This window comes from Quercus suber, unplaced genomic scaffold (genome assembly GCF_002906115.3).
Source record: "Quercus suber isolate HL8 unplaced genomic scaffold, Cork oak 2.0 scaffold_20, whole genome shotgun sequence".
Classification (NCBI taxonomy): domain Eukaryota; kingdom Viridiplantae; phylum Streptophyta; class Magnoliopsida; order Fagales; family Fagaceae; genus Quercus; species Quercus suber.
This window is the reverse complement of record NW_027069485.1, coordinates 2,018,301-2,090,389: the sequence shown is the minus strand read 5'-3', so window position 1 is coordinate 2,090,389 and position 72,089 is coordinate 2,018,301. Positions and strand designations below refer to the sequence as shown.

Sequence of the window (72,089 nt, the reverse complement as noted above, 5' to 3'; positions counted from 1 at the left end):
TAGGGGGCTATTATAGGTTCTTGAGGACCGAGGAGGGAGATAAAGGGTCGCGATATTGGCCCAAGGATTGAGGAAGAAGTCGAAGGGTCACAATAATGATGTCGAGGTGATGTGAGCCACAGGTCAAAGGGAAGAAGCCGCCCGAGGAGGGGGAGAAACGAATCATGGTACTCTAAGGGGAAGTTAGGATCAGGAGAAAGTGGAAGACAGTAGGCATTAAGGAAGCTTTAAGCCTAGTGTAGCCAGTTGCATTTGCATTAATTTAAGGACAACAGCTTTATCAGCCGCATTAATGAGGAAGTGACCTGAACAGTGTATGCCACAGCTAAGTAGATTCCTGCCACCACCTACTTTATATGTGAAAGGTAACAAGTGTCAGGAAAAGAGGGGGGTAAGGTAGAAATGGATGATGAAGATGCGGTGGAAGGGGGCATAAAATGAAAGGAAAAAGCATTGAAAAAGGGGATTGAGGGGAAAAGGGAGAAAAGAGAAATAGAGTGGTGCGCATTGGAGAAGAAAAGTGAACCGTATCATTTTCTATGTGAATTTTGCCTCCTCGGGTGCCTTTGTGTAAACCTTGATGTTCATCTATACTTGAATTCAAATATGATTCTTCCATATAATTGTCCTTGGGAAGAGCTCATTGTTGTTGTTCTTTTCCATCTCTCACAAATTTTTATTGATTTGGGCCAAGTTTGAAGGATACAGCCCATTATTCTAAGTGGGCTTAGGCTACAAACTTTTTTGGTCCTTACAGATTAAATTATATAAAGTTATGTTATATTTATACTATATATGCACTCATTCACACACATCACAATTCACACAAATAACATTATAACAAAAATAATTATAATAGCGCACATATTGGACACACACACACACTCAATATAAATTGATAATAAAAGGAGAGACACTCACAACTTATAAACACTTACTTTTTACTCTTAAATTCAGGGATATAGATATAGCCAAATATATATATATATATATATAGAGAGAGAGAGAGAGAGAGAGAGAGAGAGAGAGAGAGAGAGAGAGAGATCTGTGGTGCATGTTGTTTGATTTTGGAATGGACTGATTTGTGTTGTTATTTGGCTTTGGGTTAGGTTGATATGCGATTAGGGTTTGCAATAATATTGTTAATGGTAAATTAAACTAATAAAAAATATTAGGGCTTGTTTGGTAAGAGTATTTAAATACACTTTTTTGTTTTGCAATCCATAAAACAGTGGGTCCTACACTTGAATTTATTGTTTGACTAATATTTTCTAAGTATAGTTTTCAAAAAACTGTATCATATTTTCCTGATTTAAAATAGGATTTTGAAAACTGCTAAGGGTTGTTTTCAGGATATAGAAAATGTTTTTAATGATATAGTTGTAAATAAATTGAAAACATTGAACCCCACATATCTGTCCAAACTCTTTTATATCTTAAATTAAGGAACTTATCTTTATCACAAAAAGAATTCTCACACTTCAAATTTGAAACTTATCATTAAAAAAAAAAAAGAAAAAAGAAGAAGAAGCTCTATTCCCTTATCATTATCCACAAAAAAAAAAAGTAATATACAAATTCTTCACAGTACTACACTTTTTTGTTTTGCAATCCATAAAACAATGGGTCCTACACTTGAATTTATTGTTTGACTAATATTTTCTAAGTATAGTTTTCAAAAAACTGTATCATATTTTCCTGATTTAAAATAGGATTTTGAAAACTGCTAAGGGTTGTTTTCAGGATATAGAAAATGTTTTTAATGATATAGTTGTAAATAAATTGAAAACATTGAACCCCATATATTTGTCCAAACTCTTTTATATCTTAAATTAAGGAACTTATCTTTATCACAAAAAGAATTCTCACACTTCAAATTTGAAACTTATCATTAAAAAAAAAAAAAAAAAAAAAAAAGCCCTATTCCCTTATCATTATCCAGACAAAAAAAAAGTAATATACAAATTCTTCACAGTACTTTTTGTAAATATATATTTTTTTAAAATCTCAAAAATAAAAATTGTCTCCCAAACAATTATTTTTTGTTTTTAGTATTTTGAAAATTATTCTTAAAAGTGGGAGCCAAAACACATAAAATATACTTAGAAATTATTATCTGAAAACTAGTTTCAAGTTCAATTTTTTGAATTTTTTTTTTATATTGTTTTGAAAAAAAAAAAAAAACAAAAATCCTCTTACCAATCAGGCCCTTATATATATAATTTTTTTTTTCAAGTCAGGGTCATAGTAGCTCTCTAGTGCCTTCTCTAATCTCCTTTCCTTTTTCCACCCTTCCTTTCTCTCCCTTTCAAGCAATTAAGGTGAAAAAGAGAGGGACAAAAAGGTAGAGAAAAAATGGAAAATAATGGAAGATGATTGATATGCTTTCCATTTTTTTTTTTTTTTATCATATATATATATATATATATCATACAAGTCGATATTTACGGGACTTCATTAATGAAACCTGACATCCAAATTGATTAAATAGGTCTTTCTTTATGCCAACTCATTATCGTGTTTTGTTAACATTTGCTCATATTGGATCAGATCGACTAGCCTCATGCAGGTTTATTTGAGTCCGGGTCTACTTAGACAATCCTAAATATAACATTTTTTTTTTTTTTTTGTAGAAACAAAAACACACACACAAAGAAGATGGAAAAGAGTTCTAACACAAAGGCACGCCACAATTCCACTTAAAAGCCATAGTAACTTTTAAGGAATGGTGTGGTAAGTTATACTACATACAACAAACTCTCTTAAACAATGTAAAACAATTACTTGTAAATATAACTAGAATATTAATAATATTAAAAAAGTGGAATAAATAGCATACTCAACCATAGAGGAAAGCCATTTTATTTTAAAAAAATAATAACAATAAAGTTTAGCTACATAATTAGTTGTAACTTAAGGTTACAATCTTAAATATTATTAACATTATTATATATTTTTAAAATCTAATCATTGAATTGTATGTTCTTTATGCTCTTAATACGGATGTCAAATTTGTGGCAATTAGATATTATTTACTATATGATCTATAAAACTATATTTTATGTATAATTTTAAAATACAAAAACTTGCAATTTAAATAATTTCTTGATGACACAGCTATTAATCTTTAATTTTCAAGAAATTTTGCAAGTATGGAGGGTATAAGCTGAAAATTTAATCCGATGGTGGATTTATCAAAATTCGCCTCTAATGAAAAGACATTAAGTAAAGTTGTAGCCTTAGGCTACAATCAATTTTGTAGCTAAATATTGTCTATGACTGAGTGTGTTATTGTATAAATAGTGGAAAATCATTTTATTTTGTAGCTAAACTTTGTCTATGGTTGAGTATACTATTTAACAATCAGTAGCGACTCTAAGAATTTTTCTTAGGGTGGTAATTAAAAAAATAATAATAAAAATAAGACTTGAATATATTAACATCAAAAAAAAAAAAAAAGCACAAATACATAAAATTTTAAAATTTCCTTCACAAGTTTTCTTATATACACAATTAAGCAATCATTAAACTACTGATCTCTCATTTAATTACCAACATATTGCCTAAATAAGTAACAATATAAACAAATTGCATTGTTTTTTTGAAAAAATGTATCACATAAATCCAACAAATTTAGCTAATGACTAAAGCAAGCATTAATAGACTAGCTATTTGAAAAGTGTGCATTTTTTTAATTAAAAAAATAGTTATTTTAAAATATTCCATTTCAAAACACAATTTAAAAATTTTACAATTAAGCGTTTGATTTGGGCTTTTAAGCTAATTTGTTTGTTTGGGCAAATTTTGAAAAGTGCTACATCCACAACATTTGAAGAACACGTATACAATAAAGCCTAGGTGGTAAGTTTTTATTAGTTCTAATTTGAACATACTACTGAAATTATTTTTTTGTCCATTAGTAACAACCTACTACTTAAGATTTGTTACAAAAGTATTACAAAAATATTGCAAACATAACATTTCTTGCAATTTTTTGGAGAGGTAGAATTTAATTTTTAATGGGCTCAAATTGTTATTTATGGTATTCAAGTTTTTTTAGGGTAGTCAAGTTTTTTTTTAGGGTGTTCAACGACCCATATTAATTTAAAATTTAAGTATTTAAGGTATATTAAAAAAATTCAGGTTAAGATAGTCATGTGATCACTCTAAACTACACTTGGTGCCGCCCTTATTAACAAATACAATACATGTATCAGAGTTGAAGCAATGATTCCTAGGATATCGTGAGATCTATAATCTATAAGATTAAGAGTGCTTTCCAGATGTACTGAAATGATAACTTAATCAACTTTATTTTAGGTACTATTTATGAATTTTAATATATTGATTACCGTCCATGCAGTTGGAAAAAAATTCAGCTTACCTTTGAAAGATTGCATTGCCTGTTGTGTTGATGGTCACACATTTGGTTATAAAAAAAAATAATATGAAAAGCTCCTTGTGCAATTATGCGACAGCGTTTTTTTTTTTTTTTTTAAGCTGGCCCACTATTCACTTAATACGGGTGTTTTGGCAATAGTGAGAGCTGGGTTTAACACGTTTCAGCCCTTTTATTTATTTATTTTTTCTATACTACTTTCAAAAAAAAAAAAAGAAAAAACAAAAAGAAGTTAATTTTAACAATATTTTTAGCAAAAAAACTAAATAAATTATTCTCAAACAGACAATAAATAACTAAATTTATTATTTCATACTAATTTAAATTTGTGAGACAATTACTAATTTATCATGCTATCAGAGTAAAAAAGTCCAAAGAAAGCCCAATTTCCACTTGATCTCCCATTTAAATTTTTTTTTTTGGGTTAAGCATCATTTAATAAATGCAATTTAAGCCGAATAATATTAGATTAAATAATTAAATTTAACATTTTTTAATTGCTTAAGTTTTTAGACCAATTAATAATTAATCACCTATAGATTCTAATATCAAAAATTTTATTATCAATAAATTCTTTCCTATAATTAGTGGGGAACTTGAGATTACTCATCCTATACACCACATTAAGTAAACAAAATAATAACAACAATAATAATTGAAATTTTGTTTTTGTTTTTAATATTATTATTATTTACGATGATACTGAAATTCGAATTTTCGAAAGTCAAAAAAGTGAGGCGACAGTGATTTCCCATAGGCCATAGGATTCTCCAATAGGACCAATACCTAGTACTTGGCTATGTGACAGGAATTACAAACAGCAAATGAAAAGACAAATTTGCTTCACGTGACATCAACTGTTCCGCCACGTCGAGGAGTAACAGTCTGTCTGTCTTTTTTATTTATTTATTTTTATGAATAAGTATATTTTGTCTTGCATTGATGTATGGTGTTACCTGCAATCCACACAACTTCATGACGGGTGGCGCCTGTGGGCGACAATATCACATGTAGCGCTCCTTAAATTATTCTTTCCCAATTTCTAAGTTCCAAACCCATTGATGTGATGAAAGGAGGAAGAGAGAATTTGTTTAGCTCTATGTAAGGTGATTTTTGAGTGTAAAATATTTTTAAGTGAAAATATATTTTAGAAAAGAAAATATTTTTAGATGTTTGGCTATATTTTTAAAAATATTATAGAAAAACATTTTTTAGTAGTTTTTTTACATTTTTTCAACTTCCAAACAAATATATAATATAAACACAAAAGAAACCAAACAAAATAAAAATACTCATTAAATCCAGTTAAATTGAGAGAGAGAGAGAGAGAGAGAGAGAGAGAGAGAGAGAGAGAGAGAGAGAGAGAGAGAGAGAGAGAGAGAGAGTAAACAAAATAAAAATACTCATTAAATCCAGTTAAATTGAGAGAGAGAGAGAGAGAGAGAGAGAGAGAGAGAGAGAGAGAGAGAGAGATGAAGAGAGAGGAAGAATGAGGAAGAGCTTAGCTTGATCAGTAGTGGGTGGTCACAAACGGTAGTCGAATTGATTTTAGATAGCTATTTTAAGGTCAATGAAAATGATTTTTCGTTTGACTAAGTTTTTCGACCAACCCAAACACTCCTCTTGGTGTAAAATATTTTTCGTATTCCTTTTACACCCAAAACAAACATAGCCTGAATAACAACCAAAGAGAAATACAATTCAAGTAATAAAAATTCATAGTAATTTCACAAAATTCTAAAATTATCATGTCACATTATTAAAAAAAATTAAATTGAAGATTGTAGTGGACCTCTATGCTAATTGGTATGCGAATTTATGAATGTTGTGAAATTGTTATGACTTTTTGTTGTGTTCCTATTATTATTCAACAAACAAATCATGATCACAAATAATGTTCAAATATTGAGTAATGCATCCAACTCATTAATTTGAAGAAATCAACTCAGTTCAACCCAACTCAATGTCTTAGATTGGATTTTCATGGTTTGGTGAGTTGGATAAAGTTGGACTTTTATTTTGAGTTTAGGATTGTGTTGGGTTTAGGTTAATAGTTTTTCCAATTTATTTCACCTAGCCTAATCCACCACCACACACACACACACACACATAACTCTTATTTTTATTTTAAGTTAAAATTGATTGTAATGTATTTTAAGAATTATTTTTTATGAATTTGAAAATTGGGGATTAATTTAAGTATATTATGTGAATTGTAACAATTTATTTAAAAAATACTGTACACACTACATACCGACACAACCCAACTCTACACGTCATAGGTTGGGTTGGGTTGAAAAAAGCCTCTAACATAACTCAATCCAACCCATGCACAACTCTAGTCACACTTATAATATATATATATATATATATATTAATTGGCATGACACACAGTAGTTATTGCATGATGCTTCCATTTCAGACTCAAATAAAGTGATAAAGGTTGTGTGTTTGAGGTGCTTTCATAGGAAGTCCTAGGAACATAGGGTTCAAATATCAGATTTTTGAAGCATAATTATATATATATATATATATATGAGATGGGTTCAAGTTATACCTGATGTAACTCTAAAAAGTTGCACATTTTTTTAAACTATTAGATTTAAGTAGATCTAATGGTAAAAAAAAAGACACTTATTAATGCTGATATTCCGATTAAGATCTCATTTATTATCTTATATTTATGACATTCTATACCTATATCTAAAACCAAAAACTGGCATACATTCTCTTTACTCTCTCTTTCTCCTCCATTGCCCTTATGGTTGTCGACGATGGATTTTTGGCTTACACCTCATTTTGCAAGGAAATTTTGTCCCTACATATGGCGTTATGAATGAACAAAACCCCACTTTCCTTTGTGACTTGCCAATTCACAACTAGTATGACACAATCGTGGCATGTTCAGCAAATGTAGTTAGGTAGAAAAGTTTTCAGTCTTATGACTTCTTGAAATTCAATGATGATCTCAAATTTCCATCAATTTTTCTTGACTATTGTTTCACCAGTTTTGCAGCATACAAAGTTATGTGCCTCATTTGAAGAGTAATCAAATGTTATGTTTAGCCATATACTTTTTATGTAACTCAAACAATCTCGTCACAAAAGAAACTCAAACTCAACTACACCTTAATCTCATCTAGTTAGATCTACTACATGAACTTCTTTGTTTCCATTTAGCTCTTTTAAAGGTTATATATATACTCATGGAGGTCATAATAGAAGCTAAAGTCTAATTACAATTTTTCTTGAATTATTTCCCTATGATAGTGGAGGTGGAAGAGTGATGGAGGAGGAAGAGAGAGAGCAGTGAGAAACGTATGCCTATTTTTGGGTTTATAAATAGGTATGGAATGTCATAAATAAGAGATAATAGATGATATCCTAATAAGAATATTAGCATTAATGAGTGCTTTTTTTTTTTAACCAATTAATTTACTTAAAACCCAATATTTTAGAAATGGTGTACTTGGAACTTTTCTCTCCCTTCTTACCCTTTATTTACTTTTCTCCTTCCTTCGCTTTTGTGTTACCCTGCCTCTCCCGCGCGCTCTCCCTCTATATATAAATAATTTAACTCAAATTCTATTCTCTATTCAAACCTCGCTTAGACTATCTTTTTTTCGGTTCATTTTTTCTGACCCATGCCCAGGACGCTCTGGTTTTGCACCCGTTTAGAACAAATTAATAAATTTTGTAGTGATTGGGCGAAACCATTGAATTTACTTAAATCCAATAGTTTAGAAAATGTGTAACTTGAACCTCTCTCTCTCTCTCTCTCTCTCTCTCTCTCTCTCTCCTCTCTCTCTCTCTCTCTCTCTCTCTCCGCGCGCGCGCGCGCGCGCTCTCCCTCTATATATAAATAATTAAACTTAAATTCTATTCTCTATTCAAACCCTCGATTAGAATATTTTTAATATATAAAATATTTTTTGTAAATAGTAGAATATATAATACATATACAAACACAATCATAATAAATGCCTAATAATGGAATATATATCTAGTATAATTACCATAATTATTAAATTTCAATAGCCAACCATTTAGACATAGTAAGATTTGTCATGGATCCTCCAATTTAGTGAATAGAATCTCATGTGACAAAGGTCGATTATAAACAATGCATTTTTTTTTTTTAAGAGTTTCAACGTATGAAATCTGCTCCTGATAATAGCTCTTTATCATCAAACCAAGACACCAATTAGTTTTTTATATAGGCGAAGATTGAACCTTAGATCTTTTATACAACTATCAGGAACTTACTAATTGAGCTAATTAGAACCAATACATCTTTCTTATCTATATATATATATATATTTAAAAGTTTAAGCATAGTATTTATTGTTGCTACGCTCTGTTAAGCCACCTTATTCTCCACGTCATTGCCATATCATTATTTTTTTCATATTTATTTTTTAGTTTTAATTTTTTGACATTATTAAATATATAAATACATTGACTTTACAAATTCATCTTAGGCAGTTTTAATTTTACATATTTATCTACTTTAATTTTAATGTTGTAACTAAGTATTGTCTATACATATTCCTCTTAAACGGTTTTAACTTTACATATAATTTTGCCCCTTTATCTTCCTTTATTTTGTCTCTTCTTATTCTCATCATTTTACTATAAATTTGTCACTCTCTCCCATTTTATGCATATTTATTTGCCCACACAAAAAGGTTATCTCTCTCTCATTTTTTTTTTTTCATTTTTTGTTGGATTTTTTTATGAAGTTTGTGCACTCATTGTCTTATTATTGACTAACTCAGATTTGGGGGAAAATTATATTATAATATATCCAAATTTTGTATTATTATTAGGTTTTAGTTTATTTGGAAAACAACGGGATAGTTTGGACAATATGACGAAGAACAGTTAGTGCAGTTGAAGAAGATAGTCTTTGTCTACTTTCCTTTCACTGTTTGTAAATATATTGTTTAACAAATTACCACCAAATTGTTATATCATTATTATATGATGTCTTTAGATGTGTGAGTATTTGTTTTTAAGCATTTGTGAATATTTTGTGTTGCCCATCTTCCTTATCTTATTAGTGTATTTTTTTAGATTTTTAAGAAAAAAAAATTCAATTTCGAGTTTAAAATTATTTATTTATTTATTTATTCATTTTTTGCATGTTGGATTAGATGTTAGATTACATTATGATAGTATTAACACAATATTTGACTTGATTACAATCATTATGTATAATAGGATAATTTTTTTGAATTTGATTATGCATAGAATATTTGGCTTGATCACATCACATTTGAAATATTTTACATATTTGGGAGAATGAGTTTGACTTTGATATGAATTTTATTTTTCCCTTTCTTTTTTATTTTAATTGTAGTTTTGTTGAATTTTATAAATTTTTTTGATATGTTTCTTGGTGTTTTTGATTGTATGGCAAAAAAATTGGGTTTGAATTTTTTTTTTAACTAAAAATAATTTCCAAATTTTAGTTACTTTTTAATGATACACAAAATTTCATAAATAATTTTTATTAAAAAATTAATATTTTTTCAACCTTTTGAAATCCTGAGAAAAATTGTATTGTTTTCATTTTTGTATGACAAAAATTATTTATTATATTTGTGATTGTCACTATAACAAATAAAAATATGATTATGAAATAAATTACTATTTATTAAATTAGTCCAAACTGCAAAAATAAATTTAATGAGATTACCTTAAAAATATTGTTAAGCACAACGCGCGGGATTCGCGACTAGTGACTATAATTCTTAAGGGCATTCGAAACATCAGGAACTCTATTCCTCACCATGGAAAAGAGGTAAATATTTCTCTCATTATCGATGGCATTTGTAAGAGAATATGTACTGGCTTTAGAACTTGCACAAATTCAAGACCAAGTTCCTAGACAAGAATGCAATGGTAATTCCTTCCAACGGAATTAGTGATGCCAAATGTACGTTGATGTTGTTATCACTGATAAATTTACAGCACTGGCTATATTGGAACAAGATGTAGAGGGTGAGGTCCTAGATACATGAACTAAGTAGCATGTACTTTGTGAACTACTGTAGGGAGGAGCAATTGCATTCCTCTGTGCCTTACAATTAGCACAAGCTGCAAATTTGCACAAGATCATTGTAGAGGGCGATGTTAATACAGTTGTTTTGATTCTCTAAATTTAGGCTTGCCTAATGTTGAGTAGTCCATTTCTGCCATGCTAAGCAATGTTGTTGAGTTTAGCCATTGCTTTGACTCGAGTGCATTTATTTGGGTTAGAAGAGAGGCAAATAGCGTTGCTCATTCCTCGCTAAGTTGCTTATGCAAATAGGTGTTTTGTTTTTTGCAATAAATTTTCTCTCCCTCTTTTGGTTTGGAAGGAGTTTATTGTCCTTTCACCATAAGAACTAATGCACTGTTGCCTTATCGTTGACTGAGCAGAAAGAAGTGTAGTGATAAGTGTGATATGTATATTGGTGTTAGTGTTTCTATCTATCACCTTTGGCAATAGGTAAAAGGGTTAGAATTATATGGTTAAATGATTAAATTTATCAATCAATAATTTAACATAGTATCAGAGTAGAAGGTCAAATTTACTCTACTTCCTATTTAAAATCCTACGTGTTGGGCTTCACCTATTAAAAGAGCTTTTGAGCTCACACGTGAGGGGATTGTTAAAATTATATGATTAAATGATTAAATGATTAAATGTATTATATTCCAATAGCTTACACTTTTGGGATAATCAGTAATTTAATAAGAAATGCCATTATTCATTGTGGTTTTATTAAAAGAATGTAAGAGATTCTCCAACACAAGGGAAGTTAAAAGCTAGAATTGAAGCAAGTGGAAGCCATCAAAATTCCACCTCAATTAGGAGCTATGCCGGAAATGGGGTTTATCTCATTCTATCCTTGAAAACCTAATTTGATGTGTTATTGAAAAGGTAGGTTTAGTTTCTTAATTTGTTTTAAATTCTCTTCCATGTCATGTGTGGTTCATGTCATTTGTATTTTGCCTAAATGTTAGTGACCTCTTTTACTATGTTTCTAATTGTACTTGTTACATTTAGGGGGTGTTTGGTACACCCACTTAAATACACATTTTCAGTTTTTAAATAACATTATATGCATTTTTATACACTTTTTCACCCATGAGTTTTTTCACACATGTTTTCAAATAATAAAACACATGTTTTTAAACACGTGTACCAAATACCCCTTATTTTTTGGCGAATTGAATATGTTGCTTATCAGGGAAATAATTGAAGCAAACTACACGTGTTTAACACAAGCCCAAACCTTTATGTTGTGCTGTATTCATGTTGTTGTGCAGAAGGGCCTCTTGAAGAGTTTCCACACAAGATTGATTGTGACCACTAAATGTGCATGTAAAAGATCTCACAGAAGCATAATAAGAACCCAAAGTTCCTCTATATCTAACCATGTCAAACCATATAGGGTTCTAAACTAATACAATAGCACTTCACATTTTTTTTCCTCTCTCCCTCTCCAAGTCTTACACATTGTTAACAATATAAAGTGAGAGAAAGACTGAATAGTCTGTATATTGATATGTGTGTAACAATGTACAAAAGAGAGTTTTATATAGGCTAGATATGTGTGCAGTACAAGTAATATGAGTGCAATACAAGTGTATACTGGGCTAAGCCCAATGGGCTAATCTAGCTTAATTTATACACTAACATCCCTCAAACTCGAAGTGGCAAGGAGGAAGCCAACTGGAGTTTGGATATAAGATCTCAAAGACGACTAGGCGGGTGAGACTTGGTGAAGATATCAACAGGCTGGTCAACAGAGGAGATGGAGAACATCTTGAGATTGCCTTTCTTGAGATGCTAGCGAGTGATGTGGCAGTCGATCTCAATGTGCTTGGTGCGTTCGTGGAAGACATCATTGCGAGCAATGTAGATAACACTACGATTGTCACAATAAAGAGGAGTAGCAGTGGGTTGTGGAGCATCCATGTCAGCCAAAAGCCAGCGAAGCCAGAAAAGCTCGCAGGTGGTGTCGGCAAGGGTAAGATACTCAGCCTCAGTACTGGAACGGGAAAGAACATCCTGCTTCTTGCTATGCCACGAGACAAGAGAAGTACCTAACAGGAAACAAAATCCTGTGATAGAGCATCGATCAGTCAGATCACTTGCCTAGTTCACATCTGAATAAGCATGAAGCTCAAGAGAAGACCGAGAGGAGTAGTATAGACCATGATAAAGTGTGCCTTTGACATATCGGAGAATCCGAAGAATAGCAGCATAGTGGACAGAACGAGGGGCATCCATGAACTTACTAACCATACCCACGGCATGTGAAATATCTGGACGAGTAATAGTGAGATAGATTGGACTACCAACCAACTGACAATAGTGAGTAGCATCGAATATAGGTTNGTCTGTTTTTTTTTCTTCTCTAAACTTTATTATTTTTTTTTTTTTTTTTTTTTTTTTTTTTTCTCTCAATAAAAAAAAAAAAAAAAAAGGTCTTCGGTCAATTCATTGTGAATTCTTTCATCTCATACTCTGCGATAACAATTGGTAATACTATATGCATAACTTAAATTACAATAGGGTGTATCACTACCAGTGGTAACTTCAGAAATTTTTCTCGGGGTGTTTCTTAAGAAGCATAAATTTTTCCAGTGGCGGCTCTAGAAAATTTTCCCAAATGTATTGTTGTTTAGTTGTTTCATTAATTTGTTTGCCTTTTATAAACTATAATTTGTTATATTGTTGTTTTGTTAATTATAAAATTATTAATTGTTGTTTAATATAATATAATTTAATTTGTTTGTCTTATATAATGTATTGATTAATTAAATTATTAATTATTGTTTATTAGTTGCTTTCCCCAATTAATTATTGGATAATTTAATATCCCAAACAAACAAAATTAATTAGTTCAACTAATTACTATGGTTGTTTGATACTTCCCTACTTGGAATATCACACTATTACTTACCCCAAAAAAAAAAAAAATGTCAATAAATTTTGCAGCACAAAAATATATTGGCCGTATAGCTTAAGTCCAAGTCTAAAAAAGAGTAATTTATTACATATTTTATGACCATTAGTTGAACTAATCAACTAGCACACAGCACACAGCACACAGGCCACAACCATATTTATTAATTATTAGTTGCACACTTGCACTAGCACTAGCACACAGCACAATTGCACTACCCTGGCCCCATGCCTCCATCTACCCTCCAATTCAATAGACAAAGCCCAATGCCCCATGGTCCCCAGTCACAAGACTAGAACCAATCAGATAAAGCTAATTTATTGTATCTCACTAAAAGACACCAACACCAACACTAAAAGACAATTAATAATCTCACCAACACCAACACCTTACACAGTTACTGTGTTACACCAACACCAACACCGGATATTCTCAAAAAAAAAAAAAAAAAAAAAACACCAACAATGGATAAAGGCATAAAGCCAAAAACAAGGTAAATATTACTCATAAAGAGGGACTGAGATGAAGAGAGAGAGACTGAGACAGAGAGAAAGAGAGACTGAGAGACTGAGATGAAGAGAGAGAGACTGAGACAGAGATGAAATACCTTGAGGTTGAGGGAGTAGGGAGGCCTGAGACTGATGGGCGGCGTCGTCAGGCATAGTGGAAAAAAAAAAAAAAAACTAATACTGTTTAGAGAAGAAAAATCACCAGACTCCCACCAGTCATGATGTGCCGACGTTTTTTATATTCAGCAATTTGTATTAATTGGAATTGACCATTCTACTCAAATGGGTCTCCAAATTCAAATCAAAAGTCATACCCCAAATAAGTAAGTTACCAAACTCATTGGATCAAATTCTTAGTATGCACGGTCATAGTTAATCAAATTATATAAATAACTAAACTCTGTACGAAGCATAGACTATTCAGAGTTCTAGATCTTTTTTCTTTTTCTTTTTTGGTTAAATTCAGAGTTCTAGATCAGTTAAATTAAAGAGCTGCAAATGTGACATGCTTAGAGAAAAATAATAAAAAGGTAACAAAGTCATATTCATGAAGGTCTAATTTTATGTTTATCAAATTAGGTATGGAAGTACTTTTGTTACTGGAGCCATGGCCCCCAAATATTTTTATAATTTGTTCAAAAGTAAGGAACAATTGAAGCCATGGCCCCCACTCTCATTTTTTTGAGCTTTCATCCAGTGCTCTGTGCTCACCTTCTCACTTAGCATTAAGCTCTTCCATCCTTCTTAACAAAGACTCTTAAGCTTATTTGAATCTTAGATGTTAGGGTCATATTTTTTTATGTAATTGGCTAATACTTTGACAAAACGTACTTTGCTTGTAATTGGATAGATCTAAATTGGGTTTAATGTATCAAGAAGTATGTTGTTTAAACATATTAAGTGGTATCATTAAAGACATAAAATTTGATCCAAGAAACAAGTGAAGAAAAACTATTTCATTAAAGCTCGACATAAGCTCGGCACTAGCTGCCATTGAGAATTAATGGAAAAGCTCGACACAAGCTCGATTTGTCGAGAACTACAAATTTAGAATTCTCAAATCTGAATTTCGACCTATGATGACTTGAATAATTAGGGTTTCTCTCTCTACAATATTAGTCTTATATAAGACTCATTTTAAAAGTCATCAAATATGAAACATAGAGACCTATAACTCATATACTCTATGTAAAGCTACTACGTTTGTACACCTTAGGATTTTGTAACCAAATGCTTCTTGATCTTCATTGTTTATGAAGTGAAGAACTTTGCAGCCAACAACAATCAATCAAGTTGCTAGAGTTAGTCACGTACTAGGATCCGTGCAAAGGAGTCAGTCACAAATTGGAGATTTATGCAAAGCAAAGAAGTCTACTACAAAGATCAAGTCCAATTGAGTATTGGAGCAAATGTTCAACTGTAGGTTGGTATTTTGGGCTAGTCCAAGGTAATAGTAAGATTCTTTATACTTGTAACTGTTTGATTATTGATTAATGGATTATTGGAAGTAGTGACTTCTATTAGGGTACATTTTTTTACACATAATATTATCTATTTATTTTCAAACATCACTAACAAATTATTGGGCTTCTCTAAATATTTTTTCCTATTATCATACTAGCCCACAAGTTTTCTTCTTTCCACCACAAAATTGGGCAACAAATATAAAACGTTATAAGACCCAATATTTTTTGCAAAGCCAATAATATAGACTCACCCTCAAATTATTTAGTTTATTGGGCAAGTTAAAATCTCATTCTTCTTTAAAATCCCAAGAATGTTCATACTTAGCGGTATTTGAAAAGCCCATGATTCAAATACATAGAAAAACAATTTTATCAATGGAATTCAAATCCATGACCAAAGCCCGTGGTTTAAACTCATGGCAATTTATCAATGGAATTCAAATCCATGACCAAATGCCATGATTTAAACCCATGACAATTTATTTATCAAGAAGCCTAATTCTCATTGGTAATATTTAAAGTTTAGTTCTCGCTGGCAATATCAAAAAACCCAATTTTTATTGGCAACATCAAAAACCCAATTCTCACAGGAAATATCAAAAAACCCAATTTTCATTGGCGACATCAAAAGCCCAGGCTGGCGATATTTAAAGCTCAATTCTCATTAGCAATATCAAAAGCTCAATTTACGTTGGCACTATTTTAAAAGCTCAATGTTATTAATACTTGGCAAAATATTATACCATGAGTATTTCATTTAAAGTCCAATGATAAGCAATGTTTTAAGCCCTTAAACCTATTACTATAATGTTACAAGCCCATGAAATTATGGCAATTATCTATTTCCAAAACCCATGGCAATCATCTTATAAAAGTCCATGGGAAGTTATGATTATTTATCTTAGAACCATGACATCTACTTATTTCATACCATATTATAAGCTCATGGTATTTATATAAGAACACATGTTCACTATCTATCTTATATCATGACATTTATAATACTTATTTTTGAAACTCGCAGTAATTATTCAAGTTCATCATTTAAATTATGACCTGATTATTAACCATAGACATTACTTATGCTATGGAATCCATCATTTCAAAATATCAAATAACAAAGTATTTTGAAATAATTAAGGCTCATGCTATTATTTTGAATAATACAAAATCATTGCTCAAAAACTCATTACAAATATTTATCAAAACTCAAACTATGTTGAATATCAACTAACAATGAGAATCCATGAGGAATGAAAACTCATGGCAATATGTGTCATTGATGTCTATTTTGTAGGCCCAAATTTATGACAAAGGAAGAACAAGCCTAAGTAAAAAGGGACATGACTACAACCCAGCCAAAGGGCCCAGCATGTGTGAATAGGCCCAGACCAAAGAAGGCAGAGAGTTGAACCAGCCATCCAACTCCATTCTTGTTTTTCTTTGACCAAGATTCCGCTGGAGACAACCAAATCCCTAAGAATGAACTAAAGGGTGTTCCATTAGCTTTCTGCCACTGCCCCCATCACGTGCATGATGTTCAAAGGTTGTATTAGCAGCTAAAGTTCAATGGGTAATGGGATTTCATCATCTTCCTCGAGGCTCCATCTCCAGTGAAAGGGTGCCATAACCAAGTCACTTAGATTTCAACAAATCAAGCCTATAAATGCCAAAAACATTCAAGAACTAGTTCATGTGCCAAGCCCATGAATCTTAAAGGGGAAAATTTGGGAACATGCGGTTTGGAGGGCAAAAAGAGATCTCCAACAAAACCCTCTGAGATGAGCTTAAACTTTGACACTTGGTTTGGGGTGTTGAATCCTACTTCCTAGGGTCCAAATCTCAGTTACAGCACTAGCATCCTTCCTTAATGCCTGTCTTAACCTCATTGGCTAAATATAACCTTAGAGATCTAAGCATTTAATGCAAAATTATGTTGATTTTACCCATGTGTGACATTACCCAAAGAGGAAAGACAACCCAAAAGAGAATCCACCATTTATAGCCAAATCCTAGGATAATCAAGTCTGCTATTCTACCTCCTGATCAATCCTGCGTCTTTGGACTTTTGCTAATTAATACCTCCCTAAACTCCACTATAAAAGGATAAGCACATCAGTCCACAAAACACACAATAACCCCTCTAAAAACCTATGTTATTCTTGTTATTCTGTCAAATTTCAGCTTGTAGTTAGCCCCACTAACCCACAAATAAGCCACTTTTGTCCATACCCACTTAGTTTCAGACATTCTCATTCCTTTTTCTGCATATTTTAAGTTCATAAATGCTTCCTAATCAGCAATAAACAACCTTCTTCCCCATTAAAGACTTAGTTTTAGCATTCCCATTATAAGCCTACACACTCACTCACTCAAAGCAGCCCTTACTACCCCATTCATGCCTTATATTTATTTATATATATATATATATATATTTCCCAAGAATCTTAGTTCAATATCTATTACTGATAGGCCAAACAATGTATTGACCCTTTGTGATGGATTAATTGATTAATTACCCAAATTTATTAATTAATCAAATTATCATGCAAAACGCATGGTAGCACAAACAAATTACCAATAAACTAATTATGCAGCAGAAAAATAAATAACATGATGATTTGTTTACGAATGAGGAAAACCTAACGGCAAAAACCCTACCGGGTGATTTTCAGGTCACCACTCCCAAAATTCTACTATTATCACAACAAGCGGTTACAAGTAAAGGAATTCAAATATCTTATACCAACCTACAGTTGAACCCTTACCCCAATACCCAATTGGACTTGTTCTGTAGTGACAATTTCTCCTTTCGATGCACGGCTCCAAAGTACATGACTAACCAATGCACGGATCCTAGTACGTGACTTCAATCACCAACTAGAGAAGTTTGTTGGCTGCAAAGTTCTTCAGTTCATCCCAACGATGACGATCAAGAAAATGCTTGGTCATAAAACCCTTTAATGCAAATACACAGCAACTTCTTCAAGAGTGATGAACTAAGGCAAAACTTTATCTCCGGTCACAATTTGCTTGAATAGACTTTATTCAATGCTTGTACAACTTGTGTACACTTTGATGGCCCTTAAAATAATTCGTTTATATGTCTAGGGTTAGGAGAAAAGAAAGCCCAAAGACACATTCACGGATTCCAAGAAAATCATATCAAAATTTTGAAATTCATAAACCTCGACAAATAGGAGGTGTCGAGTAGCTATCGAGCACACGGGCTTGAGCAGCTTTCTAAACCTCGACACATGCTAGCTGTCGAGCTTTAATGAACTTGCACTTCTTCAATTTGTTTCTTGGACAGACTTTATGACTTCAATACTTGATTTTGAAACACAGTTTCTTGAAGTATTAAAAACACCTAGAACTATCCAATTACAAGTAAAGTGCGTTTTGTCAAAGGATTAGCCAATTATATAAAAGAATGATATATGTTCTTAATAAGTGAACCATACATGTCCTAATAGTTACACTGAGCTAAAATCTCTCTCTCCCTTTGCACCATGCCAAATAACCATTTCCTTTTCACCATGGAACCATTTGTTTTTACTTTTTGTTTTACTATTGAAGGATATAATGTATTTGTAACAATGTAATTCTTCTCTCATATTGATTTAATGATGGCTGGAATTATAATAGACCCCCCTAACCAAGACACATAAGGACTTTCAAAAGTGAAAACTTTCTTAAATTTGTTTAATAATTGACTACCAGACTTCAAGTTTAATATCACCCTACCGCTGGAGAATTTATTTTTCTTGTATTGTTGTAACAAGATCACTAATCTATAATTAACTATTATGAAGTGTTTTATTGGGCTTTGTTGTTGTTTTGTTAAGGTGCAGTCTTTATTTCTTGGTTGAATAGGCTTATCACTACATCAAAAGCCTTTGGGCACCATCTCAAGAGCCCATCGTTGAGTTTCAACTTGGCTTCCCCACATTGTACTTGGGAACATCAGTTTTTTTCCCCCCAACAACCTTAAATTCACCTAGTGGGGGTTTTTGCCTTGAGAGAGGTTTTCCCTATTTGTCAACAAATCACCGTATTATTTATTTTCCATTGCATATTAATTATTTGGTGATTTGTTAGTGCCTCCACAATTTGTATGTAATTTGACCTAATTAATCAACTTGTGTAATTGAATTAATTAATCAGGGTCAATCTATTTGTACCCAACATTAGAGAAAATGGCTTTAAATTCTTGAGCAGTACTAGATTCTTTTTTTTTTCTTTTTTCTTTTTTGCATTTCTATTTATTTGTCTTGTGGTCTATGATTTTCTTTTTTCCTTTAAATTATTAAACCAATTGATAGGCCTTATTCGCTATTTTATCTAAAATTTCATATTGGCTTATTGATTTTGTTATATTTAATTTCTATTAATATTATTATTATGTCTTTTTGTAGATGTAGTCTAGCATTTATTTATTTTCTTGAATGGTAGGGACTTATAACTGTTCAAAAGTATAAGAGAAAGTTAGGAGGGACAATAACCTTATGATACTCGATTGGTAGTTTAGTTTTGCTAGTATTTTGAGTGCTAATAAGAATTACATTGATTAAACTAATATATGAAGACATACATACATAAATTGTGAATCAATAGGATGGTTTAACTTAACCCCACGCGCGCCCTCCCCCAACAAAAATTCCTAATTCTAACACTGTATTTAATAAATGGGATTTAAACTGGTACTCATAAATAGAACGTAACCATCACTATAAAATAAAATATTATCAGTAAGTAAAACCATTCAATCCATTTGTCTTTCTTTTATTTTACAGTCAAGATTTACCATATACAACCTCGTCATTAAAAATTAACCTTAACTATATCGTGAACGGATAATAATCCTCTCTATTTCAAGTTAAATACAGATACTTTATTTTATACCTTTTTTTTTTTTTCTTCTTCAAATTCATTTGATACTTAAGATTTTATTTCTTTGCAATGGTATTTAAAATAAGATACTTTTAAAATCTATTTCATGGCTAATATTTTATTTGGTGGATAGTACACTAAAAATTTTTAATTATATGTCACTAGCACATATTGTCAAATTTATAATTATAACATTTAATATCGAGATCAAAATTATCTTTTTTGAATGAGACCAAATTCTATCTAGTCCTAGTGTAAAACCAAGGGTTTACACCTTTTAATAATGAAACGCCACATCATCATTTTAGTAAAAATTGAATACGTCTTACCGCACACAATATAACTCTCTTAAATCTTAAAGCCACAAACATGATGCATATGTATCAGACCTAATCAGAAATCTCACCCTCCTCCTCTTAGCATCGGACCCCCACCTTGCCACACATGTCGTCTGATACTTCACAAAATTCTCTTCCATCTCCTCAACCGTATACAATATTGTTTTCTCTTCGGCTTCAGTTTCTACTACCTCCTGAATTTGAAAACTAGTAGTACTATTCGACAACAACAAACCCTTCTCCAAGCTATTGATATCTGCAACCTCATTTCCAAATATCTTTTCTTCACTTTCACTAATCAAATACTACATTTAAATTCCAAAACCCTGACCTAGTAACCTACCAAAAGAAAAAGCTTAGCTAGCTATGACTAATTAATAAATAGAATCAAGGAAAAAGAAAGGGCGGATGAAGAACTATGATTATGAAAATTTTAGCTAATTGATGAATTTATTTGATGCTTGCCTTTTGGTCTTGGATGCAATTTTTTACAACTTCATAAGAGCAAATTATGAATGAACAAACTAACTCCGAGAGCTTTTGCATATTTTCCAAGCTCTAGCAACTACTCCAATGACTTGTGTGGCAAGGTGGAGGTTAGGCGTCAAGAGGAGGAAGATGTAATTTTCTTATGAGAGATGCTACGTCCATAACATTTTTACAACAAATCATAGGTGGTTAGTTGTTATTAGTTTAAATTTGAACCTAACACTAAGATTACTTTTTTACCCTAATAATAACAACCAGTAACAACCTACCACTTAGGATTTGTTGTAAAAATGTTTGAACATATTTTTTTTTTTTTTTAGGTTTGATACGGACCCGTTGTGTTTATGGATTTAGGATTTTTTTTTTTTTTTTTTTTTTTTGAGAAACAAAAGAGAATATGGATTTAAGATTTAAGAGGGCTATTATTGCATGTGTGATAATGTGTATACAATTTTTACTAAAATGATGAGATGACATTTTCTTAGAGAGAGTGTAAACGGTTTTACACTAACATGAAATAGAATGTAAATTTTTTTATTTAATAAAAAAATAATTATAATCACACGCTCTTTATTGTAGACTTATTATATACACCCTACTTAAATTACGTTTCTAAAATAAGATTATAGTTGAACCTTTTACAATTTAAAAAAAAAAAAAAAAAAAAAAAAAAAAAAAAACGATTGTAGAAGGCGGTGCGTAATAACTTTTTGATTTTTGAACACTGATTTTTTATTTTTTTTATTATTTTTTTTTTTTTGATTGATTGAACACTGATTTTTAGAAGACGGTGAAAACTACTTTCCAATGTAGGCCCAACATTCTTAAATCCAACACTTAAGTGTCTCAGTCCCATAAATAAAATAAATCAAACATTTATCTTGGAGGGTCAATTGTGTCATTAGCGGCTGCTGACTTGACTCCTTCTCTTTCTCTTCCGCGGACTCTGTCTTTGTTTTTATGTGTGTGTGTGTGTGTGTTTCCCTCTCACTTTTCTTTCTCTTCAGACAGTAACTGCCATTGTAGAGTCTCTCCGCGAACTTTCTTCTGATTGCTCTACCATTTTCTTTCACGGAACTTCCCTTTCATATCCTTTTTTATAGTGTTCATTTTCTTCCTCATCTTCCCACCAAACCAACACAAGTTCAATGAACCCCAAACATTAATTCTTTTTCTCTGATCAAGTTCCTCTTTTGGTTTTTGAGAGAAACGTTTGCAAAAGGAAAAGAAAACTAGTCCCAGAGGGCAACACAACACCCTTAAACTTTCATCAAGTTTTGTTCAACAATTTGGCCTAATATATAGAAGTGAGTTTTTTGTTTTGTTTTGTTTTGTGTTCTTTTATTTTCTGGATATCAAGGCAACATAAGAACACAACAGTAGAACTTTATTTTGTTTATATTTCCTTATACTTTTCTCAGCAAACAAACAGAAAGTAGAAATCTGGGTGATTTTCTATTTTGGTCCTTTGATACTTTCCATTTCCGGACATGAATATTGATGAAACCTTAGTAGTTCTCGCCAACCGAAAATAAACTTTAATCCGTCTTCTTTTTCAGTACTTTCTTTTTTTATTTCCTCAGTTCAGTATGATTATATTATCAATTCTTTTATTTTAGCGATGTTCATTCTTGTTAGTATCGTTTATTATCCGTTAGGATTTATTCATTTATTTTTATGTGACTTTCCTCTTATGCTTTGTACAATTCCTTTATAATAATAATTAATAGACTAATAGTTCACTTTATAATCTCGACTTATTTTTTTAATAATTTCTGCCGCTGACTGTAGAAATTTGGTCGGTGTAGTAGAAAGTGATTAAGACATGTTACACGTTAAAAGTTTTGAATTTTAGACTTCATGGATTGACTAGTTCATGCTCAATAAATTATATACATGCTGGTCACAAGATTGTTAGCAATTTCATTGTTCTTACACTTTAATCTTGTAGTGTTTTTGTTGTAGAGAATTTCAAATTTGAACTTGTAATTCTGCAGGGCCTCAGTACTAAGTGTGTTCAAATCACAAGTTTGGCTTTTTATGTTGGACATCTAATTGGCTGAAGTTATGGATTCCATGAAACTAAAGCTTGTAAGGTTAGTTTGTTCAAGCCCAAGTTCCAACAATCTCTCCATTAGTCCATTCGTTGCTATGAATTCCTTTGATTTCATTCTAACTTGCTCGTCGACAATTTATCAGCATCTATATGTTGTGTCTCTGAATATATATGCATGTGTGTTATGAATACTATGGTTAATTGGATTATATCTATATGTGCTCAAACAATATAGCACAATCAGTTTTAAACAGGAGGATAGAATGAAATTCATATAAATGGAGCAGTCTAAATGATCAATTGCATATGACCCACTGTAATGCATTCTAGTTTTGTACTAAATGTACAGTCAGCTTGGTGATTCTAGTATTGCAAACCGATGAATTACAGGATTGTTACATGTTTTTCCAATCTTCATTTTTAGTGCAAGGAATGCATACTTAGGGCCTTGTTCTTGTGTTTGTATTTGGAAGAGACAGTAATCTGGACTTATGTTTCTCATCTTCTTTTGTCTCGCCAAGTCATTAGTCATTACCATCCAAATTATTTATTTGAATTTGATGGTATCCAATTAAGTAATCCAACGGCTAATGACACCTTTTTAATGCTGCTTACTATATTTATTCTTACATCCAGGTTTAAAGATTGGAGTTCAGAGAGATCTTCGAGTTCCAATCAGGAATATCCCATTGATGATGGACTTTATCCAAAAAAACCTAGACCAATTGGCAGAATTTTAGGGAGTTTCCAGAGAGGATATGAAAGGGTTTCCGAGAGGATTACAAGTTTGAAAAACCCCTTAAGCACCCATTGCTTAGGTGATTGGCCAAGAAAAGAGTCAGGTCTCAGGAAGACAGTTCTTGATCCACAGAGTAAATTTCTTCAAACGTGGAATAAAATATTTGTGCTCTCTTGCGTGATATCACTGGCCCTGGATCCATTGTTCTTTTACATACCAGTGATGAATGAGGAGGAGAAATGCTTGAAAACAGACCATAAATTGGAAATTATTGCCTGTCTTCTTCGTTCTCTTGGAGATGCTTTTTATGTACTTCATATAATCTTTCAATTCCGCACAGGGTTTATTAGATCTTCTTCTCGAGTATTTGGAAGGGGTGAATTGATTGATGATCCTGTGGCTATAGCTAAAAGATACATATCCACATACTTCATCATTGACATTCTAGCAATTCTTCCATTGCCGCAGGTAAGCATGTGACATTCATTCAATTTGAGGTATCAAAAATTTGGTTTATTTCTAGAAATCTAATGGTTTTTGTGTGTTAATCAAAACATTTAGTTCAGAACCCACTGTGGTCTTAAGTTCACAATTTTATAGGAAAACATTTCTTCCCCAACTTATTACTTTGTGGTCAATGAGGGGAGGTGATTATTTTCAAATGTTTCGCTTCATTTCCATTTACGCTGATGTTACACAACTTAAGGAAATGACAAAAATAAATCTCTCAAGGGAGAATAACCACATGAGGATTGCTATACTTATGCCCTTTGATGTGTCTGGATAGGCTAATGTTTGGTAATTATCAATGGTAGAACTGATTTTTTACTTCAATCTCTGTGAACTCTAGTAATTGGTAACTAGGACACACAATGGAGAAACTTGTAGTAACCATACCTTAAGTTGAGATTTGTGTGAGTTGCATGATGTAAAAGAATGACCTATGTAAGGTCATGTTAGTTTTTACAATTTTGATCTGTTCTTTCTTACTTTGTTCAGATGGCGATTTTTGTTATCATTCCCACAATGAAAACCAAATTTCCATTAGTCATGAAGGAAATGTTGAAGTCTGTAATATTGTCCCAATATGTGCCAAGAATTATGCGGATCTATCCACTATACAAAGAAGTAACAAGAACCTCCGGAATACTGACTGAGTCAGCCTGGGCTGGAGCTGTCTATAATCTTTTTCTCTATATGCTAGCTAGTCATGTAAGTTGATTTGGTAGGTTTTGAATTCTTAACACTATTCGTAGATTTTCTGACCACTAATAAATGTTATATACCAGGTAGTTGGAGCTTTTTGGTACTTATTTGCCCTTGATAGAGAGGAATCGTGCTGGCAAAAACAATGTAATAAGAGTCCTGGTTGTAGAGATGCAGACTATTACTGTGGAAAACACCGAAACAGAACCACAGCAATTCTATATAATGCTTGCCCTTTTAATGACACTGATGATAACAACAATCCAATGGCCTTCGATTTTGGAATATTTCGTGATGTTCTGAAGTCTGGAGTGGTGGTGGACTCAAGAAATTTTTCTGAGAAATTCTTTTACTGCTTTTGGTGGGGTCTGCGTAATCTTAGGTTAGTGAATTCATAATCCTCAAACTATATTATTACTGAATTTCCTTGCAGCCAAATTATTTTGAATGCCATTTGCATAGTTTTCAACTTTAAAATCTAATTCCATAAGTCCACTCAAAGCTTGTCAACTTATAGCAAGACTAACCACATTCTGAGTAAAATCTTTGGAGCTAATGGCATTCTTAATTTGTATGTTTTCTTTTTTCTCAGTTCTCTTGGCCAAAACCTGCAAACAAGCACTTTTGTTGGGGAGATACTCTTTGCTGTCTCCATTTCCGTCTTTGGGTTGATTTTATTCTCGTTACTTATTGGCAATATGCAGGTAATACTTTGATCCTCATTAATTCTCTTTGCAATCTATGTTGTAGCATTATGAGATGATGATGTTAGAACATGTAAGAGTTTGTGCATATCCATCTTATCCTGACCATCCAACTGGTGTTTATAAAAAATTATACTTTTGCTAATTCATCCATAATAAACATGCTTTTTTTAATAAATAAACAACATTCATGATTATTGTATACTTCTGCCCCAATCAATCTCTATATGGTGTATTTCTGCTGTTCTATTTCAACCTGCCAATTGTCATATTGTCAATAGAAGAATGATATTGGTCCATTCTTACCAAGTATAATCACTACTATCTCCAATTAGATTTTTTTTTTTTTTTTGTAGAACCATCCTGGTTCTAGATTTGATGAACTAAGGTTTGATATTATGTTTCTTATGCTGTTATAGAAATATTTGCAATCCACAACAGTGAGAATAGAAGAAATGAGAGTGAAAAGGACTGATGCAGAACGGTGGATGTCACACCGTATGCTACCTGAGAATTTAAGGGAGCGAATTAGACGATATGAGCAATACAAATGGCAAGAAACCAGAGGTGTTGAGGAAGAGAATCTACTTCATAACCTTCCTAAAGACCTCAGGAGGGACATAAAGCACCATCTTTGCTTGGATCTTCTCAAGAGAGTGAGTGTTTTCCTTTATTTTCTTTTTTGGTGCATCTTTTTGTCCAAATTCTAGCTAATTTGTTTACGAAGTCAATTTTATTTTTATCTTTTAGGTGCCAATGTTTGAAAAAATGGACGAACAACTGTTGGACGCGCTGTGTGATCGTCTCAAGCCAGCACTTTACACAGAGAAGAGCTGCATCGTCCGTGAGATGGATCCAGTGGATGAGATGCTCTTTATCATGCGAGGAAACCTAGCCACTATGACTACCAATGGTGGGAGAACTGGGTTCTTTAACACTTTTGATCTTAAAGCTGGTGACTTCTGTGGAGAAGAGCTTCTTACATGGGCCTTGGATCCCCACTCCTCTTCCAATCTCCCCATCTCAACTAGAACAGTGATAGCTCAAACTGAGGTTCAAGCCTTTGCTCTAAAGGCCACTGACTTGAAGTTTGTGGCCTCCCAATTTCGGCGCCTTCATAGCAAGCAGCTCCGGCACGCTTTCAGGCAAGGCCTTAAGCCATTCTATTTAACTTTTTTGTAATTATTGTCATGGCATATAAATGAAGCAAGGTTATACAAACAAGAAACTTGTACAGCAATTGTACAAAAGGACATGGGTGGCCGCACATATAATTTCTTCCCTAATTTAGGGTAAATTACCATAATTATCTCATCAAAATCTACAATGCCACTGTCACATTGGTTTCTATACAATCATGATAGTTTTTCCTTGTTTAGTATTCTCTTCATTCTTAGAATAGAATATTCATGTTAACTTGGAAGAAAAATATAAACACTTAATAAAAAGAAAGCAGTAACAGTTATTACAATTCTGATTTCTTTATTCTTCTTTTTTTAATGTACTGATCCTTCATAATGTAATTGTGCAATTATGACTTTCAGGTTCTACTCCCTACAATGGAGGACATGGGCAGCCTGTTTTATCCAAGTAGCTTGGCGCCGACACTATAAGAGAAAGCTTGACAAGTCTTTGCGAGAAGCAGAAGACAGACTGCAAGATGCTTTAGCAAATGAACCTGGGATGTCACCAAGTCTCGGTGCCACTATTTATGCATCAAGGTTTGCTTCCAATACACTTCGATCCTTGAGACAAAATCGTGCACGTAACCCCAGAGTAGCACAAAGATTGTTACCGCTGTTGCCACAAAAGCCTGCTGAGCCCAATTTTGCTGATGAAGATCATTAAGAGATTGTGTTTCAAGTGATTATTATGTAAGTTTTATTTTTACATACAAGGTTCATATGCAATAGGTTTTTGTATATAGCATGTGTAAAATGTACTCACCAAATTTCTTACTTTACTACTACTATTGTCTTCTTTTTGGTTAACTACTTAGATGATAGAAGTCAGAAGACAATACTTCATTTCATATCTTTTATATAGAAAATGAAAGTCAGACTTTAACAACATTGATTATCCATGCTTTAAATTTCTATTGTTCCCTACAGAATAAAAGAGATGTTAGAGATAAGTATGTGTGTTGAGTCTAAATCTCAGACTGTCAACTCCAAGAGAAGAGACCAATGATTCAATACATTATCAGAATGCTGTTGGTTGAAACTAATAAATGAAGGCATGTTTGCCTCTTTTTCTGTACTTGTAATTTCGCGTTCTTTTGAGTATAGCAAATTATTTCCTTACTGATTTTATTTCTTGGTCATTATTGTGAAGCGTACAGCATATAAAGAAAAAGTTTGTTTATGGCTTATGGAGCCTTTTCTCCCATTCGTCTAATAGCTGATCAGAACCAACAGGTTTATGAAATTTGCATAAACAGATTTTTTTTTTTTTTTTTTTTTTTTTTTTTTTTTTTTTTATGAATATGTTTCAATTTGTTAAAAGCAGCAGAGCCTGTGTGATGTATCTCTATTTTATTTAATTTTTCATGATTGTATTTTTGTTATTAAGAGTTGAATAATTAGATAAAGATAAGATAGATTGTTAGGCTAATCTTTGAATTTAAATGTTACTTTATCTTGAAAAGCCATTTATATATATGGCTTGATGTTGAATAAGACGGCAAGCTGTAAAAATTATTATTGAGTGAGTTTTCATTTTGGAGGTCTAGACTCTCCTGAAGTAGTCCATTTATCAAACTCAGAGGTCTAGGTTCCCTCGAAGCAACCAACAAAACGAACGGTTTCGTATCAGTTTGCAAAGCAGGAACAAGTTACACAAGCGGCTGAACCGGAAACACATCAAAAGAAACTAAGCGAACTCATAGCCACTTAAACATAGGAATATACCAGATATCACAAAAATTTACAAGCACATAATCCAAACCCCTACCAACCAACTACCAAACACAAAAGTTGAATATTTCAAAGACTAGCACACCAAGAAATAGAATGTCTTGTAGAATGTTTAGAGGAAGGGGTTGGTATCAAGGAAGTCAATTTTGTACTAAAGGTCATTTCTATTTGGACAAGGAAACATAATATTTCAAGTACTAGTTGATACTCATTTACTGTTTCGGGGTTACTAGTATTTATATATTTATGTGTGTGTGTGTATTTTATATATATATATATATATTTATATATAATTGTATGTATATATGTACTTGTGGAGGGACGAGGATCCAAAGCAGATAATAAAATAGGCAAAGGCATTTCCGAGAAGGGGAAGTTCACAAGGTACCCTTGGAAATGACCCATTTAACTAATAAGGAGTTCAGAATGTTGCAGTTGATGAGGGTGCCAAGAGCTCATACTTAACCTTAGGAGGCCGAGAATCAGGAATGAAGGGAACACGGTGCAATCTCGGGGGTGACAAAGGTAACTTGGTATTAAACAAGGAAGAGAAGAAAAATGAAGGATAAGGCAACCATCCTCTCCACATTAAATGCACTACAACCACTTAGCTAGCCACATTAATGGGAAAATTACTATGAACAGTTAGTGACCCAAAAAGGGGGGTCTTGCATTCCATGGAATCCTATATAGCCTAGGAAAGCACATGGGAATGTGTTTATAAGGAATGACCTCCTTTCAATGTGTAGAGGCCTTTTCCTAGCGCAACTTGGGGAAGAACAAAATCGTGAGGGGTATAGGTCTCAAAGCGGACAATATCTACACAGTTGGGGCGAGGTCGTTACAGATGGTATCAGAGCCATGCCCTAGCCAAAAGTGTGGATCCCACACGCAAGGACACGTGTGCTCGTAAGGGAGGTGGATTATAGTGACCCAAAAATGGGGGGTCTTGCATTCCATGGAATCCCATATCGGCTAGAGAAGCACATGAGAATGTGTTTATAAGGAATAACCTCCTTTCAATGTGTAGAGGCCTTTTCCCCAGCGCAACTTGGGAAAGAACAAAACCGTGAGGGGTATGGGTCCCAAAGCGGACAATATCTACACAGTTGGGGCAGGGTCGTTAGAAACAGTATTCCCCCCAGCTCATATTATGGTATAAAAACCTTCTAGTAAGGTCTTGATGGGACAAGTACCAAGAAAGTCTGATCATGACCCTCCAAATGTAAGATCCAGATGCATCCTTGCTAAGTTATATAAAGCCAAGAAACACTTGGATCAAGGGCGGATTTAGTTTGGAGAGAAGAAAAAGATAGAAAAATCATCCAATTGTAATACCATCCTCGGATTAAACCCGAGGATGAACACTTAGCCATTTCTAAACTCTATTCAATTGAATATTAATCACTACACACATAGTTTTGATTGGATTTTCATCTTTTGTCTTGTAATGGGTACTTAAAAGGCGACCTTGCATCCCATTTCTATAAATTCATTGTGTGAGCAAATAGTTACTGGATTAAGATATTACCATCAAATCTCTGTTTTGCTCTTTGCCTCGTCACAGTACTTATTTTTTATATCTTTATTTACATATTATTTAAAATCCACATATTTTATAAACTTAATATTAGTCTAAATATATTATCCAAATATATTAATTTAAATAACATGTTGTATAAATATATAGTATTGTATCATTTATCTTTTATTTTGGTTTTTAAAATATGAATAAAGTTGATATTTCACCTTCATTTGGAATGAGGGAAATGAATAGGAAAGAAAAGAAAGGATATTTAAGAGGTATTCCTTATATATATATATATATATATTTTTTTTTTTTTTTTTACTTTAAACGATAGATTTAAGAGATATTCTAAGTATTCAATTGTTTGGAAGTTTAGTAGGAATGAATGAAATAGTTACGAGGGAATGTTCATCATATTTCATTCACTTCTAAGCATTCCTCCCACAAATGAAAGGTGCACTTATTTCTTTAATGAAATAGTGATGGAATATCAAATTTATCTCTATCTATATCATATCATATATCATATTTCAAACTCTTTCAACTTTTCAAAAGAATTTCAGCAAGTTTTTTACATTTCTCAACCAATTTGTTGGATTCATTGAGCTTAGCAATCAAATCATCTTTTTCACAAATGACCTTGCTCAAATTATTTTGAAACTTTTTAACTTCTTTCTTCAAGAGTTTGTCAACAACACCCATAGATTCAAGTAACATGTCATCACAATTATGAGTATTAACACTCATAGAGACATTATCACAAACACATGGCATGTTATATTCATCACCAACCAAATCATACAAAAAGGCATACAAAGCACAATCCATGGCAAATAGACACAAGGGGTCAAGGATCACACTTAGGTATTTAAACCAAAACAAGTGTACCGCTCTGATACCAATTGAAAGCTCGAAAATGTGTTGAAAATACAAGAGCAATTTAGACCCCCAATTAAAATTACGGCTCGATAGATTTTACACTAACTTAATACTAAATGCGGAATAGTGTAAATGCGAGCGGATGAACAAAAAAACTACTCTAATCCATAAACTAAGCAACATAACAGTATAATGGAATATAAAAGAGTAGGGAAGAAGGATGCAAACACAGAAAACACCGAGACGTGTTTTCGAAGAGGAAACCGAAGAACTCGGCGAAAAACCTCTCCGCCGCCCTCCAAGCAGAAATCGATCCACTAGACAATCAATTGGGATACATGGATTAGCAAGAGACCCTCCAAGCCTAATCTACCCGATGTACCTAAGCCCTCCAAACTCCTACTCCAACAAGGCTTTTCGAAACCTTGTCTTGCCTTAGTTCTCCGGATCCCGCAACAAGCTCCATGTTATATCTGCCATCGTCGGCTTTTTCCAATGCTTCCCATCAGCTCCAAAACACTCTCTACACTCTGAATAGGTGTGGGTTGTGTTTGGGTACAAATCTCCTCTCAAGCTATGATAATGGGAGAGGGATAGAGAAGAGACTACAATGATTTCTCACTAAGGATGAGTAGCTCTCTCTCAAAATATGGGTGTGTGTGTTTTCGAAAACCGCTCTAGAGTTTTTCTCTCTGAATAGTCTCACCAACATTTGTGGGTAATGTGGGTATAAATAGTGTAGACACAGAAGGTGTGAATCAAATTGGACAGGCTGGCAGAACAAAATGCCTCGCGGGTGTCTCGCGGGAAGGCCTTACCCGCGAGATACTCCCGAGTTACAGCTATCTCCACCTGGCCTGACTCTTTACATTCCAGCATGTGCAGGGCACATGTTTCACTTCGCTGGAAGCTAGGTCGTGACATACCTGCGAGAAATCTTCAGCCTCCAAATGCTTGAGTCTTCACATTCTCTCTCTATCACACAACCCTTACAATGAAATCCCACAATAAATACAGGGTATAAATGATTGAATAAAATTACAATCAAATTTGTCACGGAATAAAAGCCAACAAAATACATAGTTGTAAATAACAACTTTACAATATCTTTTATATAGAAAATGAAAGTCACACTGATGCAGGAAAACCTAGGCTTCCCACCTAGATTAGTCCTACTGTATAACCTTAGGCTTCCCACCTAAGGTGTTTGGAATTACCACCAAACAATTTAATAAAAATAATCTCAATAATAATAACAATCTGTAAAAAAGTCCAAAACAAACCATTTGGAGCTTTATATATAGCTTCTAGGAATCACAAAGAGAAAGATAAACTCTCCTAAAAAAATCCTAAACAATCTCAAATACTAATACAATAATCCTAACAATCTCAAATACTAATCCAATACTAAAGATAAACTCAAATAAAAATAATATAAATGATAAAGATAATCTCCACAGATATGCTATCATGTGGTGTCCGCACCAACTCCCCTGGGGTGGGAGAAACTCGACCCCGTTGAGTAAAGCTCATAAGGATCAAGTGACATCAAAATAAACTCCATCAGGCCACAAGCTCACTAGGTCAGCATGACACCTCCGTCGACGCTCATATGTGTAGGTGATAGGAGGTAGAGACGAAGTGGTAGCAAGTGAATCCAAGTAAGCCTCCAAAAGAGCAGGATCAAGCTGCTGCAACTCCTCTCTGGTGATCCATGTACAATCAGAATCAGGCCCTCCTCACCAACGAACCAAGAAGCGTTGAACTATTCCATCCCTAGTGAAAAAAGACTGCTCGTCCAAAATAACATCAATAATATCTTTATGTGCCTTTTGGAAACAAGATGGTGTAGGGCTAGGGACAGGGTTAGCCAAAGAAGAAGAGGGAGGATCATCAAAATGGTCATAGGGAACAACTGCTGGACCTTTAAAAGCAATTAAATCAGCAATATTAAAAGTTAAACTAATACCATAATCTGAAGGTATATCAATCACATAAGCATTAGGTCCAAGTTTCTTTAATACCTTGAATGGGCCAGCACTGCGAGCCTGCAGTTTCTTAACGGTTCCTGAAGGATACCGTTCAGGCCTGATACGAATCATAACATAATCTCCTACATTAAAGTCTAAATGACGTCGATGTAAATCAGCCTGAGTCTTATACTTAAGATTACTAGCATGAATTTGTTTGTTGATCTCTTTATGCAACTCATGCATGTGACTAGCAAACTCTACTGCAGACATAGAAACTCTATCATGCGAGGACATTGGGAGAAGATCTAAAGGTCTCCTAGGTGTATAACCATGGACAACTTCAAATGGGCTCATACCTATGGACCTATTGATTGAGTTATTGTATGCAAATTGGGCTACAGGGAGTATAGATTCCCAAGTCTTACCATTCTCACCTATGAGACACCCAAAAGATTTCCTAGACTCCTATTGACAACCTCAGTTTGACCATCAGTTTGAGGATGGTATGCGGTGGAGAATTTCAACTTTGTTCCCATCATGTGCCAAAGGGTCTTTCAAAAATAGCTCATGAATTTAACATCTCTATCTGACACAATTGTTTTAGGTAACCCATACAACTTAACAATCTCATCAAAGAAAATCTTGGCTACCTTGGATGCATCAGAATTCTTAGAGCATGGAAGAAAATGAGCCATCTTAGAGAACCGATCTACCACTACAAGGATGGAATCAAACTTCCTAAGGGTACGGGGGAGACCTAGTATAAAGTTCATGCTAATATCCTCCCAAGGACGGTGTGGAACTGGTAGAGGAGTGTAAAGGCCAGTATTTTGCTTGCAATGCTTAGCCAATTGACATTGACGACATTGACCAATTATCTTAGTAACATCCCTCTTAAGACTTGGCCAATAGAACTGCCTCTCTACCTCTTCAATTGTCTTATCACGTCCAAAATGTCCTGAAAGTCCTCCCGCATGCACTTCCCAAACCAAAAAGTCTCTAACTGATGTGCGGGGAATACAAAACTTATTGGCTTTAAACAAGTAGCCATCTCGGAGGATAAAATCATCAACAACCTGAAGATGCTTAGTCCTAAGTGTAGTGTACACTTCTCCAAAATCTAGGCAAGATTCATACTCCTCTTGCAACTTCTCAAACCCTATGACTTTTGTGCTCATCACAGAAAGTAAGGTGACTCGGCGACTCAAAGCGTCAGCTACCTTATTCTCAACACCAGATTTATGTCTCAAAACAAAAGAAAATCTTTGCAAAAACTCAACCCAAGGAACATGTCTAGCATGTAATTTCTTTTGGGAATTGATGTGGCAGAGAGCATCATGATCAGAGTAAATGACAAACTCATGGGGTGTCAAATAATGGCTCCAATATCTTAAAGCTTGTACCACAGCATAGAGTTCTTTGTCATATATTGAATACTTCTTCTTAGCCTCATTTAGTTTCTTGCTAAAGTAAGCTATAGGGTGATAATCTTGGCTAAGAACTCCTCTTATGCCTACACCAGACGAATCACATTCCACTTCAAAGACCTTATCAAAGTTTGGTAGGCGCATCACTGGTGCTTCTGTCATCTTCTTCTTGATTTCTTTAAATGCTTTACCAGCAGCATTTGACCATTGGAATTCGCCTTGCTTCATACAATCAGTAATTGGTGCCATGATTGTACTAAATCCACGTATGAAGCGGCGATAGAAAGTTGCAAGCCCTTAAAAACTGCGAACCTCATGAATGTTCTTGGGTTCAGGCCAATCCACTATGGCCTTAACCTTTTGTGGGTCAGCAGAAACTCCTTTGGACAAGACCACAAAACCTAAGAAAATGACACTATCAATGAAGAAAGAGCATTTCTTTAGGTTGGCATACAAGTTTTCTCTCCTCAAAGTGGAACAAACTTGTTTAAGATGGTCCAAATGTTGCTCCTTTGATTTACTATAAATAAGGATGTCATCAAAGTACACTACCACAAATTCCCATGAAAGGCCTTAGTACTTGTGTCATCATTCTCATAAAAGTACTAGGAGCATTAGATAACCCAAAGGGCATCATAAGCCACTCATATAGACCATCCTTTGTCTTAAAAGCAGTCTTCCATTCATCACCTGGGCGGATCCTAATCTGATGGTATCCACTTTTCAAATCAATCTTTGAAAAGATTGTGGCTCCTGACATCATATCAAACATATCATCTAACCTAGAGATAGGAAAACGATACTTCATAGTAATCTTATTGATTGCACGACTATCCACACAAATTCTCCAAGAACCATCTTTCTTTGGGGTCAAAAGTGTAGGAATTGCACATGGGCTTAAACTTTCACGCACGAATCCTTTGTGCAAGAGCTCCTCCACTTGTCTAACTATTTCATCATGTTGAAGAGGGCTCATTCTATAGTAGGGCAAATTTGGGAGTGTTGCTCCGAGGACAAGATCTATGGCGTGTTGAATATCACGTATGGGAGACAACTGATTTGGAAGCTCCTTAGGGAAAACATCTTGGAACTCTTGAAGTACTGACCGTACTTCTTTTCTTGGTTCTTCAAAGTTATCTAGTGCAGCTTCCTTAACAACCAAAGTAAAGATGATGGAGTCTTGATTGACAGTTCTTTCAAGTTCTTTTAGACTGATGAGGTTCATACTTTGCTTTTTGCGCTCTTCTCTAGCCTTACTTGCACTAATAAACTTAGTTTTGACTGGGTTAAGCTTAATCCTTTGTCCATTGTGCATGAAGGAACAAGAGTTCGAGCAACCATAAAGAGTGACATCTAAATCATAGAACCCTGGTCGTCCCAAAATTATGTGTCCTACATCCATTGGAATCACATCACACGAAATCTGAGCCTTGTATAAGAGGATATGAATAGGAACAAGACACCTATCCTTAATGGTGATAGATGAATCATCTACCCAAGAAACCTTATAGGGCTTAGGATGGGCAACTAACTTCAAACCTAGGAGGGAGACAAGTTTAGAAGAAACTGCATTAATGCAACTTTCACTATTAATGATAACCTTGCAATTTGTGGTTCCACACTTGACAAAGGTTTTGAAGATAGTATTTCTTTTCCAATCATCACTTTCTTTGGATTGTGCTAGAGTACACCTAACAACACTTATTATAGGAGTACCCTCATTGAGATTATCAAAAGATGGTAGAGCTCTAATGCAAGCTAATTGGGTGGAATCATCCTCTCCTATTTCTACAATGTCTTCAATGTTAGGCTCATAGACTACTTCTTCTACCTCTTCCTCTCCATCCAATTCTTCAATCAACAAAGTTTTATTAGGACATTAGGCAGCCATATAACCAAAGCCTTGACATTTAAAGCACTGGATTCTAGAATTTGGCCTAAATGTCTCTCTAACTACACTCTTCCCTTTGTCTTCTAGGCGCAAGGGCCTATTGTTGGGATTAGGTCTAGTTTGAGGAACTTGTTGGTATCTACCCTGAGGATTCTCTTCTATGTGCAAGGGTCTATTGTTGGGATAAGGCCTATTTTGGGTACCTTGGAGGTATCTACCTTGGGGACCATCAAAATTGTTATGAGGTAACATGCGATTGTCAAATCTCCTTCCAACTTGGGGCCTAGGGATCAGCTCTAAATCTTGCAGTAAGGTATAAGCATCATCAAGAGTTGAGATCTGTCGGGCCACCAATTCTCTTTGAAGATCATAATTGAGACCTTTCCTAAATCTACTCAAGGTAATTGGCTCATCTTCAGTGGCATTGCTACGTATCCTGTACTCTTCAAATTGTTCTACGTACTTAGTAGTAGACCTATTGTCTTGTCTCAAATCATGCCATTGATCCAACAAGTTACCTAGATGAGAGATTAGGAAGTACTTTTCATTGAGCTTGGCCTTCATTTCTTCCCAAAGAGTTATGGGTGGTTAGCAGGTCTTACAAAGGTGGTTGACAACACTATCCCAATGGAGTTTAGCTCTTCCTACAAGTTTCATTTTGGCAAACCTAACCTTTCTATCCTCATATAAGTCATACCACTCAAAGAAATGCTCCATCTCTAGCACCCAATCATTGTAGACCTGGGGGTTCCTAACACCATCAAAGGTAGGGGCCTCTACTTTGATATGCTGAGCTAAGTTGTCTTCATTGTCTCTATGGTCTTGCCTAGGGTGAAGGCCATTTCTATTATTATTTCTTCCATTATGTGCATTAACCTCTTCATACCTAGCCTCTAAGTGGCCTAAACGAGCAGTAAGCTCTGCAATGGCTTGTCTTAGTTCATCTTGGGGAGAAGGATCCATGTTTAGGTGGGATTGGGGACTAGACTGGGATTCAAAACTAGATTCTGATTTGGAAGTAGACTGCTCTTCAAAACTAGTTACTAGACGACCACTACGCAAATGCATGCAAAGAGATCAACAAACTAATTCTAGCAAGTGAATAGTAAGGATAAAACTCAAGTTAAATTATATGTGAAGAGAATTCATGAATTCCACAGGTTGTTGCATTCAAGCAGTACTAGCTTCAACAAGAATTAAATTAAAAGGACTTAATTGTTGCAATGTGATTAGGCTAGTTCAACTACTAATACTGAGAATTAATTACTTTAAAGATCTTTTTTTTTTTTTTTTTTTTTTTTTGTTAGGCTAAAATAAAATGCTGAAAGAAAATAAACCAGCAGCTAAAATAATAAATTCATGTGAAAGTTTAAGCAAAACAAAGGGCAAAGGCAATAGCATGTAACTGAAGGTAAAATTGAGGCACAAAGTAGATATATTGATATTAAATCTGAAAGTGCATTTCAATTCATTAAGTTAGGAAAGTCCACACCTTGGTTGGGTTGACTTAGCAACTTGGGCCTCACTGGACAGTGGGTCAGCTACTAACAATGGAAAGTTGGGCCTCACGTGTAGTGTAGTGAAAGTGGAAAGATTGGCTTGTTGGTCTTCACATGGAGTGTACTGGACCTTCTTGAGGCTTCTGCTTGAACTGACTCATATATTTTTTTTTTATAAATATAATACAATAAAGAAAGAACTAAAATATAAAGCTAAAGTCTGCCAAGTTCAAAAAACTAAACAACGAAACCAGAGAAACTAAAAAAAACAAAGGAAACTAAAAGAGAAAAAGCGACGGCATGAAAATCTTTGGAGTTGACGGCGAAAAGGAGGCTAGGCTCGTCGGCGATGACTGTCAGCGGCACTCTGAAGGTAGAGATCGGAGCTAGTGAATCAAATCTCAAAATCCGTGAAGCGGCATGGTAGGAGTGATGGTGACGGCGTGTCAGCGACGGTTATTGGAGATGCTTTTGGCGGCGGGTTGTGCGACGACGTCATTCCGTTGGTGGGATCGACGGGTTGTGCGAAGATGTCAACTATCTTGTTCTTGATCTGGCTGTTTAAAGTTGTGGATCTGAATTTTTTTTTTTTTTTGGTTCTTTGTTACTAATCTGGTGGTATTNTTTTTTTTTTGGTGGTGGTCCTAAAGTCGGGCACGAATTTGGTTTACCGGTTTCTCTGTTGGTTTTGGGATGAAGAATTCGTGTGGATAAGCAGGGTATATGGCACGGATTGGTTTAGGTTCGGGTTTGCAGATCTCGTGAGGTAGGAAATTGGGTTGCTTTGGTTTGCAAATCTCGTGGGGTAAGTATTTGAGTAATGGCATGTCTGGGGGTTGATTTGTTTTCTGATGGTGAATATGGTTGTGGTTTTGTCAGTCGTGAATTTGGGTTGCTGAAAGGGTTGATCGGGTTGGGCTCTGATACCAAGTTGATGCTGGACAACCTAGGCTTCCCACCTAGATTAGTCCTACCGAAGAACCTTAGGCTTCCCACCTAAGGTGTTTGGAATCACTACCAAACAAATACGCAAATAATCTCGATAAAAATAATAATAATCTGTCCCCTACAAAAGGAACCATCTGGAGCTTTATATACAGCTTTCAGGAATCATAATGATAAAGATAAACTCTCCTAAACAAATCCTAAACAATCTCAAACACTAATATTATAATCCTAAACAATCTCAAATACTAGTCCAATACTAAAGATAAACCCAAATAAAGATAACATAAATGATAAGGATAATCTCCACAGGTGTGCCATCATGTGGTGTCCGCACCAGGAATACCCCATCTGCAGAAGATCAAACTGTTCTTAATTATATTCTTAAAGTTCCCTTTTGCTATTACACTAGACCTTATGATGCAGCACAAGTAGGAAATAGGAGACAAAAGAGAAATAAAAGTAACAAAAGAACAAATCCTAAACTTCACAACCTAGAATTGCCAGCAAACCCTAGGCATCACCACCTAAAGAGTAAGGGCATTAGGCATCACCACCAAATAGAGAAAACAAGGGGGGGACATTTCTCAACTCATAAGAATTAATCTTATTCAAACTCATTTTTCTTCACCATATGAAAAGCATCTAATCAAATTCCTAAAAAATATGATGCAAGAACCAAGATTTTATTTTTTTAATTTGCAATTAATTTTGTTTTTGCATTGGAATTTTGAATTTGGTTATTAATATAGACAATTCTAGGGATTTGATTAGATGATTTCCACATTATTATAATCCCTAAAACTATTTAACTAGCACTTCTATAAGGGTGAAAGACAGATGAATTTGAATAAAGATTAATTGTTATGAGTTGAGAATGTCTCCTCCCTTGATTTCTCTATTTGGTGGTGTTTCTGTATTTGGTGGTGATGCCAAGATGCCTAGGATTTGCAGGCAAGGTCTAGGTGGTGAAGCCTAGAGTTTGTTCTATTGTTCCTTTTATTCTTCTTTTATTTCCTACTAGCTTTTTAAGCCGCACTATGTGCGGGAACCTTTTTATTTACATTTATTAGAAAAGAATTTTTTTAATAATATTTAAATACACTTTTCCACGTACTAACACCCAACACATATCTCCATTTACAAATCTAATTACAAACACCATAGGCAGATACCAAAAACTAATTTAACCCAAATCTAATACAAATACTCAAAACAAAATTTATTTTAAACCCATTAAAACCAAATCTAACTCAAATATCTAAATCTAAAACAATCCAACCAAGTGCATTTGAAGATGCTAATTCAACATCAGCTCATTTCATATCTCAGTTGTTCTTTTTGTTCTTGCTCCCTTCCAATCGGTCAAATATCATTTCCCCTTTTTATTTTCCGCCTATCATGTCCCTTTTGTGAGGAATAAATATAGACCTTTGTAGATTCCGTTCAGCCCCAACATTTATATACTGCACAAAGTAAATGTATCTTAGAAGCTTGATAAGAAACTATTAAAAAAAAAAAAAATCATAAATGCATATAAACCACAAATTTTCTCATTAATTTTAGACACATATTCTCCATACTTTATCCATTCAATAGATGGTTATGTATGAGAAGACAATGAACTTAAGATAAGACACTCATTTATGTTTTTTGTAGGTATACTATCTATCAAATACAATGAAAGAGAAAGCAAAGCAAAAAACCAATTCTAGAGAATCAAACAACATTGATTATGAAGCATATAACATGGGAAAAAATTAATTATGAAAAAATATGTAAAATCCTTTAATTATAGGTATAGAATCTAAGAATTATAAAGAATTTCTATTAGTATGGTACTACAATTTTCACTTATTGCTTAAACCTACTACTATCATAATCTAATAATATAAACATGATATGATAAAACTTCTAAGATAACTCTATAAAATAGCTAAACAAAATCATAATATCATAAAATTTTTAGTAATAAGTTAGTCTCGTTCCTCTTCAAAGATTTTTCTTATTCATAGGATTCTAATCACACCATNGTATTAAACAAGGAAGAGAAGAAAAAGGAAGGACAAGGCAGCCGTCCCCTCTGCATTAAATGCATTGCAACTACTTAATTAATGGAAAAATGACCATGAACAGTGTTCCCCCCAGCTTATATTTTGGTGTAAAAACCTTCTAGTAAGTTCTTGATAGGACAAGTATCAAAAAAGTCTAATCATGACCCTCCAAATGTAAGATCTAGATGCATCCTTGCTAAGTTATATAAAGTCAAGAAGCACCTGGATCAAGGGCAGATCTAGTTTGGAGAGAAGAAAAAGAGAGAAAAATCATCCAATTGTAATACCATCCTCGGATTAAACCCAAGGATGAACACTTAGCCATTTCTAAACTCTATTCAATTGAATATTAATCACTACACATGTAGTTTTGATCGGATTTTCATCTTTTGTCTTGTAATGGGTACTTAAAGGGTGACCCTACATCCCATATCTATAAATTCATTATGTGAGCGAATAGTAACTGGATTAAGATATTACCATCAAATCTCTGTTTCACTCATTGCCCTGTCACAGTACTTATATTTTATATCTTTATGTACATATTATTTAAAATTCACATATTTTATAAACTTAATATTAGTCTAAATATATTATCCAAATATATTAACTTAAATAACATGTTGTATAAATATATAGTACTGTATCATTTATCTTTCATTTTGGTTTTTAAAATATGAATAAAGTTGATATTTCACCTTTATTTGGAACAAGGGAAATGAATAGAAAAAAAAAGGATATTTAAAAGTTTTTTTTTTTTTTTTTTGACTCTAAACGATAGATTTAAGAGATATTCTAAGTATTCAATTGTTTGGAAGTTTAGTAGGAATAAATGAGAGATGCACTTATTCCCTTAATGAAATAGTGATGGAATACCAAATTTATCTTTATTTTTATAAACAGTGAATGGTATTGTAATAATATATATATATATATATATATATTTTTTTTTTTCATTTCCACTAGTTCTTTTATAAACTCCCAAACACACCATTTTATTTTATTCTTTTCCCCATCCTAAACAAATTGTAGAGTAATAACACAAGTACTTGATACCTCTAAATTAAGAGTGGTATAGGACGATTAAGAATTTTATAATTCAATTGACACTTCATAGTATTGTAAAACAAAGACATGTTCAAATCCCTCTAACTATCGAATTACAAAAAATTATATATATATATATATAGAGAGAGAGAGAGAGAGAGAGAGAGAGAGAGTGTGTGTGTGTGTTTGTTTAAGCCAAAATTTTAAGTTGGCATGTTTCGTTTGGACATATGTAATTTCTCGTAGCTTATTGCTAAATATAGTCTATATATATATATAACAGAAGTCTCTACAGCTCTTACAATTTTCCATGTCAGCAGAATATTTAAATAAAATTATCATTTTATTTAAATAAAATTATTTTTATTTAATCCAAACTTAACAATGAGTGAAACTCCAACTCTCTCACAAGTCCAAATTAAATTAAAACTCATCATTACTTTTAAACAAAATTATTTTTGTTTAATCCAAACTTAATAAGGATTGAAACTTTATCTTTCTAACAAATCCAACTTAAACTCAAACGTTGATAATTTATCTCTAAATTTGCGAGGTTAATCATGAACACTATAAAAGCAATGTAAACTCTAATATATATATATATATATTTTAAAGCTAAGTAGAGGTATGAGTTCTTCTTATTTATTTTCTTCTCATCGACTTTGTTAAAAAAATTATTTATTTTATGGTTTTTCATTTTTTTTTAAATTGTACATGAACCACCAAACTCTCTTTAACCGTTTTTTTATAAGATAAAAAAGATTGCAATAATTGAAATTATTCTTTTCAATGTAACCCATCTTTTTTTTATATTTCTCTATTATTTAGTCATATATATTTTGTTTTATTTCAATAATTTCTAAGCAATGAATTATCTGATTCTTTAATTTTTTTTGGTCTTTCAGAAGTTTTAATATCTGTTTTTTTTTTTAGTTTTTTTTTTGTGGTATCTAAAATTGTTTGACAAATTTTTTGTAAGCCATTACACATCCAAACAATGACTTCTTCATCAAATTGTAACACAAATTTAAGTCATACGAGAATAAATCATGCAATGGTGTAATTTCTTAATCAATTTAAGTTTTTATAAAATTATTTTAGTTTAACTTACAAACACGTAAATTTCCGTGCATAGCATGAGTTAACGAATAATTTTTAATGCTTCTAAACTTTTTTTTTTTTAAATTGTTAAACTTAAAAAAGAAGAACACAAAAAAATGATGAAAAAGTAAAAAGTAACCCACGATAATTTCCCAACATTTTTAAATTAACATATCAACTTACACATAAACTCATTACAATCTCCCATTAAATTTTCTTTTTAGTAATATGGTACAGTCATTTAGAAATATTGTGAAATTATTGTAGCTTTTTGGTGTGTACCCAACATTTCTCAAAGCAAAAAAAAAACTAAAATCTAAAGTTTTTATAGTAATCATGGAGAACGAAGAAGAGTAAAGAGTGGTGACCCTTGCTCGGTATAAGTAGGGTGTAGGTGTACCATAACGTGGAGGGTGGCCAAATTCGTCAGATATCAGAAGCCCACCTCTCTCTCTCACTCACATGCTTCCCACTTCTCAGTGGACTCTGGACTCCAACCCCTATAATTCCATTTCAACTTTGTAAATGCATTTCAAATCCGTCACTCCAATATATATTAACTACTTAAAAAAACATAGGCTACCACCATTAATAATTGTTGTACAGCTGCAGTTTCTCTCTCCCCAACACACTTTCCCTCTCTCTCTCTCTCTCAAAGTCCCATTGCTGGTTTCAGCTTTTGGGTCCCTGAAATTCTCATCTTTCTCTGTCAACACAATGTGATAGAACCATTTCTTCCTCTCTTTTTCTTTTTATTGTTTGAAAACCAGAGGCTCTCACAGTTGCTTTTATTTTCAGCTCATTTTTGCTCCTTCTGGACTAGAGGTACACTCTCTCAACTTTTTTTTTTAAGCAAAAAAAATATTCTTTTCTATGTTTTATTTTTTATTTTTATTTATTTTTGTAACTGAATTCTAGTTATGCTTCTGTTTTCACATGTTTAGTTGTAGTGTACAGAACTTTCATTGGGTTTCTCTTTTTTTTAATTTTTTGATTTTTCCCTCCAAATTGTGGGTAATTTTTGAGTTCATTTTCTTAATGGGTTCACTGGGTTTTTTTTTTTTTTTTTTTTGTAAAAGCAGTTATTAGTATTTTACTGCTAATTATAAAACATGCTAAAAGTCAGGGTCATTCTTGCATGGCTTCTTTGGTTGTCCCATTGAGGCTGAATATCTCCATTATTATTTGCTTTGTATGTTATGATGAAAATGAGCCCAAAAAAGGAGGAGACAACCAAAAAAGAGAACAAAGAAACTGATGGATAAAAATTTTAGGGAAGTGGGAAACATATGATGGGACCAATACCTTAATGAGGTTTAGGTTCCATTCTCTTGCTTGGCAGACACACATGATGTTTCTGCAGCCTCAAATTGCTGTCTAAAACAGGACATTTAAACCATTCACATTTTACATGTTGTGCCCTTGCCACTTTCTTCTTCTTAGTATAACAGTATCAATAAAATAAAATAAAAATTCTTACTTTAATTTTAGTTTATCTTGAATAAGGAGATTGTGAAGGAAAAGGTTTGCAGTTTTACCAAAGAAAAAATCTTCCTCTCTAGTTCTGTCTTTGCCCTTGAAGGAATTGTCAGAACCCTTTTATCTGTTTATGAAACTGAAAATTTTGTTATAACCCTTTTAAGGTACTGTTCAAACTGCTTTGATGCCATTTGAAAAATAGTAATTAGACACCAAGCAACTAAGCGGGATAAAATAATCAAGTTATGATTGATTCCATCCAAACAAATTAGCACAAATAGTTATCTCAAAAGCAATAAAGATGTAAAGCATTGAAAAGACATAGATTTGGTAAGCAAGTGGAACAATAATGAAGATCCTCTTCAATTGAAAAACCACTCCAGTGTTCCAATTCCAAAAAAAATTCACTACAAGAAAAAGTTACAATATTTTACTTACAAAACATTTTCACATCTAGACTCTCTTTTGTAACCTCTGCAAACGCCTAGTCTGCCTTCGCAATGTAGTGACCCGAGACCTCTGGAACCTTCTACGCGAACTTCCTTCTTAACAAACCTCTTCCGCAACCTGGAAGTCTGGATAAAGGAGTTTCAGGTAACAGCAAGCTTCGGGTAGTGGTAACAACCACCCTCTGTTGAGGAACTAACTTTGTGGTTTCTAGGAATCAATGGTTTGCTCAAGGAAAAACTCTTAAAAATATCTCACAAAGAGAACCACTCTAGGCAGAGGAATTTAGAACTATTTCAGTTCAAGCAGATTTGCTCTCAGCATTATATTGATACAGCAAACTTTGTTGGCTTATTTTGTGCAACAAGGATTGGTTTAGTACATGGAATCCTTATGTTAGGTATTTTGGCCTACAAAGTAGGTTTATTGTTTGCCGCAATTTCAATTGAGCAAGAATTTTTTGCTTGATCGAAACACTCGAAGACTGCGCAATTATGCAAGCTTCAAATAGTAGTATCTCACTCATTACAAGTCCAAATTGGATAAAGTTTGTGTCCAGTTATCTCACTCATTACAAATCCAAATTGGATAAAGTTTGTGTCCAGTTAGAAGCCTCAGATGTCTACTTTCCATGAAACAAGTTTCACCCACATATTCATTGTGGTGCAAAAGATATGGGAAAAAGATCATCAATTCATCATCTTTGAGCAAATTAAAACCCATTGAAATCTTGTCTTTGCGCAGGTTTTGACCCAAACACAATTTACTGATATAAACCAATTTTGACATGTTTTGGAACTAGGGTTTGCCAACACATTATGAACTTTATCAGAAATAAAATCTCTTCAGTGTCCTAGTTTCTTTCCCTATTTTCTTATTAATATTCGAAAGGAATATCATTGAACTTGAGAGTTCAAAGGGCTCGTAGATTAGGGATGAAGTATAAGTGTTTGACAATATTTAATTTGTTTTAGTCTTACTATTAGACTCTAGATTAGGGTTACTTTATCTACTACTTGCATGGACAAGTTTAGGTTATGTTTTTAAATGTCTTATTTCTTTGTATCAAACTTATCATTGTGTCTAAAGGTGTTGAAACAATGATTGGGATACATATAACTTTTGGTAATTTTAAATTTGGTTATTGATATATTTATCATCCTTAATTTTTCCTGCTTGCATTTTCAAATAGTGCTAGGGGTGGCAAATTCAGGATTGCAATGAATATCACATCCAAGGACTCTTTAATAACTTCTGATGAGATTGCAAATATGTTCACTTCTAAGTTTTCGGAGGTATGTCATTATTTTTAGCTTTACTCTTTCACCTTTGGCTCAAAATTGGACTATCTGACTGGCATAACTTCATTTTTGTAGTCCCTGATAAAACAAACTTCTTTGATTGAATGTTGATTGTTAAAGTTTGTACACAATTTAACGTCTATCTAGGGACTAGCTGATGCAAATAATAATATAGTAAATTACACTAACATTCTTGGAGGTTTCATGAAATGACACTTCTCCCAAATTTTTACGAAATGACATTCTTCTTTGGTTTGTATAAATGCAATAGATAAGTCTTCGTCCTCTCATACTGTGATTTTACTGACAGAAGATTCTATTTTTAAACAAGACTGCTACCCAAATTATTAATGAAATTGACACTCCCCCCATGATTTATTTATTTACTATTTTTTTTTAAAGGCTCATACCCAAACCATGGAAGAAATTGATACCCCCACCCCCCGTTCTTAAAGTTTGTTGACAAATGACATTCACCTCTTGACTCTTGAGGTTTGTATAAATTAGTATGAATCTTTTTTTAAAATGGAATATTCCTTTAGGGAAGTCATAGTGCCAGAGGGCTTATTACATTCCTCAAGGGGAGTGTCATTTCATTCATAGTGGGGAAAGTGTCATTTCATTAAACCTTAAGAAGGTCGATGTAATTTACCCTATTATTATTATTTTTTATTTTTTATTTTTATAATTCGATAGTTGGGGAGGGGGATTTGAACAGTGGATGTCTATTTTGGAGACACCAAAAAGTGCTAGTTGAGCTAAAAGGCTATTGGCTAATATTTTCTATTATTAATCTAAATGGGTAGTTGCAATCTAACTTTTGTTTTCTTAATCCATAGGTCACTGTATAATATATGTTGCCTTATAATATGTTCATTCTTCAATTTTGTAATGAGACAGTTCATCTAACAATAAAATGAAAGTTTTGGACACATGGTTGGGGTTTCATCACTATTATCCATAGCATATCACATGGAGAGTTGGTGCATTTTTGTGTTTCTTTATAACAGTCTGTCTTGCTTGTGCAGGTTGACCTATCCCTTTTTGCTGCTTCAGAACAAGAAGCTATTGGAGTGGAACATTTTTTAGTAGAACCTAAATGTAACCAAAACTTACTCGGTGGTGCTTTTGATTTTGAAGCATTCCATTCACAGAAATTCTTTGATGTTGAAGATTTTTCAGGCGCAATTGAATATGATGAGATAAAAGCTGATTTCAGTAATCTCTCTCTCTCTCTCTCTCTCTCTCTCTCTCTATATGCGTTGTAGTTGACACTTTGGAGAAATTGTGTTTTAGGTTAATTTGATTAACCCTAACACTGGTATACCCTCACAAGGGAAAATTACAAATTTAAATAATATATGGACTATATATTCCAACACTCCCCCTCGCTAGTTTGGGTGATACTATACTTTGGGTGTTGAAAGGTCCTGCGTATTTTTTTTCCCATCCTGCATGCTAAATTCCACTTGCAAATATGTCACCAAAGACCTTCAAGAAAATCCCTAAATTATCTCTCTAACACATTTTGCCTTGATATGACTGCTGTTAAGATGTTTTATATAGGTATATTAACCATGTGTGCTCACCCAGGAAAGCCCCTTCATCTTTGTATGCTAAACATCATATGTTCATACCGCTGATTTCAGCTAAAGCTATATCTAATATTAATTTTATTTATATGTTGCAAATCCACTTTATATACATTTTTTTTTTTTAATGTCGGCCTATTTTCTATTTCAGCATGAGTGGCTAAGGCCCTGTTTGGATTTTTTTTTGTCATCACTCATCACTCCTCACTCAATTTTCGTCACTAATCACTTATCACTCATCACTTAAAATACCCCAATTTCTCCAAACCCACCCGTTTGGCATTCATCACTCAGTTCTGCCGTTACTTTTTGTTTCAAAAAAAAAAAAAAAAAAAAAAAACCCAAAAGTCAAACATTGCGGCTGAATAGTGAGAGAGTTGTGAGTTTAATTACGAAAATGCCATTGAAAACTGAGTTATGGAAACTAAAAACGCCTAAAATGTGTTTTCAATTTCTATATCTCATCACTCAAAAATCAAAGAATTGAGTGATGGAAACAAAATCTGGAAACAAAAACCAAACAGACTTTTTTTCGTGGGACCCATATATTTTGAGTTATGAGTGATGGAAACAGAGTTATGAGTTATGAAAACAGCAAATCCAAACAGCCCTTAAAACATTTGATGTGTATGTATGCAGGTAAACATACAAGTTATTAATGAGCCATAGCTGAATCCAATTAAATTGGTGTTAAGGTTTAGTTAAGTTGAGTTGGGTCAAGTTGTATGCATATAAAGTAGATTAAACTTTTATAGAAATATAATATTAAAAGAAGCAAACTTATGCAGCCTGTGAATTTGAATGTTCGTATTTCGTTATGGACGATAAAGTTCTTTCTCTTAGTATGAATGATTCATACTTGCTTTCTCTGCAGGTGCAGTGCATTCTAATCTTACTCGGGAGGCACAGGAGGAAACGCCAGAGGTAGGCCTGCAAATCTTGTACTGGTTTTGTAATTTAAATATGGCTTGCTTCAGATTCATTCTATGAAGGATGAAAATATCTTTCATTTGAGATTTTCCTTTGTTGCAAAACCAGTTTTATCTTTTAGATAGCAGCATAGCAGTCACACTCTTAATAATGTGTTGTCTATTCAGATATCATTTCATTTTGATTTTGTAATAATTTATGCCAATTATGTACTTATCAAAAAAAGAAAAAATTATGCTAATTATGAATAAAATAAACTTATTCCTGCTAAAATCACCTGTTACATTGAAGACAGTATACTCCCTGTTATTCCTCATTGACTATAGTTTCTGAACTGGTAATTTAGTGTGCTAGAGCTGCATTTTGTATGCACTTAGGCCGCTGATGCATACTACATTTCTTTCCAGAGGTTTTGTTGTTAGTCCAATGTGTAACCTTCTTATTCAAAGTATGTTTACTTTCTTCTATTGTTGCATGAGAAAGTAAGCACGACTTGAGTTATTACTGAAGATTAACCTTACCACCTCTTATCAAGGGAGGTATGTGTGATTGGGTCAACTTTCTAGTCCCACATAAGGTTAGATTTGATCTACAATTTTCCTCCCAGAACTACTGAACTAATTGAAAAGGAACAAAAGAGGAAAGCACAATGTATGTATGCATATGTCTCAGTTGGCATTAAATTACCCTGCTCTATTTAAACCAGATTGGGGATTAACCTGTTCAAAATTGTTTCCCTCAACATTTTGCTCCAGATTGTGAAATTATGTATTGCTTCCAGTAATTTAAAGTATTTCTAAATCAACTTAGCTCTATGTAAAGTCAAACAGTGCCCCTCCCCACCTTCCCTCTCCCCTTCTTGCTAGAGCATGTAGTTGTTTTTAATTTGCCAGCTTCACACCTTGACTCTGCTTAGGAGAATGATATTATTTACTTTAGTGTTATTTGATGGTCGTTATGGGTCTTGTAGCTTCTTGAAGAAATGTTGCAAGTAGCTGGTGACGAGGTTCTTGATGGAAAAACTAGGCTTCCAACATGTGAAGAATTTATTTTGGGTAAGTCTTCTTAGATTATTTTACCTGGTTGGATCATTTCCCCCTTATTTTAGGCATTTGATATTTTTTCCCCCATCTTCCTCTCCCCTATCCCGTATCCTGTTTTTGTTTTTCTTAGATGCCAAACCTGCTGATGAAGCCACCATTTTGGATCATGGTTCATGCAAAGTATCCTGTATGGGAAACGTGGGTTTAGGAAGGTACTCCCCAAATTTCCATGAAAGAGACTCTGCCGCCAAGATATCAAACATGTCTTCTGCAAGTGTTCCAGCACTTGAATCTACACATAACCAAAATTCTCCTGTGCTAGACGAAATGACAGTCCAAGAACTGCATGAGGCCTTTAAAAGCATGTTTGGACGTGAAACTTCAGTAACAGACAAGCAGTGGCTGAAGTGCCACCTTTTATTTGGCTTGCAGAACCAAGTTGAGTTAGACAATGGCTTGAACCTCATCAAACGCGGTACAACTTCCTATAAAATTGGAGGCAAAACTGTGTGCTCTTCTAGTTGTGACTCATCTGGTAGTGCTACTGGTTCTATCAATAGTGTTTTAGTTGATAAAACTATGGCAGTAGGTTGGCATGTGGAAAGGAAGAAGTTTGCTGGCCTCGATACCTTGAAGACCTCTTCTGAGGATAGCAAAATTGACTTATGTTCCCTTGATGGAGGAGATGAAGCACTTGTCACACAAAAGAGACTGCGAAAACCTCCCAAAAGATACATTGAAGAATCAATGGAGGATAAATCGAGATATTGTAAGAGAAAAAATGGAGACTGTGAAGTAGTCTATAAAGAATCAAGGGAGAAACTTATGTCTGTCAGATCTCACAAGCGTTTGTACCCAAAGGGATTTGGAGCTGCACCAATGGTTTGCCAAGACAAATCTTTCAAAGGAAGTTGCATTCAGGTTCCCTTTGGTCTTCCAGTAGAGGAGGGGCACACAGAGACAGATTCATCATCTTGGGTAAACATTTCTGTTTTATGACTTCAGTGAACTCTCTATATATATAAATGGTTTTCAAGGGCCAAAAAATTAGTGAATGAATAAATAAGAGTTTTATTTATAACTGTGTGGATCTAAATCAAGAATTACCTTGGTAGTTTTACTGCTTAATAATAACTTCTATTATTATACAAAACCTAAAAGTGCAAGGGGTCTTAAAAAGTCTTATCAATGAAGATCAACTTTACATTCTTCAGCACCTCTTCCCTTTAATGACCACATTTTTTTCCAGTTTGGATCCCTTCAATTTGAAGTGACAACTGGGTGGTCAAAATGATCCACTGAGCTGTCGGTTTCCATGGCAGTTAATTAGATTGTCTCTTCCATCCTGTAGCAAAGATTCGCAGTTTCTGTAATCTGTGTTTACTGAACTTTCTAGCAGATCCAGAATATATAGTATACCATGTTAAGCATCAACCTGTTTAATGAGTGTGGACCAAGTAATTTTAGTCTACTCAATTTGGCATCTTTCAATGTCTAAAACATTTGCGTCGAAATTGTGGATCAATATCTATTGTTCTTCAAAGATCATAGTGATATTAAGTTGTTAACCCGTGGCTGTCACTCTGCCACTTCTTGCTTGTAAATGCTGTTGAGTTATCTGTCCCAACTAACATGTTCCGCATGAGTGGGGTAATATAAATCCTAATTTTATTTTCTTTTTCTGGGGTATCTGGCATCTTGGTAGCATCTCAAGACAAGACACTGCTTTAGGCGAGAACATTTGTTATTGAACAAAGTTTCTCTCCAAAAAAATCCTTCAAACTTATCATATATTTTTATATTGAGTGTGAAATTTGAAAATTTAACCGCTAGATTGCATATTCTTATTATATCCTTCATGCTTGCAAAATTTCAAGAAGATCAAAGATCAATTGCTATGTTATCAAACAAATGTTAAAATTTCAAATTTTTGTAATCTAAAATTGTGTATAAAAAATAAGTTCATAGATCGAATAGTAAATAACATCCGAATTGAACGAAATTTGACATGCATATTAAGAACATAAGGAACATGAAATTCAACGATTATATTTTCAAAATTCACACCCAAAAAAAGAAATATATGATAAGTTTGAAGGATTTCTCTCCAAACTAGTTTGGAGAGAAACTTTGTTCTTTGTTATTTTTGTCTGACCTATAAATGGATGATGTATGCAGGCATGCTATGTCTTGTAGAATAATGCTTATTTTTTTAGTACAGTTGATTTGATTTTTTTAATGGTTATATGTTAGTCACAATTGTATTGTAGTATTCAATGTTAAACTTATGGTTGGTCATTTTTCCATTGAGGTCCAGAACTCTGAGGATTTTAAGGATGATAGACTTTCATCTCCAAATGAGGAAGTTGATACAGAGCCTCATTCAGCTAGGTCACAAGATGAAATTTGTGGAGATGGGTTTATTACAAGGAGTAGTACTCAAAAAGTCAGCAGTCATAGAAAGCATCATATATCATGGACTTCTTCAGAAGTGATGAAGTTAATTGAAGGTGTTAGTAGGTGTGGAGTTGGAAGATGGGCTGAAATAAAGAGGCTAATGTTTTCATCATCTTCACGTCGAACACCAGTAGATCTCAAGGTAGTTCATAGGAATATAATATTTACTCCATTTTTATTCTCTGGAAACTGAAAATTCTAAACTTCATGGGGTTTCCAGGACAAATGGAGAAATCTGTTGCGGGCTAGCTATGCTCAGTTGCAGTGCAAGAGAAAGGTTGGGTTAAAAATCTTTTTTTTTTTTTTTTTAATAAATTGCTGCCTTTGACGTCATGAATAGATACTTTTATGACAAGTCTGAAACATAGAAGTCAAAATCCAAGCTGATTTTGTTTGGTATATTTGATGCTTAAATAACTAAAATGCTATGCACATATGCCTCTAAGCTGTTACTTCCAAGTTCCAACATTCCATAATTGTTGTATGATTTTTGGATTTCATGAATATAGTTTCCTCACATGATTACTTACTTTGGTATTGACTTAGTAACCCTTGTTAGAACATCATGCAACTAGTGAGCTAATAAAATAATTACATCCTTTCAAATGAGGGTGTTATTTAAAGGGGAGAGTCCTGACAAGGAATTATGTTCATCTTCCTGAATTGTTTATTATAGCTCCACAGATGGACTGTGGAGGTGGAGAATTCCTCTAAGCTTGTTAAGTAGCTCTTGTATTTGTCTATTCATTTATTTTTGTTAGCTCATGCAGGTCAAGCAAGGACAGAAGCAAGTATCAAATCAAGTACCAGAGTCTGTTCTGTGGCGTGTCAGAGAGTTGTCCACTACCTATCCATATCAAAGGGAAAGGAAGTTTAAGGTCTCATGCACTGATTCCTCAAACTTTTCAGCTTCCACCAACAATATATTGGTACCCTTGTCGACGTAGTATAGAGAAAAGAAAATAGTAGGAATTAGCAAACTAACATAAATTTGAGAACTTTACTGACTGGTAAATGAGAAAAGAACACTAGGAATGAAAAACTGTATCCTTTTCTTGATTGTTGAAAACTGCGTCTGTTAATATAGTCGATTTTAGTCGATTTCTTTTAACTCACGGCTTTGTATGTGACATTCTTGTGTTTTTATGCATGGAAGTTGAGTGCACCATATCTTTCATAGAGGCTGAGTATGACTCTTTGATTCTTTGTTGCTTGGTTATTGTTATTTGACTGTTAACTCTTTAAAATTGTTTTCTTCTGGAACAGATTGCAGATTATGATATGCTCCTAGTAAATCTAGGACCCAATTTTTTTCATATAGGCTGATATGGGTTGATGTAATACGAGAAATGTCATTTTGACTTAGGTCCACAGATGACACAACTTATCATGCACTAATTGCAAAATCCTTTGCTCGGAAGCAACATGGACGCTTCATTTGGGGTGTTTGTACCCGTATCCGTTCCATATTCATACTGTGCTTCCTAGATCTTTAACTTTGGATTCCAATGAGCTTTCATTTCTACATTGACTAGGTTTTTATATAATCTTTCTAGTCATTCTGCGTGGAATCTGAATTTTTACTGTGACTTGGGTCAATATTCTCACTTTCATCCTTATAGTCATTAGTCATTACGTTTTCGTCACTGTAATTTCTATCCCATATAAAAAATTATGGCGAACTTTTTTGACTCTTTGGTGCATTTACTGTTATTTTGACCTTTTAGACTTAGATGCTTTTGATTTTGATAGTCCAGGTCTTAAAGTCACCTGGGTAGAGTCGTGCGAGTATGGGATTTGGATCCTCTTGCCACCTTTTTGCCGCTCACTTTCCCTGTAGTGGACACGGACTTGCGCTAGCGTCCACGCACGTGCCGAAAGCATATTACCAATAAATAAATGATGACTTTGATATGCGTGCGGTTACCATATTGAAAACTAAAGTGGAGACCAAAAAAACTTGCATGATGTCGAGGTCACGCTATGGTTTTGTTAATTGGTTGAGCGGTGCAAATTATAGCACCGTCAACTCCTTTGAACTTGACAGAATTCTGCCTTATTATGACCGATATTGCTTTAAATTTCTCAACCTTTTCTTGAGAGAATTCTGCCTTACTATGACCGATATTACTTTAAATTTCTCAACCTTTCTTCGCGGACTCGCTCATTTTAAAAAACAAGTCATTTAAACAATAAAGTTTGGCTTCAACCACTAAAATGATTAATGAATGTCTTGCAATACACATGATTCACTTACTTAGTAGGCTCAAGTGAGTTATTTATATTAGACATAAGTAGTGCAAGTCATGGTATGGTTAGGACCGACAATCCTTTGAACTCAAGAATGGCCTGATTAGTATCATCAATCCGCTCGAGAATTCTTCCTTACGACAAACATTGCTTTAAATTTCTCAACCTCTCTTCATGGACTCGCTCTTTTAATAAAAACAAGTCTCATTTAAATGTGCTCATATTTGTTTCGTTTTTTGTTTCTTTTGTTTTGGTTTTGTTATGACTTACGAGAAATGTGCTTATATTCAAGACTATATACAATAGCGAAACATATCTCGACCCCACATCATTTGTCACTACATTTTTTTTTTTTCTTGCTAACAAAAACGTAAAAAGTTTTCTGACAAATAAAAAAACGCCTAGTTTCCTTCTACAGCAGTCACTGTGATCCACAAAAATATTAAGACAGTCTCTTAACGTAAGCTTTGTTTAATCTTCTTTTTGAAGTAAATAGTCACAAATGGCAAAAACAATGCCTTGTCTAGTCCTGTCTCTATCAAATGGACCATAGCAAATCAAATAAAAAAAGAACTGAAACCAATGGTGAATGGTCTTATATACTATTACAGTGTCTCCAATTCTCCAAGATGCAATGAAGAATTTTAAAAATAAAACAAGAACAGAAGAGCCGCCAGCCACTGGTGCAGCCGAAATGTGTCATCTAGGAGCCAAAGAGACAGAAATACCAGTTGGCATTCTAACATTATCTGACCAAATTCTTGACTCCAAATATAGCCTTGATATCTTCCCGGCAACGCGACCCATGTTCGGCCTCTTATCTGCGTCCACGTGTACACAATCAAGCGCTAGTCTTACTATCTTCTCTGCCACATCTATTGGAAACGAGTCCTTCAGTCTCCGATCCACCCATTTCCTCATCCTCCCTTCTCTTCCGCCGCCGCCGCCGTCGTCGTCGTCGTCGATTACTGCACTCGCTGTGTCTATCACCGAAGTTCTAACGAAATCGCCGGTGGACTTGTCGTATTTGTACTTCAACGGCTCTTCTCCGCACAGAAGCTCCAAAATCACAACCCCAAATGCGTACACGTCGCACTTCTGCGTTGCGATTCCGGTCGCTTGAAATTCCGGCGGCATGTAGCCTCTGACTCCTTGGAATTGCATTTTTTGACTGTTTGACCTCTTCAATTTCGGAGATGGCAACGTTTTTAAACTCTCCTCCTCCTCCTCCTCCGAAACCTCTTGGATTTCCGAGAATTCCTTGGCTTTTTTACTTTCGTCCTTGTTGTTTTCGTCCTCGTCGATTTCGCCGCAGAGCTGGGCGGTACCGAAGTGGCAGAGCTTGGCATTGAAGGAAGGCTCGGTGACTATGATGCTGCTGCTTTTGATGTGGTTGTGGACTAAGGTGCAAATGTTGAGACCCGTGTTGTTGTGAATGTAATCGAGGCCGTGAGCCAAATCTGTAGCGATCTGCATTCTGGAAATCCACGTGTCGAGCACCGTGAAGTTCGGGTTCCTGGGATTCCGCAGACAGTTGGCGAGGTTAGCGCCTTCGACGAAGTCGTACACGAGGTAAATGTGGTCGCCGGAGATGGAAGCGCCGAGGAGTTTGATGATGCTCATGTGGTGGCTCCGGCAGATGACGGAGAGTCGCTGCCTGAGCTGCGGGGTCTCGATTTTGCGGCGGAACTTGCGCTGGAAAACGATGACGCTCTTGGCCCTGAGAGTGCAGCGCCAGGAGCGGGTGGAGGAGGTGGAGGTGTAGGTCTTGGAGAGGAAGTTGTTGGTGGCGGAGCAGAGCTCGGAGAAGGAGTAGATGTGGGGATTCTCCGGGAGCGAGTCACGGAATTCGGAGATTCCGGTTCCGGCGGAGTGTTTGGAGCTTGAGGTGGCGGAGCTGCTGGCGAGGTAAGCACCGCTGGTTGCGGTGGAGGTTGAAGGTACAGAGGTGGTGGAGGAGGCGGTGGCGAAGGAGGTTTGTGGCGGTGGCTGTGGTGCCGGTGAGCGTTGGGTTCTAGGAGATTGAGTTTGGGTTCGTGGGGTACGAGAGGAGCGAGTGTTTGATTTGCGAGTGGGATCGGTGGCTTGTGTTGCCATTTTGGTTTTGCACATTTAAGATTTGAGGATGAAGAAGAAGAGTAATAAGGGAATTTTGATAATTTGAATGTGAAATTGGGAAAGTTAGGGAAATTTTAAATCTTTTGAAGAATGGAGAATTGGTATTTGGGTCCTAATTACTTCATCGAGTTATAGTTGAACGCGCTTTGGCAATTGGAGGCTCGTGGTTGAGAGAGTTTGCCAAATTTGGACGGAATTGGGAGAGGGGTTTGGCCATTTGTTTGGGTCGGCAAAAGTGATGCAATGATTATGGGCAGGGTGATGAAGTTGGGTACAGTCAATTGATCTGTAAGCAAAAGCAAATCCTATCTCTCTTTTTTAATTGATTGGATTTGTACGTATCATTGAATTTTTTAGCACCTCTCCATTTCAGGGTAAAGGTATATAAATAAAGGGCTGGTAAAAGGGAATTTCCTAATTTCCACAATTTGGAGGGTCTATTACTTCAGTTCAACCATTTGTACCTTTGTCTAACTCTGATCTCATTTTTTTAATTCACCACTCGATATCTTTGTTGAATTTACTGAAAAACATAAAAATTTTGTACGTATCTTTTGGCTTCTCAATATTATTCTTGACAACTTTACTCATTCATGTAGGATATAATTCCATCGATAAATCTGATAAGGATGAGCAGCTGTGAGATTTTGGGTGCCCGTCTTTGGAATGAAGTCAACTGAACTTAAACGTCGCGTCACAAACAATGCGAGGCATCATGGTATGAACACTAAAGACCTTTAATCCTCAAATCCAATGACTTCTTCTTTTTTGGGTTGGAAATTCAACATCTTTCTACAGTAATATGACAACGATTTCTAAGTTGACTATGACAGATGCTGCCACTTTTCCTTCAATAATTCGAGGGACAGCCCCCTTGGCATACACTTTATCGACATTTAGATTATACAGTAGTTTCTCGGTCAAGTTAACTAATAAAATTTTATTGAGAGTTGAATAAAAGATTTAAGGTTTAATCTCTGTCTACACTAAAATTTTATTGGTGTCTTAATTTGATATAAAAAGTTATTATTAAGAATAGATACCAAAAAAATTATACCAAATACTATTAATAAGTAATTATAATGTTTTAAGTAATGAATTTATGTGTAAGTAAAATAATTCAATTATTAAAAAAAAATTAATTACAAGTTGATACCTATGGCAAGATGTGTACTGTAGGTATGTAAAAGAGCCCCTTTTGTTTCCCACGAGTTTGAAAAGAAGAGCATTGTTAATTTATCAAAGACACCGAAAATCTAGGGAGAAAATTTCAAGCTAGGGTAGTACTCCTATAAAGATCTGAAATTTTTTATGTACATTTCCATGGTTTTAGACTTTTCGTTTTAATAGTCAATAAAGCTAATGCCCCAACAAAAACTCAAACACTTTTGCCCCAACTTACTTATATATCGGGTTGTAATTGGTAGGGTAAAAGTAGTAGAATAAAGTGGTAGGGTAAAAGTAGTAGAATAAAAGTAGCAGGTTCACGTGGATACACAACTCTACTATTTACAACTCATCACATGAGCAAATTGTGACAAAGTTGTGGGTTTTGTTGTGGTACTAGCATTGCACTTTAACAATACTCTAGTCGCAAACCCACGCAATGCGTAAGAATATTATTAATAATTATTTTGTGGTTAAACTTAATTATTTGAAAGTAAAAAATTTATAATAAAAATTTGTTAAGAATCATTTTGTGAATCGCCAAAAGAAAATTCTTACCACATAAGTTAGTAAACTACCATTAATAAAAAAAATAATAATAAAAAAGCCCAAAGATATATAACATAATTTATCAAATTATTAGAACAAAATTTTGTCAAGAAATCATTTAAATCATCCATCAAATATATGACATACCCTAGAAACTTCATAATTAAATATAGTGTAAAGTAACAATGGCTTTTACCAAAAGAATGAATTCAAATTGACATATTAAGAATAATAATAATAAAGGTAGGGGAAAAAAAAAAAACTTTAGTGTAAATTTTTGTGCGTTTGACTATTAATCTCATACTTGTGCATTCCATGTTATGGTTTGTTCATATATATATATATATATATAGGTGAGTAGGAATATAATTATTATTTGAATGATTATTGTGATTTATTGAAAATAATTAATAAAAAATAATTAAAACTTAAAAACTTTTTTTTTCTAATATAATAGAGGAGACTAATAGATTGTCCTTCAAAATAACTAAAACAATAGAGAACATACTCATATATAGTTAGACGTTTGTATTACCTATAAGCAAACAAAAAGTCATTCCTATAGTGTTTGATGTCTTTTATATTCAGTGAACCGTTTTAGAAAGGACTTTGATTTTTCATTATTATTATTATTATTGTAAGGACCAAATAAATTGGATTAGCCCAAGCCCACTTAGAACAATGAGTTGTATAGTTCAACCTTGGTCCAAATCAATAAAATTTGTAAGAGAAGGCACTGCCTAAGGATGAAAATAAAGAAGAAAAGGCTGATGTTATAGAATAGATGAGCAAATGTCTCCCCACAAGCCTGCCCGAGGAGGCCAATGTTATACAAAAGGTTGCACTGTTCACTCTCCTCTCTCAATGTTCTTCTTGTTTCTTTTTGTTCTCCCTTGATACTTGTGTCTAGATCTTTTTCTATGAAAACCATCTTTTTCTTATATATCCCCCCTTCCTTTGCATCCTGACCTTCCATCTTTACCTCCTCCATTTCTCTTTGTGACACTTGTCCCTTTAAACATCTGAAGAAGGTAGTAGATGGAGTCTGCTTAGCTGCGAATTACACTGTTCAGATCACTTCCTCATCAATGCGGTTGATAAGGTTGTTGCCCACCATTTAATGCGAAGGCAACATGCTACTTCTCTTTGGAACCTTCCCCTACTCCTCATGATTCTCTTATCTCAGCCAATCCTTCCCACCTGAAGCTCCTAAAAGCCTTTTGCCTCTTCATCTCCCCTTCTCGGGTGAACTCCTTCTTCAAGCGTGTGATGCCCCAATGCCAACACTACAGCCCAACAATCACTTCTTCGGTCCTTGGGCCCTCACAATTATTATTATTGTTGTTGTTGTTGTTAGTATCACAATTTTTAGATAGTTTATTCTGTTTTGGCAAAGATGACATGGTAATGAAAATGAAGATTAATTGTAGCATAAGGATATTATATATATATATATATATATAGTCATTTTTTGGTGCGCTGCATCCTAATATGAATTATACAAATCTTTGTTCTTTATTTCAACTTCAAAATCAAGGTGGTAATTAAAAAAAAAAAAAAAAAAAAAAAAACCCACAATTTTGTGAATCGCCAAAGGAAAATTCTTACCACATAAGTTAGTGAAATACCAATATAACATAATTTATCAAATTATTCAAACAAAATTTTGTGAAGAAATCATTTAAATTTGCCATCAAATATATATATGACATACGCTAAAAAATTTCATAACTAAATATAGTGTAGAGTAAATATGGCTTTATAAAAAGAATGAATTCAAATTGACATATCAATAATAATAATAAAGTAGGGAAAAAAAAACCATAAATATATATATATATATAGAGAGAGAGAGAGAGAGAGAGAGAGAATGTAATTATTATTTGAATGATTATTGTGATTTGTTGATAATAATTAATAAAAAATAATAGAGACCTTAAACATATTTTTTTCCCCTAATAAAGTAGAGGAGCCTGATTTAGTCATTTAAAGTAATTAAAACAATAGAGAACATACTCATATAGTGAGACGTTTGTTTTACCTATAAGCAAACAGAGAGTCATTCTTATAGCACTTGATGACTTTTATATTCAGTGAACCGTTTTAGAAAAGACTTTGATTTATTATTATTATTATTATTATTATGAGATGTGTTCAAGTTATACCTAGTGTAACTTTACAAAAGTTACACATTTTTTATACTGTAGATTTTTAAAATTTTAATGGTTGAAAAAAACATCATTAAATGCTATTCATTTTTCCCTCATTACCTAATTAAATACTACAATTTTTTTCTCTCTCTCCTTATTAAATTCTTTCCATAGTTTTTTTTTTCCTTTTTCTTTCTATCCGTAGAGCATAATATCATTTTTTTTTCTTTCCAACCGTTAAAGAGCACTATATAATTTTGGTGTGGGCAGAAACTTCAATACAAATCTATTTGCAAGAAATTCAAATGGTACTAGATAAGTATAAATCTATTTGTAAGAAATTCAAATGATCTAATCATGGCTATCCCTAAACTTGAATTTTTTTTTTTTTTTTTTTCTGGAGAAATTGTTAGGAATTCAGATACTAAATAGTACTTGCTCCTTTAAAATTTTATTTTGTTCTTTTCATTCATTTTCTTTATCCAAATGAACATGCTCTCAGTTAACAACTGACCAAGACGCTAAACAATAATAAACAAGAACTCATAATAGCCACACCACTGTAAACAAGTAAATCCGTAACAACGAAACCACTTCTACGTTCTAACGTTAACTTGTAGGAGAAAATAATAAAAAATGGACACCTACTTGAAACAAACTTCTCCATAGCACTTTCTCAACCCAAAAAAAAAAAACTTCTCCATAGCATCAGGTGGGGATGGCAATTTTGTCCCTCCTTGCTTTGCCCCGCACGGGTTTTCCTCGCCCCTCAAAGGTGGTGAGGCGGGGATGGGGCAAGATTTTAACCCCGCACCGTGGGGTGTGGCGAGGATGAGTTTAGACTTTTTAAATCCACCCTGTCCCTCCTCTCTCCATCCCCACCCCGCCTCGCGTTGTTAAGAGTTATAATTTTAAATTTTTCGTACCCTAAAACCCTACTATTTAAATAAACATATTAATATTAGCTTATTTTATTCTACTTAATGTGGTTCTCTGCCTTTATTTTGTAATGTATTATGCAATGAGATTTATTTATTATTATTATTATTTTGTGATTGTCTTGTTAAACACTTAGATATATTATTCAATTTTTTCTAAAAATTGATTTGATTTTATGTGATAAATTTAGTTGTAATTTCAAATATATTTTTATTAATGAAATAGGTTTCATTAAAAAAATTGTATTAGTTATAAGGCAAATTAACAAAAAGTAGAATTTTACAGGGTGAGGCGGGGCTTTGCGGGGCCCCAAGGGGCAGGAATGGGGTGGAAAAGTTTTCTCCGTCATGTGGGGCAGGGACGAAGACCCCATCCTTCGGCCCCACCCCACCCCATTGCCATCCCTAGCATCAGGTAGTTGCATTGATTTTCAAATTTAGTAGAAACGTATGAGGAATTGTAAAGAAAATGTTTCTCAAAAAAAAAAATCAAAGATAAAGGAAAGAATGAATTAATAAAGAGAGAAAGAGAGATAAGAGAAATATTTAACGAGGAGAGAGATAATATGAAAACTATTAATTAGGTAAGTATTTAATGATATAATAGATAAATATGTGTTCTTTTTTAACCGTTTGATCATTGAGAAATCTATGACTTAAAAATGGTGTAATTCTTGTGGAGTTACACTAGGTGTAACTTGAACCCATTTCTATTATTATTATTATTAGAGTCACAATTTTTAGATAGTTTATTTTGTTTTGGCAAAGATGACGTGGTAATGAAAATGAAGATTATTTGTTGTATAAGTATATTATATATCTTGTCATTTTTTGGTACATCCTAATATGAAGTATACATTATGCAAATTATTGTTCTTTATATCAACTTCTAAAATCAAGGTGGTAATGAAAAAAAAAACCCCCACAATTGCTAGAACATTTGAATTTTTTATTATCAAATACTGGTTTTTTTTTTTCCTTTCTTTTCATTGGAATTGATCGGTGAAGAATTTGGGCTCTCATTTTTGGGGATAATGTATCTTTTTTATGGAACTGGATGTTTAGTACATCAATGGTTGCAAAAGTGAGGAACCAACATGTTAATGGAGAATATGGTACTGAATCAAAATTATTGTTGCCTAATATTCGTTTTGCTATCTTCATTACTGCAATAAATCCCATGAAACACACCCATTTATAAATGAAGTTTACTAACATAATAGTATTCTTAAATATTCATTCTTCCTTTTTTTTTTCTACATGAACATGGCCATCTTTGTTTTTTTTTTAATCCTTCTTATAGTTGTTTTATCAAAAATGTGGAAATATAGAACTATAAATATTTGGATTACCTTCAGCATTGAAATAGAGAGCAAACCACTTTCTTGGCAGTAGTTCGTTGTAAAAGACACATTAAAAAAAAAAAAAAAAAAACACACACATACACACAGAACACTGCAATATATAAAATACAATTGACATACCTTATGGTTTGAAGGAATAAAAAAATATCCCCATTTAAGAATATAGGCTTATAGTTCTAAAGGGAGCTCTATACTTGCAAGAGTTAAATCTAAAACCATTTCCTTTCTGGTTAAGAGAAACAGGTGACATCTAACAGTCTATATATCTCCTATTCAATTTATATCTCTGATTTTATAGGGGCAGTGGCAATTGAACATGTATGAACTGGTTGGATTTAATGAGAAGAGTAAGAGGCAAAAAAGGAGGAGATGGAGAGTTTTAGGCATTAAAGAGCTTACATGGGAAGTTTAAAACAATGGAGATAGAAAGTCATAGGTGCTATGGAAGATGAAGTGAAAAATGTAAAAACATAATGGAAGTTGAAGTAAAACTAAAAACTATAAAAGCATTAAAAGACTAATAAAAAAAGAATGGAAATAAAAGCTAACCCCTTGATTAAGAGATTTTAGAAGCAATCCCTAGAATTAATGGGTAAGCAATACTAATAGTTAAGTTGACAAGCTTTTACTGATTCTTATTTATAACCACCATTAATATCACTATTTCATTTACCATTAGCAATTTACTACATTAGTCAGATATGAAGTTTTTTGTTGAATTTTTGGGGTCTACTGGTCCCTCCATCAACTTATGTGAAAGACCAACAAAGTTTGCATTTTGTTGAGATCACGCTATTGGTATTGGTTGAGCTAGAATTAGTAGGTAAGCAATGCTAATAGTTAAGTTGACAGGCTTTTACTAGTTCTTATTTGTAACCACCATTTATATCACTTTTTTTTTATCTACCATTAACAATATGGCACATTAGTCAGATGTTAAGTTTTTTGTCAAATTTTTAGGGTCTATTGGTCCCTCCGTCAACTTATGTGAAAGACCAACAAAGTTTGCATATTGTTGAGATCACACTATTGGTATTGGTTGAGTGGTGCAAATGATAGCACCTTCAATCCTTTGAACTTAAGAGAATTCTACCTTATTATGACCGATATTGCTTTAAATTTCTCAACGGATTCACTCATTTTAAAAAACAAGTCAATTAAAGGGCTAAGTTGGTTTTAACTACCAATAAGAAGATGACATCAATGATTATCATATGCAGTACGAATGACTTACTCACCTCACTAATGTTAGAATCACGCAGTTAGTATTGGTTAAGCAGTGTATAAGTCATGGCATGGTTAGGACCGTCAATCCTTTGAACTTAAGAGTTCTTCCTTATAACGAATATTGCTTTAAATTTCTCAACCTCTCTTCATGGATTCACTCATTAAAAAAAACAAGTCTCATTCAAATGTGCTTTTATATATATATATATATATATGACTTATGAGAAATGTGCTTATATTTAATACTATATACAATAGTGAAACATCTTTCGACCCCACAGTATTTGCCACTATTTTTTTCTTTTCATTGTTAACAAAAACGTAAAGCAATGTTCAACTATAAGCTTCTGACAAATAAAAAACGCTTAGTTCCTTCTAGCAGCCACTGTGATCCACACAAAAATATTAAGACAATCTCCTTAGAGCATCCGCATTCGGATTGCTATATGCCAAATGCAAGGCACATTTGGCATACAAGCCCAAAAAAAGGTCAGCAACTGGAAGGCCATATGCTAAAATGCTAAAAAAATTTGAGATATAGTTACAGTACCATCTCAAATGTAAGATGGTACTGTAGCTGAATTGCAAAAAAAAAAAAAAAAAATTTAATACTCTCATTTCTCTCTCCTCTCTCCTTTTAACCCGGCAATTTCTCTCTCCTCCCTCATTTTTTTCTCTTTCTTTTCTCTCTCTTCCTTCTTTCTTTCTCATCTGCTCTCTTTAGACCCAACACCCTGTGGTGGAGATCGGCAGGGTGGAGATCGGTGGGTGGCGAGATTGGCACGGCGGAGATCGGTGGGTGGCGAGGGCGTTGTGATCCGGTGTGAGTGTTAATGGTTTTTTTTTTTTTTTTTTTTTTTTTTTTTCTGGGTTTGCTGGTATATGTGATCGGCGTTGTGGTGGCTGTGGCGTGGCGGAGATCGGTGGATGGTTTTTCTGGGTTTCTGGGTTTGAGAAATTTCTGGGTTTGTGGGTTTGTGGCGTGGAACGGTTTATGGGTTTGTGGCGTGGCGTTGTTTCTGGTATATAAATTTCTGGGTTTGCTGGTTAATGGTTTTTTTTTTTTTTCTTTTCTCTCTTCTGTTTCGCCGATCTGGGTTGTTGATATGGATGATGGAGGAGTTGTGTGGAGGAGTTGGGTTGATATGGATGATGGATTTGGAGAAGGAGGCTGGAAGAAGGTGAAAAGTAAAGGAATGGACTATGACGCCCGTGGGGGAGAAAATTGAGAAAAAACAAAAAAAACAAAAAATATATTTTATTACGTAAATATATTATTCTAATGAGTAGAAGAGGAAAATAGAATTTTGCGATGTTGAGTATATTGTAAATGGTATGGTATAATTGATAAAGTAGATTTTTAATATGGTAAAATAAGATAGGATATAGGATCCGGCTGCGGATGCTCTACGTAAACTTTGTTTAATCTCTTTTGAAGTAAAATACAAACAGATGACAAAATCAATACATTGTCTCTGTTAGTCCTGGCTCTATTCAATGGACCATAAATAAAAGTCCATATAACTTACAAAATAATAGGTAAGTAATTCCAACAGAGAAGTTGAGAGGGCTTTTACTTGTTTTTATTTATAACCATCATTAATATTACTATTTTTTATCTACCATTAATAATTTGCTACCTCAGTTAGATGTGAAATTTTTTTATCAAATTATTAAGGTCAACCGGTCCCTTCATCAACTTATGTTACCTTTTTTTTACTGACATGTATTAATGGAGCAATAATATGTCATTTTTTTAATGGTGTAGCAATTATTTTTATTTTAAAAAAAAAATTACACGTCAACAAAACCACTTCATTCCCCATCCCAAGTTCTGGATTGAGATATGGTGCAATAGCTAGGGCTATTGTACCATGCAATACCTTCTCAATATTTCATATTAAAAGTTAAAAAGTGACCTTTTGATACCAACCATTAGATTAAGGAAGTTAAAAAGGTAAAAAAGTTGAGAGTTTAAAAAAAGTTAAAAATTTTGAAAAAGTGAAAATGATATGAGAGGTATTGCATGGTGCAATAGCCCTTAACTATTGCACTGAATCCCAATCCCCAAGTTCTCTCCTTTGAATCCCACCACCTCAGAGGATGTGACTATTGATTAGTGTTGGAAATTTAGACCCCTTAACACACAACTAGATTGAGTAGCCTAGTTAATTAGCCAAGTTGTTACTTAGTCAAATTAAGCAATTCTAAGTTAAAACAATCAAACAATCATATCAAGAAAATATAAAGCAGCAGAATAATAAATAACACAAGATATGATCACCCAGGAAAACCAAACCAGTAAAAAACCTGGGGAGGATTTTACCCACCGATCCTCAAGGCAAAACTGAATTCACTATGAAAGAATCGAAGTTCATACAAAAGGACTTACAAGCTCCCCGCTCGACTTCCTAATGCTACCTACCAGTAGAACTTATTGACACGACCCCGTGCAAACTCCGAATCCACGGACTCCTTCTTTCTTGAATTCTTCAATCAGCTACAAACACCCACGCTTGATCTTCTTTAAGCTTCAATGGTAGCAACCTTGTTGATCATCAAGATGTAGATAATATCTCTACCTTGAAAACCCTAAGTTTATGTGAATGAAAGCTCCTCAAGGATCTCACAAGAGATTCACATAAACTACAAATATGAGCAACAAAGACTTAGAGAGGTTTGGGTACAAAACCCTAAAAATAAAAGGAGGCACAAGAGGCACTCTAATCTCTCTCTCCAAAAGTTCCAAAAATGTTCTAGGGTTTTCCTTATATATAGGAGTGTTTTACTTGATCCCCAAGATGTTTAAATAGAGTTTGGGCTGAATTGGAACTCTGCAGAAAAATAAATCTATACGTGGTTCGATCGATCGAGTCTAATTTTCGATCGATCGAGCCTTACAGATTTAGTCCAATAAATTTGCAATCACTCGATTCCAGTTTTATAAATAAACATATTTTGAGCAAGCCTAAACAAGACTAAACAACCTGTTTTGATCATGATTTGCCAACAATACAAATTAGAGTTCTAAATACATAAGTTCCTAACTCTTTAGAACCTAACAAACTCCCTCTTTGGCAATCCGTGACAAAACACAAACACTAAGCTCAAAGTTTACAATTAAAAAGCCCTTTACAAGAATAATGCTCATAAGAACAAATCCAACATAACTACTATCTATCAGTTGCAAGTGTAAACAGCAGCTCAATTGAATCAACCTGTATATTCCTGAAATACTCAACACACGCATAAACGCATGTGTGACAGAAAAGACTAAAACAAGGTATAACATTCTTGTAAGATTCACACAACACAAAATAAAGACATATATGAATGAACAACTCATAAATATAAATCAATAAGCAGTGACTCACAAAGCAACAAGAATCAATGAATATAACATGTATATCAATCAATGTTACTCCCCCTAACATGAATATCCCAAAAAAATGATATACAAAGTGAAGCACCTAGATACAATCTAAAAACTCCACATATCAACTATTTCTCCCCCTTTTTGTCACGTATTGACAAAGACAACTCATACAAAGAGTAAACAGTCAACATACGCAACAAAGGATAAGAGAAAATAGAGAAAGAAGGGGACACAAAACAATTCAACTCTATAGAAAATAGAGACAGCTCTCCCTATGAACAACACAGGTTAAAAAAATTTTCTCCCCCTATCAAAAATAGGAAAAACAAAACAAGTTTTGGGAAAAATAGTTTTGGGGAAAAATAGAGAAGGTGGGGGAAAATCAGCAGCAGCAGCAGCATCACCAACAGGATCAGGAACATCCTCACCAGCAGGACCAAACACACAAACCAAAGTTAAAAACTAAGGTGAGGATACACATGAAGAAAAAATATTCTCTCTTTCAATAAAATGCAAACATGGCACTATGTGACCCATAAACAATTGCATGAGTAGAGAAAATATTTGCACATTTGATTATCCATCATATCTCTTAAGAAAAATATTTTCTACAATTCACACATAAGAAATAGCATATACTAGCATGTACAAAACTTGAAAATTAATCAATCAATTTTTAAATCAAGTTTAAGTACCCAATTTAGCAAAGTGTGTGCATGTTATGTGTGAAAACAATGAGAGATATGACTGCAAAACTGCAAGATGGATACAGAAATCAATGCAATGCATGTGAATCCTAAACACAAATGATGCATGAAAAAATTTTTAGTCAAAAACATAGAAACTGAAAATTTTTTAGTTTCGATCGATCGAGAATCGATCGAACATCAATCGAGTCAGGCAGACTCAAACCTAAAATTTTAATCGCAATTTCGATTGATCGAAAAATAGGTTCGATCGATCGAAAGTCTGGAAAAATCAGATTTTTGAAAAATAGAGCATTTTAATGCAGAAACTCCTCAAAGCACATTGTTTTATAAAAATATGCATGAGTATGAGATGAAAAGTTTTTCAAAAACACTTGAATTTAACCCAAATATTCCAAAATCAAGATTTTCAATCAATTTGTCCTCAAAGCGCAAACATTATACACATTTTGCATTAAAATCAAGGAACTTTTAATCTTGGATGGTTACAACAAGATCACACACAATAAAATGTACCAAGTTTAACAAAGAGTAACTTGTGTAGTGTGTGCAACTAGCAAAAACTTGAGATACATGTGAGGTGATATGTGAATAGCAATTAATCACAAAGTCTACAAAATCCATCACATAGAATTTAAAAGAGACTATCACCTAAAGAGTTACATCATATAACTCCCACATCTCCTAGAACAAAAGCTTGCAATCATGTAAGTTTCTTGAATTTTGCCTCATAATTAGTTGAATTTGGCATCAAGCCTAATAGTACACACCAGTTTTAATTATATGAGTTAGCATCAAGCCTAATAGTACACACCAATTTAAATTATTAAGCAATTAACCGAGGCTACACCTTATGTTCTTTTTGTGCATGTGCTACACTTTCTTGAGCACAGAATCTTATGATATGCACTAAGGTGTTCATGATTGGCTAGCTAGTGAACAGTGGTGAGATGGTTATTTATGCCTTTCTCAAAAAGTTCAAGTCCGACAGTCAAAGACACGTGACTTCAAGATCAAGACAAAGTGATCAAAAACTATAAACATCTTTCCCACACAACATGCACTACAAAGTTTCAACTAGTAAAGTGCAATAAATAAGTTCATCAAAACTAAACAAGGTACATAAACTTGTAATGTAAAGATAATATAGTCAATCCTTTATTATAAATCCAACATGTGAAATACAAAACACAAAAATCCTTTTGGTTCTAAAAGAAAATTTATGACCAAACACAAAATGCACATATTATGCTAAATGAACAATGCAAATGCAATGCATGACAATGTTTAACTAAGCTATAGAGGGTACACAAACAAGAAATATCAATTTCTTAATTAACCAATGAGTATATGTACAAACTAGTACATACTCACACAAAATCAGAAATAGCTTAGCACAAACTATTCAAGTTTCTCCACAATGTCAAGCATGTTCTAAATCAAGAGAGAGATATCATAACCCATGTAGTCCTCAAGAACAATAAAACAAGACACAAAATAAAATATTTTTGTCTTTCTGAAATTTTTCAATGTTTTTGGATTTTTTTTTTTTAAATAAAAACAACCTAAAAAACAACATAACCAAAAACAAAAACAAAACATGTCCACAAATAATTGAAAGAATTAAATCAGGGACAAGTTAGCAACACTCACCTTGGAGAATCTTTCTCACCCATCTAGCACGAGTCTTCGGCTTTGTAGGTGAAAATCCATGTGAAGCAGAGTGTATTTGAGAGATTATACCAAACTTCTGAGAGAGACTGTAATCCTGCAAATTCCTTTCACAAGCCAACAAGCTCAAATTTTTCAAAAGAATATGAAACAATTTATATGGACTTATGGCAGGAGAAATATCATCACATATCCTAAATTGACATACAGAACGCTTAAATTTCAATTTATGACAATTAGGACGAATGTGACCATGGACACTACAAAAGTGGCAAACAGGAACAAATTTAGGAACATCAGTATTCCTAACAATAAGTCTAGTCTCAGATTTAGGTTTTTGCCTCAACAAAGAACAATTTGGTCTAATATGACCAATAACACCACAAAGGTGACAGGTAGGCACAAAAACAAATTTATTATGCTCTCTAACAGTAAGTTTAGACTTAGGTGTAGAAACTTCAGCGTCTACATTAGAACTTTTACCTTTGTCTAACCTAGCAAAATAAGCATTTTCTTTATTATTCCTCTTAAAAGGAGGGATATAAACTTTCTCAGTTTTAAGTTTAAGAGAAATAGAAACACTTCTGTTATCATCAACAGGTTTGGTACTAGTCAAATTTTCAATTTTAGTTTTAGATTCAACTAACTCTTGTTCCAAGCTTTCATCTTCTCATCTTGAGAGGAAATTTGATTTCTCAAAAATTCATTCTTTTTATTAGACTCATCTAATCTCACAATCAAATCCTCTTTTTCAAGATTAGCCAATTTTAACTCTTCTTTAAATTTCTTAGAAATTTTCAAAGATTTAGATAATTCCTTACGAAGAGTTTCAAAAGCATCAAAAAAATCAACAGAAACAATAGTGTCCTTTTTATTCAAAACATCACAGGCATCAATAAAATCAGCAGAAGCATGACCAGAAAGACACTTCAAATTATCCATGATAACAGGGGTCAAGGATCAGCTCTTAGATCAAAAGATCTACAACAAGAAGAGCTACCTGCTCTGATACCACTTGTTGGAAATTTAGACCCCTTAACACACAACCAAATTGAGTAGCCTAGTTAATTAGCCAAGTTGTTACTTAGTCAAATTAAGCAATTCTAGGTTAAAACAATCAAACAATCATATCAAGAAAATATAAAACAACGGAATAATAAATAACACAAGATATGATCACCCAGGAAAACCAAACCGGTAAAAAACCTGGGGAGGATTTTACCCACCGATCCTCAAGGCAAAACTGAATTCACTATAAAAGAATCGAAGTTCATACAAAAGGACTTATAAGCTCCCCGCTCAACTTCCTAATGCTACCTACCAGTAGAACTTACTAACACGACCCCGTGCAAGTTCTGAATCCACGGACTCCTTTTTTCTTGAATTCTTCAATTAGCTACAAGCACCCACGCTTGATCTTCTTTAAGCTTCAATGGTAGCAACCTTGTTGATAATCAAGATGTAGATAATATCTCTACCTTGAAAACCCTAAGTTTATGTGAAGGAAAGCTCCTCAAGGATCTCACAAGAGATTCACATAAACCACAAATATGAGCAACAAAGACTTAGAGAGGTTTGGGTACAAAACCCTAAAAATAAAAGGAGGCACAAGAGGCACTCTAATCTCTCTCTCCAAAAGTTCCAAAAACTTTCTAGGGTTTTCCTTATATATAGGAGTGTTTTACTTGATCCCCAAGACGTTTAAATAGAGTTTGGGCTAAACTGGAACTTTGCAGAAAAATAAATCTGTACGTGGTTCGATCGATCGAGTCTAATTTTCGATCGATTGAGCCTTACAGATTTAGTCCAATAAATCTACAATCACTCGATTCCAATTTTACAAATAAACATACTTTGAGCAAGCCTAAACAAGACTAAACAACCTGTTTTGATTATGGTTTGCCAACAATACAAATTAGAGTTCTAAATACATAAGTTCCTAACTCTTTAGAACCTAACAATTAGGAGTGTGACTCAATTAAATTGTAAGCATGTCATAAAATGATTGAGCGGAAGCATCATTAGACATTGGTGATGTGGTCCTTCAGGAGAGATGAATAATTTCTCCATTCTTTACCATTTTAAATTTAACCCAAATAACCACCACGTACCCTTAGTGTGGTGGTCACTTCACAAGTATAAGTGCTTATGGGGTGTGGAGGGTAAGGATTAAGGTTCAAGTTTCCAGAATGGTACTTCACACACACGGACAAAGTTTACCTACAAAATCGATTGTAGCATTAGGCTACAAAATCACTCAATATCTCTTTATTGGAGGTAAATTTTGACAAATCCACCA

General features: G+C 33.8%; 3 protein-coding genes across 3 annotated transcripts; 2 read left to right on the top strand and 1 right to left on the bottom strand.

Moving 5' to 3' along the window:
• The first annotated feature begins 22,019 nt into the window (after positions 1 to 22,019).
• On the top strand, positions 22,020 to 27,639 carry LOC111986488 (cyclic nucleotide-gated ion channel 1). Its single transcript, XM_024018124.2, has 9 exons — positions 22,020 to 22,367; positions 23,058 to 23,156; positions 23,753 to 24,323; positions 24,855 to 25,067; positions 25,145 to 25,443; positions 25,654 to 25,765; positions 26,185 to 26,421; positions 26,516 to 26,910; positions 27,310 to 27,639. Exons 2-9 carry the CDS (start codon positions 23,128 to 23,130, stop codon positions 27,611 to 27,613), a joined length of 2,160 nt encoding a protein of 719 aa, XP_023873892.1. The 5' UTR covers positions 22,020 to 22,367; positions 23,058 to 23,127; the 3' UTR covers positions 27,614 to 27,639.
• Positions 27,640 to 43,445: 15,806 nt separating this feature from the next.
• LOC111986498 (uncharacterized) lies at positions 43,446 to 53,454 on the top strand. The gene is made up of 9 exons (XM_024018139.2): positions 43,446 to 43,849; positions 46,143 to 46,245; positions 47,280 to 47,469; positions 48,718 to 48,767; positions 49,744 to 49,828; positions 49,947 to 50,794; positions 52,134 to 52,415; positions 52,494 to 52,550; positions 53,044 to 53,454. Exons 2-9 carry the CDS (start codon positions 46,171 to 46,173, stop codon positions 53,218 to 53,220), a joined length of 1,764 nt encoding a protein of 587 aa, XP_023873907.1. The 5' UTR covers positions 43,446 to 43,849; positions 46,143 to 46,170; the 3' UTR covers positions 53,221 to 53,454.
• A 1,524-nt stretch (positions 53,455 to 54,978) lies between these two features.
• On the bottom strand, positions 54,979 to 56,977 carry LOC111986516 (lysM domain receptor-like kinase 3). Its single transcript, XM_024018159.2, has one exon. The coding sequence runs from the start codon at positions 56,633 to 56,635 to the stop codon at positions 55,223 to 55,225; it is 1,413 nt and encodes a 470-aa protein (XP_023873927.2). The 5' UTR covers positions 56,636 to 56,977; the 3' UTR covers positions 54,979 to 55,222.
• Positions 56,978 to 72,089: the final 15,112 nt, after the last annotated feature.

Excerpts from the sequence above, each read along its gene's own strand:
- LOC111986488 (XM_024018124.2), top strand. The coding sequence starts at position 23,128 with ATGGATTCCATGAAACTAAAGCTTGTAAG. Across the intron at positions 25,766-26,184 it reads TACTTATTGGCAATATGCAG|AAATATTTGCAATCCACAAC; the intron begins GTAATACTTTGA and ends ATGCTGTTATAG. Across the intron at positions 26,422-26,515 it reads GCTTGGATCTTCTCAAGAGA|GTGCCAATGTTTGAAAAAAT; the intron begins GTGAGTGTTTTC and ends TTTATCTTTTAG.
- LOC111986498 (XM_024018139.2), top strand. The coding sequence starts at position 46,171 with ATGAATATCACATCCAAGGACTCTTTAATAACTTCTGATGAGATTGCA. Across the intron at positions 48,768-49,743 it reads CACAGGAGGAAACGCCAGAG|CTTCTTGAAGAAATGTTGCA; the intron begins GTAGGCCTGCAA and ends TGGGTCTTGTAG. Across the intron at positions 49,829-49,946 it reads ATGTGAAGAATTTATTTTGG|ATGCCAAACCTGCTGATGAA; the intron begins GTAAGTCTTCTT and ends TGTTTTTCTTAG.
- LOC111986516 (XM_024018159.2), bottom strand. The coding sequence starts at position 56,635 with ATGTGCAAAACCAAAATGGCAACACAAGCCACCGATCCCACTCGCAAA.